Consider the following 61,774-nt stretch of genomic DNA (forward strand, 5'->3'; position numbering starts at 1 on the left):
CTTGATCTTTCTAGATTGAGCATTTCCTTCACATCGTAACGTGAGCATATCCCACAAGCTTTTAGTAGTCGTGCAGTAAACAAACTGGTGGTAAATGTCTCTGTGAAGAGCTTGTGTGAGAATCATGAATGCTTTCTTTTCTAACTCAAATTTCTTCTTATCATCATCAGACATAGTGCTGTAAGTTTCTGGATTGGATCCTGCAACTTCCAACTCATTTTCAAATGGGGTGAAGAAACACATCCATAGATCTTGACCTTGCCCCTGAACATAAGTTCTCAGCCTTTCTTTCCACCATCCCCAATCATTTATGTGATTTAGCTTTGGCGGTTTTGTGCTTGTACCAGTTTCACTGTCGTTCTGCATCATTGCTTGAATGCTGCTGCTTTGATTTGTGACCAATGCCCATTGATTTGCAGTTATCATTGCAGCTTGAGGTGGGGCAATAGCCTGCATCCATGCAGTTTTGTTGAACTCTGACGCAGATTGCGTGGCTGATGATTGAGTAGCTGATGATTGTGGAGTCAAAGTTGTTGTAGTCCACGCGGATGGATCCCACTGACCGTTTGTTCCCATTTTATAAAAATTAATATATTAAGTGAAAATTGATTTAAAATTTGAAAAACAAGTTTTTCTTTTTGAAAATTCAATGTTCACAAACTATGTTAATATGTTGAAAAGAAACAAACAGCCGAAAGATCCTGGATCGAAAGACCTGAAAAACACAACTGTTAAACTTAAACAGATAAGGATCGAAAGATAATACTTGTTCGAAGGATCAACAGTGTTCGAAAGATCACTGTTGAATTTCGAACAATAATTTCGAAAGATTCTCCAAGACGAAGGATCCTTATCTTTCGAATGGTAACAGTAGCTCGAACAATATATCCTTCGAAAAGATTCCTTGGCTCGAAAGATAGATCACAGACTTCGAAGGATGTTCGAAGGATGGTTATCTGTCGAACCTCCTTTGATCGAAAGATAGTCTTTCGACTTCGAAGGATATCTTTCGAACAGATCTGACACAGTTGACAAAAGGTGACAGGTTGGTGAAAAAGGTGATTGGTTGGTAGACAACTTTCGGCAGAAGGTATGTTCAGACCTTACCTTTTCACCAACTCAGATTTGACTAATAAAAAATTGCCTAAAATAGAAGGTTCTTATCCAGAAACCGGTCACCGGAGTTAGCCGGAATTTTGGCCGGAAATTACCAAACCTTTTAAAACAAGATTTTAAGTTACCCAAACCTTCCTTTAACACACCCGGTTAGTTTAGAACACGTTTTTACGTCAAGAAATCCAAGAAAAACACTAAAAACGGGTGCTAAACCAAGTGAGTTTTGTCCAAACACTCCAAAGTCTTGTATAAACTCGGTTTTTAACAAGGAAAAGAGCCACGGCTCTGATACCACTTGTAGGTCCCCCGGAGGTTGAGGTTAAACCTTATCCTTGTTATTTTTAACACACTAGCAAGTGCGGAATCCAAGCAAGAGTGCAAACCGATAGTTTAGATGAGAACAAAAGCTACAAAGAGAAAGAGTAGACACACAAGATATCAAAGTTTTCCCTTGTATTTCAGTGGACACGGTTACAGCCCTTGACCAAACTGAAAATGCTCTCTACAAGACTTGAATCACTCACATACACTGTCTAACTACTCTCGGATGTCTAACTGTGAAATGAACCATACATGGGTATATATACCCATAACAGATTGATTGTGTCGAAGGATCAGTATGTCTGGTCGAAAGATCATCTATCGACCAGAAACCCTCCGAAGGATCCACATATACCTCGAAGGATGGTATATCCTTCGAGGTCCATTTGTATCCATCGAAGGTTATCCTTCGAGGTCATCGAAGGATATAAGCAATCCTTCGATGACATCCTTCGAATCAATCAAACTTACAAACTGAGTGTTGACTGTTTGGCCAAGTCAAACCAGGAGGATGGTTGACTTGGTCAAACTTACATTCAAACACATATACAAACCAATAAATGACGTAAACAAGACTAACAAAAGACATCGTTTTATATCATTACAAAATACAGACAAAGTACAGACACAAGTGCACCAACATATATATTGCCTATTTTTCTCATTTTTATTCACATATCTTCTTCTATCTATTTCTTCTCCTTCTTTACATATTTTTAATGGCTTCCAAGAACTCTAAAAGCACAAACTCCCCATCCGTCGATAATTTCCACAAGGTTCAAATGCTCCATTTGTAGTGGGAACATTATCGCATAGCCGCAATATGGATGTTTGGTGCAATTGGGATTTAGTCGAGATGAGCGATGGTTCGCAAAAGGCTCAATGCAAGCACTGTGGCTCCTTGTTTAGCAAGGACTCTAATTCCACTTTAACGAAGCATGCGAAAAAGTATTGCAAAGCTCTAAAAGATTTGACACCCGGTCAAGTTCAACTTTCAAAAGATGGTAAGATTTTCCGCTACGAACAAAAGATAACTCGTGATAGGATGGCAATGTTTGTCGGTATGCTTCTTGAGGGTGGAGTTTGCTGCCGCCTTCATGAACTTCCCACAATTCTTGCACCGAGCCATCTCATGGTTATCCGACATCAAACACAAATCAAAATATTTCCAAATTGCGGGGTTACGCTTGGTTTCTAAAATCAAAACAACTCCTTCTTCCGATGCCATATTGTTCTTTGAATGTGTTTACAGAAGAAAGAAGATGGATGGATTGGATGCAAATTGAAATGTATGCACCGAAATCGATTTTTATATTTGAAAACCGGTTATAACGGTACAAAAAAAACAACTTTTTCAGTGGAACCGGTTCTGAACAGTAATAATCAGCTTTATTGAAATACTCACTGTAACCGGTTCCAAATAATACCCATAACCGGTTCTACACAGTACCCGGACCCGGTTCCATTGTACCCGAAACCGGTTACACCAGTTCTAAAAAAAATTTGATGTGTACCCGGGTTGTACCCGGACCGGTTCCACTGAGAACCCGATTCCACTCACTTGTATCCATACCCGGTTCCGGGTTGGAACCGGTTCCGGGTTTTAAGAATACCCGATTATGCCCATCTCTACTGGTGGTAAGTAACAATGAGTTTTACATGGATGTGCGAGGACAAGAACAAACCGCTTAGGTGGAATCCATGTATGTTTTTATTCTATGAAGGGGTAGTGAGCCTGCAAGTACAACATTACCGGTATTTATTCTTATATGCAAGGCAGTATATATAATGGAGATATCATAAACATGAAATAGGCTTCAAACCAACATCGACAATCAGCATACGCCTGATGTGTTAACTTCTAATGCTTTTGTTGAGGTAAGTTTATAAATAATTGCCATGTCAGCATGTTCAAGTTAATTTCAATGACTCCTATTTTGTAATTACTTAGGGGTATTTTGGATAATTGACTACTCTGGTTTGTATAACTTGCAGATTTACTTTATTGGATTTGCATTCTTTGCTCTTGAATCAATGATGAGCATTTAGGTCATTCAGGCTCTACATATTTGAATATTATATATATATATATATATATATATAGGGAGAAGATCATGCGAGAACCACCTCTTATTGTGAGAACCGCGAGAACCAATGTGAACACACCAAAAATGCCTAAAAATAGCTAAAAATCACACAAATTTTTTTTTTAATATTTTTTATATAAAAATCGCTACTTTTCGAAGCCAAAAATTTTGTTTTTTTTTAATTATATATTTAAAAAAAATTTCTTTTTGGCCACTAAAAGTAGCGATTTGAGCATAAAAAATACTAAAAAAAAATTTTTTAGATTTTTTTTTTATTTTTTTAGATTTTTTTAGGTTTTTTAGGGGTTTAGTTTTTAGCATTTTAGCTTGGGGGGAGGGGGTGGGGGGGGGGGGGGGGTTTAGGTTTTTTTTTTTTTTTGGGGGGGGGGGTTAGGTTTTTTGGGGGTTTTAGTTTTTAGCATTTAGCTTTGGGGGGGGGGGGTTAGTTTTTTTTAGGTTTATTTAGCTATTTTAAGTTGTGTTCACATTGGTTCTCAAGGTTCTCACAATAAGGGTGGTTCTCGCATGAGCCCCTCCATATATATATATATATATATATATATATATATATATAGGTAGAGGATCCTGTAAAAAAGGCCTAAAGTGTGAGAAGGGTAAGAAAGAATCTCAGCCATTAGATCTTTTGATCTAATGATTGAGATCAATAGGGACGAAATTGTAAAATATTTTCATTAAGTTGTACTGATTTGAAATATCTAGGGGCAATATAGTCTTTTAAACCCACTAGAAATTAGGTAATGCACATGTAACTTCCCTCCGTCTTTTTTAAACGTCAATAACTTTTTATACGTAACTTTAAAAAAAATTACATCATAATAACGGGCGTTTTTTTATCTTTAATATGAGTACCATATTGCTATACTTATATAGAGAAAAAAATATGTTTCGATCAGATGTTTAGTCAATGAATGATGTTATATACTTTCTGAATGGTGTTATATACTTGCTGAATGGTTTATATACTTACTGAATGTGTTATATACTTGCTGAATGGTGTTATATACTTACTGAATGGTTTAATATACTTGCTGAATGTTGAATGATGTTATATACTTACTGAATGGTGTTATATACTTCCTATAATTAAGGTGGCGGTTATGAGAAGTTTTTAATTAATTGAATTAATGATAAAAATTACTTGTTTACCATTTTCAATTAATTTAGATCTAATGGCTGGGATTCTTTCTTACCTTTCTCACAGTTTTGGTCTTTTTTACAATAACCTTACCCTATATATATATATATATACTAGGTTATCACCCGGGATTGCTTCCCGGGCTGGGAAAAATTAATTAGATAAATATTAAGTATGCAAATAAAAAAATACAAACAAAGTGGTATGTTGCATGAATTACTGACAAAGTGGAATTACAATTTAAAGATAGTCGAATCCCTTTAAAATGCATATCCTTCGAGTTGCCAAAACATTTCTCTTAGTAAATCAAGTCCCTTCTACAAAAAGAACCAGCAAAAAAATCATGAGGATAGTCTTGAAAGTAATGTCCCATATAAAAAAATCTTGAATGTAAAGAGGTTTATACCTTAAATTTCGGTAATGGCGATGGTGTTTGGAGACGCGCGTTGTCGCTTGAATAATAGGTTCACTTGAACTTTTCTTCACTGATGGGATATCTAATTCGACAACAATGTGATCAAAATAAAAAAAAAAAAGACAATATGCCATTCGTGCAACTGTTACCTCGGATCCTCTAAAGGTTGTCTTCTGAAGAGTTAAGTAAGTGAGGATGGTGGTGCAGAGAAATAATAGTTTGACATAAACTTTCTTATGATATTTAAAATGACAATAATCATAATCCTGAAATCATCTTTCTTAAACATTTCTGACAAACAAAGTGACCCATCCGAAATGTAAACCTAAAGCCTACATCCATTCTTTTGACATTAGGTGTTTCCGGTCATTGCTGTATAGATTAAAAAATAAAAATAAAAGTTTCATATTAAATAAAGTAATAATGAAGTTAGATTACAAATATAACTAACGTATATATACAAATAATCATAATCTCTAAATATTTATCATATTAAAACGATGCTACCAGTATCGTTTACTCAACATCTCTATAAGAATTTCAGCAGCTTGGCATCAATTTCCAATACCTCAGTTCCATAAGTAGGTACTTTTACATAAACATTTGAGGGCACAAGGTCACTTGATGTTGGAATACTTTTGCATTTAGTGGATGAAGAATTTTTACCACTATGAACCTCCCCTGCATAAAATATGTATATTACATAAATTTTGAGCTTTTCAATTTCCTACAAGTTGCCAATAATAGATCAGTGTACCAATGTTTTCAAAATTCAAACACATTGTTCAAGACAACTAAGATTAGACCTCATGAGGCCATCAACAACAAAGACATCCAATAAGAAGCCACCAGCCGAGGAAAAAACATGTGCTTCTTGAATGTTCAATCCCGTCTCAAAAACAAAAAGTAAAGAAGTCAACTGCCCAACCCCAACCTTAGAAGTGATACATGCATCAAAGGGGGTGGAACGATGGCCCCAACTGGAAAAAAAAGTCATCTTTTGCTGGAAATATACCACCACCCAGCAGCCAAAGTTAACGACCCTCACAAGCCCCTCCACTTGGAGGTTTTGCAGTTCTAAATAGTTTGAATAGTTGTGAAAAGGATGACCATATGACTGTCAAACATAAGGTCAAAAACAACAGCTTAATAAACTATATAGAAGTTAGACAGGCGAACAACAACAATTTAAATATTACAATAAACAGTACTATGAAATGGAAGGAGTATATCTGGACCGCCAAAATGTACCCTTTTGTGATTCCCAATGACCTTGATCTCACTCCGGTTAGACTTTCAAACATTAAAATCAACAACAGTGATTCCTTATTCATCCTTGAAGGCCACATGTCCAGCAACCAAGCCAATAACACACAGGGTATATATTTTTATAAAGAAATTAATGGAAAAAAGATATATAAACACTAATAAGTAATAACCATAGTTCATGACTTCATGATATATCTGCTTAAATCCCAATTGCTGTGTATAATAAAAAATACATATGTTTTGAATAACAAAAAAAAAAATTAAATAAATAATAAAAAGCGACCAGCGGGAGGCTGGCCAAAAATTTCCAATTACATCTAATACACCCTTGACATAGAAACACCAAAGTACCTATAGAAATTGGTACATGCACCCGGGAATGGTCTAATCTCCATATAAGCGAGTCGTGTTCAGAAGAGCATATGAAGTGGCTCCTATTGTTGTTCGAACAATTGGTTTTGTAGCATCTATTGGCATAGATATTTGTAACACCGCCACCTTATTAAGCTCCTGAATATAATCGAAGTCAATATTATTCCGAACACGAATGTTATCAGTAGGTGACAATGGATTCTATAAGCTCGTGAAGCAGGGCAAGCTCCTTCTTGTCGATCAAAGGATTTAACAAAGTATTTAAATAGTAGAGTACCTGGCATTCAATAAAAGTGCCTCTAGATTGCACTAAATCATCAACGACTACATGGCACGATTACTACATGGCGACCTCAGGATCACACGTAAACCTATGAGAAAAGAAACTTAGAATTCTATATATAGAAAATGAAAAAATGATTATTTATCATTTTTTTCCCATATCAACATAAACCTAGAATGAAATTTTCGAAACTAATTTAATTAGAGACATGTCTATCTGGTAAGGCAATCAGTCAATCACAACCTGATGATTTATGTAAAAGATATAGACATAAATATTCAATAATCAATATACAGATCACCATGTAAAAGAGGATAACATCACATGCAAGTTTATTAGGTGGGGGGGGGGGTCTGGATGTGTCCGAATCAATCAAATAGAAGCCCAAAACAAAATTAAAGAACAATCATATAAAAAAAATCCTAAACTCTAAACAAAAATAGGGATAAGGTGTAAAGTGAAGAGAAACATGACACATGTAGGAGAGAAGATATTTGCTAGAGTGATTTTTACTCACAAACCGATTTGGATTCTCTAATTTCATTGTATTGTTCATGCCCACAACACGCTACCTCCGCCGTAACAAATCCTACTCAAAACACATATAGAAATAATGATTAACAAATTAACTTACAATAATTAATTTAAAAAATTAATTATGACTAATTATAGATCTAGAAGCCATCACACGAACTGGATTGTGATCGTAAGTTTAGTTTGTTATGGTATTTAGGCAAAGTATTGACATCACTTTATATACTGTTTGAATGAAGAATTTTAATTTAGAAATGGTATGATATAATAAAGGAAGGTATAATTATGTAGTTAGTAAAAATTGTTTATTGGCTTAAATTTGTTAATTAAGCATATATATGGTAATGTCAAAACGTAAAAGTTTCCAATGTATATTGTCTAATTGATTTTTTGTATTAAAAAAGCATATACAAAACAAAATGATAGATGGAAATTGATAAAATATTCATATTTATATAGGATGAGTATTAAAACACATACTGTCAAAATTGCAAGTTGAATATATTGCTATTAGTTATTGATTTGATTGGCGTAAGTTGTCATCATGAGATTCTTTTTTATTGATATAATAAAAATAGTAAGTTGTCAACATACTAATATTTTTAATTTTAACTTTAATTGTCATCAAAAGAACAATGTTGGTCATCTTCTTATTTAATTTGAATGTAACGATTATTGATAATCGTAATTTAATTATAATTGAACTTTCATTTGATAACCTAGTAAAAAAATATGGAAATGATTTATCGATCATTAACCACAACAAAAAAGGAAGCTATAATTTTGAATTTGAAATTCGAATTAGAATAATATGGAAATTATTGTGGATTAATTACATACCAAACACCTATCCATCTACTATAAATATCGATGATTTACCTTTCTTTTAACCATAAATTAATAAAATAAAATAATCTTTACGGAAATAATATAATTCATGTTTGTTTTGAAATTTTAAAAAAATAATGTGTAATTCATTCTAAATATTGTAAATAAAAAATGACATGAGTGAAGAATGATGATGAGGTAATACGATAAAATATAAATCAGAATTATAAACAATTTTTAAGAGAAACTATGGAAAGTATTAATTAGTAATAAATTACACAAAATGAGAGACAAACAGTACTTTTGAAATTGAAATTTGAATCGAGAACAAAACTAAATTAGATGAAGAGGCAAAACATGGAAACTATTGAAGGATTTATAAATAACCTAAAAGTTAAACACACTCACTCTTATACATAAATTTCGTGTGAGTTTTAAAGTTTTAAACTTAAAACAATAAAATTTAATACTGCAATATCTATAAATAACGTAAAAGTTAATTACACATATCAATTCATTAAAATTCAAAACATAACAATATAAAACTAATGAATATTAAGACAAACAAAATACCGACATGACTGAAATGCATACCAAATATTGGACATTGCATGTCCACTATATCAACCAAAATCTTGTAAGTAAGTTTACAACATAATAATATAGTACTGTCTTGAAACAAAAACGATAACATAACGTTCCAACTAAATACATAGATAACCAAAATATATTGTTCAAAAAGAGTTTGTACGAAAACCACAAAACAATCTACTTGGAGACCTTCTTAAAAATACTTAGCAAAAGGAATAATTACAAAATATGATGGAACCTAATAAAGATGATTTTTTAAATCAACTTGTATAATGTATAGCAACTAAAAAATCAAAACTTAAAAACCTATATTACCTGTAAATCGGAACCGTAGATGTCAGATTCTTCATGGATCTGGTAAAATTTTCACTAATCTCCTTGAATGGCCTTCATATTCTTGAATCGCCACAGAGAGATAGCCAGATGGGGCGATGAAGAAGATGCAAAAGCCTAAGAATCACTATAAAAACCTTAATAAATCAAGATGCAAAGAAGACCTCAACTATAAAAAATAAAAACGACGAACACTATACGGACTGATTAAAGATGAGTACATGACATTACAACAAACAAAATAATGAAGGAAAAATAAGAGGGTACAACAGATCTAAATACCTTGAAACACCAAATCGGAAGATTGTAGAAGAGATTGTATCACAGATAATGAAACCTTCATGAAACCTTCTCTGATGATAAAGGTAATAGACTCAAGAAAAAGAAGGTTTCTGAAGAGAGAAGTAAGAGAATCGAGAGAAATAGGAGAGAGAAATAGGAAGTTCCAGAGAAAAAAGTGTGTTTGATGAATAAATAGGATCCAAAATCACGGGTCAAATATGGCCTGATGGAGCTTCGCGAAGGAATAAAACACCCAACTCAGTTTCCCGCCAAAAAGTGAATCCAGGAGCCCTCAGCTAATGACACATCAGCCCAAATCTTCTTGTTTATTATATATAATAGATAATAGATGGGAGACCGCTAAAATGAAAACCACCTCCAGTTGTAAGAACCGCGGGAACCACTTTCTGGCCATTAGATTTTCAAAATAGATGGATGAGATTAAAAGTAGTTAAAAGTAATATTAAATACTTTTTATCTTATTATGTATTTAATATTTTAATTTAAAAGGGTATTTAAGTAATTTTGTTTTTTTGGTCTTATTAATTTTAATGTTTTTTATTACATTTTTGTCCTATTTGCATTAATTGTTTTTTTTAAATCAGATTTTTTTTATTAAACAACAGTTTTGAAATCAGATTTTTTGATAAAAAAATTTTACCCGCGTTTTTTTACGACCCATTTATTACGCGCGTTTTTTACGACCCGTTTTACGCTCCGTTTTTTCACGCCGTTTTTGCGACCGGGTTTTTAAGTGTTGTTTTTTATGACTGGTTTTACGCACCGTTTTTTGCCGCGCCGTTTTTTACATCACGTTTTTACACGCCGTTTTTACGCCCCATTTTTTACGTTCCGTTTTTACGTGCCGTTTTAGCGTCCCGTTTTTATGTCCCGTTTTTACACGCCGTTTATACCGCCCGTTTTACGCCCCGTTTTTTTCACGCCGTTTTTGCGACCGGGTGTTTCCGTGCGGTTTTTTAATCCCGGTTTTACGCACCATTTTTACCGTCTCGTTTTTATGTCCCATTTTTACATTTGACATAAAAAAGTTTTACGTTTTACATAGAAGTTTACGTTTTACGTTTAAAGTTTACGTTTTACATTGTACGTTTTGCAGGTTACATAAATTTTTTTTTTTACGTTTTACGTTAAAAAGTTTTTACGTAAAAAAGTTTTACGTTTTGCGTTAAAAAGTTTTTGCATAAAAGTTTTCGTTTTACGTTAAAAAGTTTACATTTTACGTTTTACGTTAAAAAGTTTACGCTTTACGTGGTTTTATGTTAAAAGGTTTACGTTTTACGTTAAAAAGTTTACGTTTTACGTTTTATGTTTTACGTTAAAAAGTTTACGTTTTACGTTAAAAAGTTTTTACATAAAAGTTTACGTTTTACGTAAAATTTTTATAGTTTTACGTTTTAAGTTTTATGTTTTAAGTTTACGTTTTACGTTAAAAAATTTACGTTTCAAAATACAACAATAAACCAATCACAATTATCAATTATCAAACAACCCCAAACCCACATAATCGCCATCATCGAACTGAGTTGACCGGGTCTGGTTTTGCCCCGACATCGATGAACCGAGTTGACCGGGTTTGACTAGTTGACCCAAATTGTCACGAACCACAATCTGACCCGTCGAACCTCTCCCCGAACCGCGGCTGACCAGCTTTGACCGAGACCCAAAACCGAGCCGAAAACCCGACAAAATCTGAAGTGAACCCGAACCTAACCCGAACCAAAACTCAAACCATCACTGTCTTCATCATCTCATCGGTTATCAACTATTAAACATCATCATGGATCTGGGAAAAAAATCTTAAAGAAAAAAAAACAAACCTGAACCTAACCCATCACTCGTGCAGAGCCGAACCCGAACCAAGCACCACCACTAGTGAACTAATACTTGAATCTGAGTCTGACCGAATCGAAACAAAGATGACTGAATCGAAACTGACCTGAAGTAAAATCGAACTTAGACGAGACTGAACCGGCTGACCTGAGACTCGAACCTGAGCCATCGGCACCACCGGCATCACCATCGACACCATCTTCATCGTCGGGCCAGAACAGCGCCGATGCCGCTGCGGCTCCGCCGCCGACGACGGATTCGTCGCTGGAACCTTTTTGAAGCTTTGTGTGTTGTTTCTGGTGTGAAATCTTCACACTCCAGCCATCATTCTCTGCAATCTGAGCCGGTGAAGGGGGAGGGTGCCTTGTCGGAGTTCGTTCGAGAGGGATTAGAGGGCATCATTGCTGGAATCAACCACCACTGTGAGTCGGGTCCGCCGGTGGTCTCACCGGTGACGAAACAGATAGGGGGGGGGGTGTCGGCTATGATGAGAGGTGTGTGAGTATTTGAGAGTAGTTTAGAGGGTTTAGGTTACACTTTTGAAGATGAAGGAGAACAGGAGGGAACATAATGCGGCTGAATTGGGGTTTCTTCATGTGTAGAGAGATTTTTTGAAAAGAAAAATGAAAATGAGAGATGAGAGAGGAGAGAGGTATATAAAGAGGAGAGAGGTATATTAAATGAAGAGAGAGGGAAGATATGACATTTGAGGTAAAAGACCAAAATACCCTTTAGGTTGGCATATTCTGATTGGCTGGGAGTGGTTCTCGCGGTTCTTACAACTGGGGGTGGTTCCTATTTTAGCGGCTCCCTATATATATGTATATGTATATATATGTATAGGGGACCGCTAAAATAAAAACCACCTTCAGTTGTAAGAACCACGATAACCAGTTCCTAACCATTAGATCAACAAGATGGATGGATGAGATTAAAAGTAACTAAAATGAATATTAAATATATTTTGTCTTATTATGTCTTTAATATTGTAATCCAAAAGGGTAGTTTAGTAAAATTACTCTTTTTTGTCTTTTTGTCTTTATTATTTTTTTATTACTTTTTTGTTTTAATATATTACTTTTTATTTTTTAAAAAGAATTTTTTTATTAAAAGCATTTTCAAATTCAAATTTTTTAATAAGACAAATTTTTTTGCGCGCCGGTTTTTGCACGTCATGCTTTTTCAAGCGTCGTTTTTTAACGCGCCGTTTTTTACCCGCCGTTTTTTCAAGCGTCGTTTATTAACACACCGTTTTTTACACGTTTTTTAATGCGCCGTCTTTTACACTTTTTATGTTTTACGTTTTACATTAAACTTTTTAAACTTTTTACGTTTTAAGTTTTACGTTAAACTTTTTACGTTTTACGTTAAAATTTTTACGTTTTACGTTTTACGTAAAACTTTTTACGTTTTATGTTTTACGTTAAAATTTTTACGTTTTACGTAAAAATTTTTACGTTTTACGTTAAAAAGTTTACGGCTTAACTTTTTTTTTACAAAAACTTTTTTATGCAAAAACGAACGCAACCAGAAATCGTAAACTCGGGAGGTGTCTTAGATATATTGTTATCATCATCCACTAGGGGGAAAATAAAAAAACCAACAAGTTGTACATTCCCGAATCAACAAACAGATTCATATAAACAAGAATCGTCTTTCATTAATCAGGATCACAACAATTCAACCCGTTTAACCATCTCGACACCATTCATCTAGCGTTTATCATCCTTTGAACATGATCCATACACCTTATTTTAATCCTAAATTATCATTCATCTTGAACAGGAACAATACCACCTCATTTTTATTAAATACAACAATTGTTTAACAACTTCCACAACAAGATCAACATCAGCCACAACAACTGTTTGAACAATTGTTTAAACCCTGAACTCGAGCCGAACATAACTCAGATTTGAGCTAAACAACATCAGCCACAACAAGATCAACATCACTTTCATTCTTCAGGAAATAAAAGGAACCGGGGGGGGGGGGTTGTTTACTGGAATATTTGTCGGACCGAGATACAGACCGCCGCCGTGAGCGGCGTCTCCGGTCGTCGGCTCCTCGAACCATCATCCTCTTCATCTAACCTTGTCATCATCATCGGAAAAACGAGCAAAGGGAGGGGGGCGCTGTTTCCGTTGTTCAGATTCACCACAGCCGCCGCCGTTAGCGGCGGCGCCGTCTTCATCCGTTGGCGGCCCATGCTCTGCTGGTCACCGGATATGCCGTCGGTTTTAAACGAGAAAGAGGGAGCTGATGTGGTGTGGTTGTCGGATCAACCCGACGCCGGAGATGGAGTCCGGACGTCGGCCAAGCCATCGAGAGGGAACAGGGTAACAGGTTGTGGGTGTCTATGTTGTGTGTTTGAGAGGATGAAGCTCCTTATTTCTGGGTGAAAGATAATGGAAGAAGAAGGGTTGAGGGAGTGTGTGTGCGCTCGCCGGAGGAGGAAAGATAATGGAACTCGGTATTTTGAAATTAGGAGAGACAGATGAAAGTAAATTAAAATAAAATGAGAAGAGAGAAACATTAAATAGAGAGAGAGATGATGAGGAGAGAGACAAGCATTAAATGGAAAGAGAGTGGAGATTTGACATTTGGGGGAAAAGACCAAAATACCCTTTTAGTTGGCATAATCTGATTGGTTGAGAGTGGTTCTCGCGGTTCTTACAACTGGAGGTGGTTTTCATTTTAGCGGCTCCTTATATGTGTGTGTGTATATATATATATATATGTATACATACATATATAGATTGAAGATCCTGTACATTAATTCAAAAGTGTGAGAAGTGTGAGAAATATTGTGAAGATGACATGTGTCCTCAATCTAAATTAATTCAAAAGTGTAAACAACTAATTTTCTTATTGATTTAATTAATTGATAACCTCCCATAAACGCCACCCTTAATTATAGGAATACGAATTAAGAATTAATCTACGAATTTGTGCCATCTCGTTCATCAGTTATTAATTCTGAAGATCGCATAATGAAAATTTATAGAGTGTTGCAGAATGAAGGTTTTTATATAACACTACAAATCTCTATAAAACACTATGAATAACATATAACACCATATAACCCTTTTATAAGTCTATATAACACTACAACATTATATATAACACTGCAACCACCATTCAGAAATGTATAGTGTTATATATTTTTATATTGTTTTATATAGTGTTATATGGTGTTATATAGTGTTTATTGGTGTTATATAGTGTTATTATAGTTTTATATAGTGTTATATAGTTTTATATAGTGTTATATGATGGATGTATGGTGTTATATAGTGTTATATGGTGTTATATGGTATATATGATGTTATATAGTGTTATTTAGAGTTATATAGTGTTAATATAGTGTTATATTTTCCTGTGATAGCATGTATATGATAGATGTATAGTGTTATATATATTGTTATTTAGTGTTGCATAGTGTTATATGATGTTATATGGTGTTATACGGTGTTATATGGTGTTATATATTTGTTATAGCAGTTACATATTTCTGCATTTTTTAGAATGTCCGAATTTTAGAATAAGTTTAAAATTGAATCGCTAGAATTTAGGAAAGGTTACCTAATTTGAAACATATACAAAGACACTATTACCTCTATAATTTTCAAATCAGTCCAAATAATTAAAACACAATTTATAATTTGGTCCCTATTGATCTCAACCATTAAATCAGAGATCTAATTGTTTAAAACACTTCTTACACTTTAGACAATTTGTACACTATCCCTACCCATATATATAATACCAAATCTTTATACATTTATAAAAAAATGTAACTTGATGTGTAATAAATAACGCATTTTATTGATCGAGAACATAGTTGAAAATCCTGGTGTAATATTTGGTATAACATGACAACCTTCAATATCTTTCTTTCTTACAATTACCTTCCTTTTTCCATCATGTTTAGCCTTGCATTAGACGACTCATTTGCACGTAGGGCTGTAAACGAACCGAACGAACACGAACAAGGCCATGTTCGTGTTCGTTCGATAAGGAAATTAACATGTTCGCGAACTGTTCACGAACGCATACCGAACATAAGTTTATGTTCGTGTTCGTTCGTTAAGGAAATTCAGTTGTTCACGAACAGTTCGTGAACATTGTTCTCGAACACAAACGAACGCAAGCAAATAAAAACAAACGCAAACGAACATTTAACTTGAAAATAAAAAAATAAAAATATCGTTATCCTTAAACATTGAATATAAGTAGTTAAATACAACCATCAAATGATAAATCAAAACACAAGAAGTCTGCTAGACCACCAGACGATAAATCAAGTTTAACTAATTTAGACATAATTATCCCTAAACATGTCTTAGAATGTCCAAATTTTAGCTACTTAGAAAAAAATAGGGTTTCAAGTTTTCAATATTTTAGATAAAAGGTTTATTATTTATTATTTTTTTTGATATAATCAAACAAACACGAACGAACGTAAATGAACATATTACCGAACGTAGTCGAACAAACGAGACCTGTGTTCGTGTTCGTTTGCTAAGCTAACCGAACGAAAATTTTTGTTCGTGTTCGTTCGTTAAGCAAATCGAACGAACATAAAAGAACTTCCCGCCGAACGGTTCACGAACTGTTCGCTGAACGTTCGGTTCGTTTACATCCCTATTTGCACGAGATGACGATTGTCTGTTTGTTTGGTGATTCTAGATACACGAATGATGTCAAAGAAATAAAAAAGTGATGTTGAATTCAGTCTATATGATGCGTTATCTCCATATGTTTACCATCATGCAAGTTTACAAACGATGTACCATTTTGAGTTCAAGGGATTAGAGAACATAATGGTTATTCAGTATTTTAATGTATGACAAGAACTCAAGGATTATATTAATGGAAAACGATATCGATATAACCAAGTGTCCGAACATATGTGTGTACGAGTGATGTCTTTAATTATGCATTTTAATTATTATAGTTGTATGCACCATATCAATGAATATTTAGTATGTTTATAAAAGGTTTTTTCAACTCTGTTTAAAACAGAATCCAAGATAATCAATTTTGTGAGCATTTTCGTGGGTGATTTTTGGTAATGGCAAATCAAAGATTCAAGTTTAACATGTATCGTCTAGGCCACAAGTATAATATAGCAAATGATTTTCCTATGTAGACTCAAGATATGTATGTAATTTCTCACCAAAGTCTACATAGGAAAATCAGTCATGTATGTATGAAAGGAAACCAATTATTCATTTGCTCACGAGAGGAAAGCAATTTCTCACATCAAAGGGACGTTGCCACCGACTTAAACTCAGCCAAACAGGAACATGACATCTTCTGGCGCTTCTGAAGAGAATCCCTTTCATTCTGAAGGATGTCAATTTCTCCATGTGCAACAAACATATCCATGAATTTCTCATCTTAATTTACACCAAATAAGTCCAGTCCCAATGCTACCATTAGACGTTCACAGCTAAACACAAGCAATATATAAGTTTCAACATCGATCTAAGTCGGTTTGATTTTAGAAACAAACATTGATATGCATTATAAAAGATATATACCATGGGGTTAGAAATCCTGAATTCAAAGCTGTAGTTAGACTCCGTTCAACCAAAACTTCACGTATACGTGCAAAATGTTGTGCCGCATATGAGCATATCTCATTGTAAGTTGACCCTAGTTGCAAACCGCTTTGATGAGCCACATTGCCCAACAATTTGTTTTCACCTAGTATTTTGGGATGGCGTTTTCTTGCTCCACCTTCAATGAAGTTTCCATGTTCCGTTGGTTGGTCAGGTACAGTCATATAAGTTACCTGATCCTTGTTATTGTTATTTACTGGAGGCATGTTTTCTTGATCTGAAAAATCAAGACATGATGTCTGGTAACTGAAAGTAGAGTTTGAGCCCAGCCCAAATAAGAGATCAGTCTCATAGCAGACTTGAGAATATGGGCTTTTGACCGGATTCAAGTGTTGTCGAATGAGTTGCTTGCGTTGTTTTGCAAGATCTTTTATGAAACAACTGTATGAACGCCTTAAAATAGCATGAAAACCGACATTCCCATCCATATCCCCAGTTTTGATCCCATCTGTATAGCTAAACCACAAGTTTTTGTTTTTTTTTCTTTGTGTTACTAGTGGTATGAAGTAACACATTAGAGTTCTTACAGTCAAAATCAAGGGTTTGATTTTTCTCCATGGCAAGATCAAAGAGGTTTCCTACACAAAAGGATGCCGTTCACAAGCAGTATCAAGAAGAGGTGCAAGCCAGCACGGGCAATCTTTGCAGCAGCCTCTTCAATTCCCCTTCCACCTCCTCTTCTAGTGTGTGCAAGTGTTATATTTGACATCTGTCAAAAAAAAAAAAAAAAAAAAAAAAAAAAAAGAGCCATGATGTTTAATTGAGCAGTGACTTCGCTGCAACCTTGTTCAAGCAAAGCTAAGATCGCAGGTGTGGCTTCTTTATATCTCCTGTGAAGCTCAGATTCCAGATAATCTCTTAGGCGACTGATGACGGGGTAGCCCAAAACCAAATAAAATGACTTAGATACATGAATGCTCAAAGGGTTAAAAGGTTCAAAGGTTGAAAATCCGGGAGATGAGATAAAGCAAGACGCAAACACTAAGTAGTCACATCTCTGATTGCTTCACCAACCTCTCCAGCCGCAAAAGTAAGGCGGATGCACAGAGCACAATCTTTTACCCGCAGGTCAAAATGCTTCCACCCCAAAAAGGGTAAGTCCCCCACTGCAATCAGGTTCACTAGTCAACAGCTTCCTCTTTGAGCTAATGCTTTCCCTATAAATGTGACACTTCATTAAGTGTGAAAAACATTCCTAGACCAGCTCAGCTCTGATTCTCGAAATCTCTGGCCATTGTTCTTGAGTACTTGCTTCATGCAAGTCACTTTCTTTCACATTCAACACACACATTCCTTTTGTTCATACATCCGAAACTGAACACACTTCAGTGTAGGATCTCGAGCAAACAACAAAATTAAAAATAGTGAACCTCTTTCCACGTCTTGCAAACGTGGGGGGACCCCACGACCTGCGTTAGGCAAAGTTGAACCCTTCAACCCTTCTGCCTAACCAGCCCAGCTACCATCCTTGGTCTATTATTTGTTGCATCAATAAGTTGGCGCCTACCGTGGGGCCACACCACTATTTTTCTTCAAAAGACCTAGTAGTGTAGCTCCATTCTCTTGAAACTACCATGTCAGAAAGTGGACCCAGGGAGAAGTGAATCAGGTTTCAAACACCTCTACCCCAAACACTAGCCAAGCTCATGTGGCTATACCAACTTCTTTCTCGACACCGGGAAGCACTCCCGAGTTTCTCACCTTCAGCACTCCAACTCCATCCAGATCAGGGGTCCCTTCCCCTAATGTCGATGTTTCTGGCACCCCATCACATGTTGAACGTACCCCTAAGGGGGTCGCCAACAATTTCCTTGAGTTGAGGTCTCTCCTCAACCAATATGTGAGTAGGGAAAGGGACAAGGGAGTGAGGATTCGTCTAGACTATGACGAGCCGGAGCCAACACTATCTCCTGGACTCCCCATCCCTCCTTTTGCAAACTCACAACCTCTGGTGTCTAGGGATGAGGCTGGTCCCAGTAATCCTCCTCCAAACCCTAACCCATATTTGTCCGCAAGGCCGAATCCTACAACATATCCTCTCTTTTCGTCCCAACCAGCTACAAACGGTGCTTCTTTGGGCCATGAGCTGACCCTTGACCAGCTCCTACAGTCCCCAGTGACGAGTATTCCACCCTCAACAACAACTTCATGGGAACAAGCTTTGTCCGTACTCCCCTTGGCACGAAGTGCTGTTATGAGCACTCCCTTGGGAGTTAGTTGCCCAGTTGCACCTGGAAGCCTTCAAGGCTTCAACCTTATGCCCCAGATGATGGCCCAGATGATGGCCAGCTTCCCGTGGCAGCACTTTATTAATCAGGTGCTAGCCACTCAAGTGAATAACAATAACAACAACAACGCGGGTGTAAGGGCTGAAGAAGATTTGGCCAAAGCTTACAAGCCGAGTAACCTCTCATGCTTCTCACAGCAAATAACCGACTATGATTTTCAGACGAAGATTAAGATGCCGTCCCACATCAAGACATATGATGGGACTGAAGATCCTGAAGACCATCTTCAGATCTTTACTGCTGCTGCAAGAATTGAGAAATGGTCAAATGCTGAATGTTGTTTAATGTTCATGTAAACCCTTATCGGATCAGCCAGAATCTGGTTCAATGATTTACCTGCTCAAAGCGTTCGAAGCTTCGATGACCTCAGCAAGGGGTTCCTGGCCAATTTTTCCAGCAAATGCGATACGTTAAAGATGCTACAGTAATCTTTCAGATAAAACAAAGGGATGATGAAAGCCTCCGAGAGTTCATAGAAAGATACAAGAAGGAAGGTCTAACATATGTAGGGGCAGATGAAAAAATGAGAGTTGCCGGTTTTATGAACACCATTACATCCAAATTTCAACAAATCCCTACCCAAGACCTTGGAAGAAGATCTCGAAAGGGCTGAAGACCACATCCGGGGAGAGGAGGAAGTAGACATTAAAGAGCAAAGGAAAAGGGGATCCAGCTGGCGAGGCCATAGCCCAGCTAGAAAAAGGGGGGGACTTTAACTCCTATGACAGACGCCAAAAGGGTTCAGAGCAACGAAGGTCTGAAGGCCGGAACCCTTCTAGCAGGGAGAAAGGCATAAGCTTCACACCCCTTACCAAGACCCCTCAAGAAATCCTTGCAACAGAAGAAGTCAAGCAAAACTTTCGGCCTCCTAGGCCTCTCCCCAAAAGCAGGAAGAACGAAAATTCCACACAATACTGTGAATTTCATGAAGAAAAAGGGCACCACCCCAATGATTGCTTCCAGCTTAAGAAAAGGATCGAAGAAGCCGTTAAGTCTGGGGAACTTGCTCACTTGGTGAAGGGAGTAAGGGACAAAATGGCCGAAGGAAAGGGCAAGGAAGTCAACATGGTGGATTATGATGGAAAGGTTCCACACAAAAGGAAACTGTTGGAAGCTTGGGAGCTTCAGTGTGTTTGCTTCCCTCCAACGGAGAAAGACCCTCTTTCAAACCCTCTCGTGGTTGAGGCTACTGTGGGAACATTACAAACAAGCAGAGCATACATAGACACTGGTGCTACCACTGAAATCATGTTTGAAAAGTTCTTCAACCATTTGAGCAATGCAGAACGTTCAAGGCTTCAACCCTCTGGGACCTCCATAAAAGGTATTGCCGACACACCCCTTAAGCCTTTAGGGCAACTGACCCTAAATGTTCGTTTCAGCGAAGGTCAGAAGGAGAGAGTCCAACCACTCACCTTTGTGGTTATTAATATACCTTCAAACTATGATGTGATCATTGGAAGGCCGGGGCAGTGTGCATTCTATATGGTTGTGTCTGTTGGCCATGACACTGTCAAATTTCCTACCGAGAGGGGAATAGCAACCTTTCAACCTACTCAGGAGGCCTACATGGTTGAAGGTGAAAGTTCCAAAAGTGAAGAAGAAAAGCAAAGGCTAATTATAAACCCTAAGTACCCTGAGCAAATGATAAGGGTCAATCCAAGCCTTTCACAAGAAACTCTCTCATATCTTGAAAAGTTGTTGACACATTATAGCGATGTCTTTGCTTAGTGCCCGGAAGATATGACAGGCATCCCTTGAAGCATTGCTGAACACGAGTTGAAAATACCACCCGATGTCAAGCCTGTTGTCCAAAAGAAGCGAAGTTTAGCACCTGAAAGAAGCTTGGCTGCATGCCAAGAGGTTGAAAAGCTTGTATCAGCCGACATTCTCCGAGAAGTCAAGTATCAATCCTAGGTTGCAAACCCGGTCATGGTTCGAAAGCCGGAAAACTCTTGGAGAATGTGCATAGACTTCAAGGATCTTAACAAGGCTTGTCCCAAAGATTGTTACCCGTTGCCAGAAATTGATCTCAAGGTTGACTCCCTCACCGGTTACCCATTCAAGTGTTTTCTTGATGCCTACAAGGGTTACCATCAAATCCTCATGAAGGAAGAAGATGAAGAAAAGACCGCCTTTCACACGGACAAAGGGATCTTTTGTTACCAAAAGATGCCTTTTGGCCTCAAAAACGCTGGAGCAACCTACTAACGCCTAGTTGACAAGGCCTTTACAAGTCAAATTGGTAGAAACATGGAGGCATATGTCGACGACTTGGTGATCAAAAGCAAAACGGAATATTAAATGCTCGATGACATCCAAGAAACCTTCAAGAACCTAAGGAAGATCAACATGAAGCTTAACCCCGAGAAATGTTCATTTGGGTTTGAGGAAGGTAAGTTCCTAGGGCATATTGTGGGAAAACAAAGCATTAAGGCTAATCCAAACAAGGTGAAAGCTGTTCTTGAAACCAAACCACCGAGAAGCAAAAAGGAGGTTGAAAGCTTAAGCGGGAAGCTTGCAGCCTTGAAGCGTTTTACCTCAAAATTGGCTGAAAGGTCTTTACCTTTTTTCAAAACGCTCAAGGGTTGCTCCGATAAGAAGGACTTCAAATGGACTGAGGAGGCCGAAGAAGCCTTCAACCAAATGAAGCAACACCTAGCTTCCCTACCTGACATTGCAGCCCCAGAAACTAGAGAATTGATCTCGGTATACCTTTCAGATGCTGAAGAAGCAATAAGTGCGGTCCTCACCATTGAACGAGACAAGGTTCAGGTACCCGTCTATTTCTTCAGCACAACTCTAAAATTGGCTGAAATCAAATAACCTCCACTGGAAAAACTTGCTCTAGCCTTAGCCCAAACAGCTAGAAGGCTTCGAAGGTATTTCTAAGCACACCCTATACAAGTGGTCACCGACCAACCTATTAAGAGTGTGTTTCAAAAACCAGAAAACTCGGGACGATTAGCCAAATAGGCAATGGAACTAGGTGAACATAACATCACCTATGTCCCAAGAAAAGCCATCAAAGCCCAAGTCTTGGCTGATTTCATTGTAGAAGTCCCAAAGCAAACAATCACTGAAGTGAACACAGCCGCCACTGAACCCTCAGACCTTGAAGCCTGGAAGCTTTTTACCGATGGGGCTTCAAGCGTTGAAAGGTCAGGGGCTGGGCTTATTCTGATCAACCCAGAAGGGTTAGAATTCACATATGCTCTTCGCTTTGATTTTCAGACCACCAACAACGAAGCTGAATACGAAGCACTGATAGCCGGCTTAAGACTAGCTAAAGAAATGAAGGTCCAAAAGCTTGAAGTGTTCACAGACTCGTTGCTGGTGTCAAGCCAAATGAATAATAGTTACATTGCAAAGGAGCCCAACAGGAAGAGATACAAAGAAAATCCAAAGAATTGATGAACACCTTCCAAACATGTACCATCAAGCTAATTCCCAGGTCTCAAAACAAGAAAGCGGATGCCTTGAGTAAACTCGCATCTCTCACTTTTGCCCACCTTACCAAGAAGGAATTGGTAGAAGTGTTAAAAGCTCCGTCAATTGATGAGTTGGAAGTTCAAGACGTAATCACCGAAGAAGATCCAAATTGGATGACTCCAATCAAGAAATTCCTTAAAAATGGTGAATTGCCTGCTGATCAAACAGAGGCTAAAAGGATTAAGATCAAGGCAAGGCAGTACGTACTCCAAGATGAAATCCTCTACAAGAAGGGTTACCTTACACCCTTGCTAAGATGTGTTGGTCCCGAGCAAATCCAGTATTTGGTCAAAGAGGTTCATGAAGGTATATGCGGAGCTCATTTTGGAGCTAGATCGGTGGTTGCTAAACTAATGAACCTTGGGTATTTTTGGCCCTCCATGCACCGAGATACCACTGAGCAATTATGGAAGTTTGATGCCTGCCAAATTCATCCACCAGTCCCGAAGAATCCCAAGCATGACCTTGTCCCAATAACCTCAGCATGGCCAATTTATAAATGGGGAATGGATATCGTTGGTCCATTCCCACCGGCCAAAGGTGGAGTAAAATTCTTGTTAGTGGTCATAGATTATTTCACCAAGTGGCCTGAGGTTAAACCACTTGCAAAAATCATGGGCAAACAGGTCATTGACTTTGTTTGGGAAAACATTATTTGCCGTTATGGATTACCCGGAGTACTTATCACCGACAATGGAAAGCAATTTGCCGAGAAGCCTTTCAGCGTTTGGTGCAAAGAATTCAGAATCACTCAGGTTTTTAGCTCAGTGGCATATCCATAGTCAAACGGTCAAGTTGAGAGGATGAATCGAAGCATAGTTGAAGGAATCAAAGCCAGATTGGGAAGGTATGAAAACAATTGGCTTGAAGAATTGCCAAGTGTTCTATGGGCCATAAGAACAACCGAAAAAACAAGCCACAAAAGAACACCCTATAGCTTGGTATTTGGGTCTGAAGCTGTGATTCCAGCTGAAGTAGGAGTTGTAACACAACGAATTGTCAACATGGATCCCGAAACAAACCAAAAAGAGACCATGTTGAACTTACAACTCCTAGAGGAAGCACGAGACCAAGCTGCAATTCAAGAGGCCAAGTACAAACAACGAATGGAAGCCTACTATAACAAAAGAGTCAAGAATGAACGTTTCAAGCTAGGAGACCTGGTGCTTAGAAACAATGAAGCTAGCAAAAAAGAGAACCAAGGAAAACTCGGCCCCGAAATAGGAAGGCCCGTATACCATCCTTGAAGCACATAAAGGTGGATCTAACAAGCTAGCAGACTCAGAGGGTAAAAAGCTTCCAAGACACTGGAATGGAAAAACCTTGAAAAGGTTCCATGTCTAATCAAGAAAGATTGGTTTGTATTTCACAAAGTTGTATTTCAAGAGTTGACCACCTTTTGTAACACAATGTCTCTTGAATGAATGAAGTTGTTTATCAAATTTGTCTTTCTATCCTAAAATCAGGTTGAGAACCTAGCAAAAAACTCCATGGCAGGGGCCATGTAAGGGGATGAGCTCCCAGGCCACATCGCTCAATAGGTTCAAGGGTTGAATAGACCTATATAAGGGGTGAGTTCCTAAATCAATACAACTCCATGAGACTTATTATTAAAAAAACAAAGTTGTCTCATAGACGGGTTTGAACAACCTACAACAAATGTTCCTTAAGCCTTAGAAAAAATAATCAACAAACAGGCTTACGAAATCAAATGAAAACAAGGAAAATAATGAATAGGATAGGTGCTATGTCTTCTTGTTAAAAATACCAAGGCTAAGTTACTGTAGCGCTGAACCCTTTAAGGTATAAAAAACATGAAGGCAACACAAACCCAACAAAGACAAGATTACAAGGAAAAGAAATAACCTAAGGAACAATGCAACAACTTGAACAAAAAGTTACAAAACTCAAAGATACAAACCAAGTCATGAAACTAAAGCCAAGTCACGAAACTAAGAAGCCTTGAAGGCTTCAAGCTACATATGTGACAACCAGAAGCCTCAAAGGCTTCAACCTACATACAGGATAGCCAGAAGGCTTGAAGGCTTGAAGCTAACCAAACTCCCTTAACAAAATAAGACAAAAGCATAAAAACACAACACAAGGCAAATAGTTTAGCATAACAGCATAACAAAGAAAGTCTTAGCAAACTTCCTAATATCCAAACAGAGTTAAAGCAAGCCTTAGTGGCTTGCAAGCCTAAGAAATTGTTCAAAAGGCCATACAGGCCTATCACAACCACATAACAGGAACCTTAAGGGTTCCTGCAAAACCTAAAAATTGTTTAAGTTAACATTACAAACCATGAATTATTTTAAAGAGTGCTAAGAAAGCTACGAATATTATGCATCGGTGGAAGGCTTAGAAGCCCCAGAACTGTTACCTTTGGCCTTTTTGGTCTTTTTGATCTTCTTAGCCTTCGAGCCACCATCACCACCGACTGCTGAACCCTCCAAGCTTGCATCTTTGGCAGCATCAAGTTCTCCCGAGAAGGTATCCTCGCTATCTCCTAAATAGGAATGTTTCCTTGAAAGAGAACCAAGCACATCGAGACATACCTTCTCATTAAGACCATCCGGTTTTAGTTCCTGCAAGACGGAGAGGGGCTTACCAAAACAAGAAGCAACCTGGCTCACATACGGGTACGTCAGCCTCTCCATCTGCTCAACAGAACCCTTGAAGACTTCAGAAGCTTCAGGACGGTACAAAGGAGATTTTTCCAAAGGATTGCCAGATTCATGAAGCTTATAACCTACAATAAGACCTTGATGTTTCCCCAAGTTGAGCAGTTTAGTGTAAACTTCACCAAGAACAGAATTAAACTCTTTAGAGTGAAGAAGGTAGGTAACAACTTGATGGAAACCCTGCTCAATAAGCCACTGGTTATCTCCAGTGGCTTGGGCAACCAAAGCCTTTAGGCCATTTTTTCTTCATTGAAGGCCTTCTGTTGAACAACCAAGGCCTCCCTATCAGATTTCAGCTTCAACCGATAAGTTTTGAAACCCTTTTTGAGATCATTCATCTCAATCTCATGCCTTCTCATCAATTTACCCACTTTTTAAACCCAAGCTAACTCCTTCTCGGAAAAACTATCAATCTCTTTCTTCATAGCGGCCATTGAAGTTTTCATTTTCTCCTTCTTCTTGTAGGCTTCCTCATACTCCTGCATGCCCTTGGCAAAACGGGTAACACCTTCAGCCAACAAGGCTGAAAGGTTGCAGGAACTTAGCATCATCCTAGAAATAAGATGATCAGCCTCCATCTTAGAAATAACACTTCGAACGCCGGGAGGAGCAAAATGAGCTAGGGCTTCAGCATAAACAGCCGGATCTTTGAAGCTATCTCCAACTTTAACCCCCCAGTTGGGTACATAAACCTCTTCACCCTCGGAACCTTCGAAGCTCTCAACACTTTTGACAGACGAACCCTGAATGGCAGGAGTGCTACCTTTCTTAACCAACTTCTTCTTTTTACCAGAAACAATCAACTCCTTCTTCTTACCCTTGCTGACATCAATAGCTTGATCTGCTGATACTTCAATATCATCACTAACATCGATGGGCTCTGAACCAGATGGCTGATCAGCACCTATCAGATAACGTTTCGAATGACGAACGAAAGCCTTAGAACCAGTAGCCTTGGTAAAACCCTTGACATTGGGGACATTCACATATCTGGAACCCTTGAACCTATAATCGGAAACCCTAACAATCGCATCCTCACCCAGAGTAGCAGCAGCATCATCAAAGGCAACATCAGAAGTGTCATCATTTTAATAAAATCGATTGCAGACATAACTGCAAAACAAACATAAAAGCATATCAGAAAGCAGGAAACAGGAACATAACAACACAAGAAGAGTAAAGGCATACCCTTCCCATCTCTCAAAAGCACCGGGTCTCGATCACGTTTTTCCCACAACTTACTAAGACCCAATAACACCAACAAATGCTCGGGAAAGGGACGAAGCCTTGAAGGGCACTCCCTAAGAGTTTCTAAAAAACGAGCATTTATATCAGAAGCAGAAGGCTCAGGCTCATTCAAAACGGCATCCGGGTGCCTCCAAACAAGTTTAAAAGGAACAATTTCCTCGGACACCCAGAAAAACTGGTCCTTCCAGACACCAAGGGTAGATACCATAGACGAAATCAAGCAAGTGTCAACTTGAGTGGTCTCGAAGGTAAACCAGTCACCATTCTTAGCCAATCGGAAAAAGCAGCGAAACGATAAAAGAGTTGGGTCATACCCTGAAGCCCGGCACAAAATTTCAAAATGTAAAACCCTAGCCATACCAAGGGGATGAATCTGACCGAAAGATATGCGGTAATACTCCAAGATATTCAAAACAAAGATTGAAAATGGGTGACGAAGGTTAGAAAACTCGAAATGGCGACAGTATAGAGCAATGGAACCAGGGGGACATATATCGATCGAAACGTCACAAGCCGGTGCCACCGGTTTAAACTTCATCCCTATTCCCCACTCCATACAAAACAAATCGACTTCCTCTTGAGTCATTCGGGAAAAAGATTTTGCTAAATCTTTACGGGCACCCATGATAATAGAAAACGAGAAGAAAATAAGCAGTCGGAACTAACCTAATGCAAAAAGGGGAAAACTTGAAAGAGAGCAAATGATGTTCTTCTGAAAAATGTATGTAAATTAAAGAGTTAAGAAATAATATAATTAAAGAGAAGAATTAAAACCGCCGCCCGACACAAAGAAAAACTGCCACAAGTCATATCAATTGTCTTGTCAAAATTCAAAATTCAAAAAGCCCAACCGTTTTCAACCCTTCAAGCCTCGAAACCTTGAAGCCTTTAAGCGAAGCAAATACATGTGTAAAAGTCAGAAGTCTTTGAGCTCATTTACCAAAAACCTCTGACTTGGGGGGCTGATGACGGGGGTAGCCCAAGACTAAATAAAATGACTTAAATACATGAATGCTCAAAGGGTTAAAAGGTTGAAAATCCGGGAGATGAGATAAAGCAAGACTCAAACAGTAAGTAGTCACATCTCTGATTGCTTCACCAACTTCTCCAGTCGCAAAAGTAAGGCGGATGCACAGAGCACAGTCTTTTACCCGCAGGTCAAAAGGCTTCCACCCCAAAAAGGGTAAGTCCCCCACTGCAAGCAGGTTCACTAGTCAACAGCTTCCTCTTTGAGCTAATGCTTTCCCTATAAATATGACACTTCATTAAGTGTGAACAACATTCCTGGACCAGCTCCGATTCTCGAAATCTCTGGCCATTGTTCTTGAGTACTTGCTTCATGCAAGTCACTTTCTTTCACATTCAACACACACATTCCTTTTGCTCATACATTCGAAACTGAACACACTTCAGTGGAGGATCTCGAGCAAATAACAAAATTAAAACTAGTGAACCTCTCTCCACGTCTTGCAAACGTGGGGGGACCCCACGACCTGCGTTTGGCAAAGTTGAACCCTTCAACCTTTCTGCCTAACCAGCCCAGCTACCATCCTTGGTCTATTATTTGTTGCATCAACAGCGACCAAAACCTATGTGGGATTTGTATTTTCTTCATCATATCCACCTTTGACATTTTCTTTTAGATGCGGTATGACATCTGAATCCACTTGAGATATTTGCCTCCTGAATTCATCATTTGAAACTGCACTTCTTTCTTTTGGTAGGGCCACAAAGAAAGGCTGTGTGTTCTCTCCAATGTAGCCTGATGCAGTTTCGCGTGCAATCAAATGGCTCAAGAACGATTGATTAATCAAAGACGATAAATTGAACTAATGTTCCATGAACACAGTTCTTTTCATTTTGATAATAATCAAAACTAACTAACAATGAACTCTAGAACCTTATTTATACTAGAACCTAAGAGATAAATATGACTAAACCAAATAAATAAAAAGATACGATTACTAATAATAGACTCGATAATAAAGGAATAAGATATCATTCAAATCTTCATATAATCTTCAATTCAATTGTAGATAATCCTGCATCATACTCCCCTTCTTCGAAAAAACTTGTCCTCGAGTTTTGCCTTTGGACCAAAGCCACCCGGATCGTAAGGAACATCAACCCGATTCTGAATTATTATCACACCCCACCCAAAGAAATCTACATCACGATTCATCTGGCCTAGTTCTTGACCTGAACCACCTGGGTTGAATGGGAAATTGGGTCGTCTCTTGCTCACTTTAGTTGATGAATTGGCATTGACATTCGATGGCTTGAAACCTTTAGGAATGGAGCCACATTGTATTAACAGTATCTTGGCGTAGAATGTGTGACACTAATCGGCTCATTATTAACAGTATCTTCCTTTGGCCCAACATTTTCTAAACCACCGCTACTAGTTTGTGTATAATCCATAATAACATGACAATTCTCATTTAACATCCCGGGCCCACCATAATTTTGTAATCCAACATGAAATGCGTGGTCCTTCAATTGTGATCCAATAACTTTAATTGGCAAATCAGATAGGAGAATGACAACTCTAGGAATGAAAAGCCCATCACTTAGCTTAAGTATCACCTCACCCCCATGCACTTTGTTGTCTTGCCCCATCAATTCATTTAAAAGTCTCGTAGACTTAGGTGCCCCACATGTAAAAGCCTCATGCAAAGTTTGCATGCTTATCCCATTGGCAAGTGTATCACCTCTTTCAATAGTAACTGTGATATTTAGAGCAAAGTTAATATCATTTCCATTTTGAGCTTTCAATAAAAATTCTTTATAGGTCACCCCATACAAAATATTATCATATTTAGCGGAAATTTCATCAATAAGATTGGCAATCGAAATATTATCCTTGTCTTGACTTTAAAAAAAAACAACTCCCCATAATTTTTGGAGTCATTCGAGGACTTCGTAAAAATTCCAACGGGAGATTTATCATTGCCAGTAGCCATCTTATCTCCGACAATATCAACAACACCACCATTATCGGCCGTTGAATCCTTTAAAAAATCATTAAACGTACCTGCAGATGTCTTCGCGTATTCTGCAATCTCTGTCATCAACGGCTTATCATCTTCATCTTCTCTGCATGCTTCTATTTGTTCATCCTCTTACATAGTAGTCCGGTTAAGGACCTTTTGCACGAACACACATTCTCCCACATCAGGTTCAATCCTGTGTGTATCGAATTTTGGTTCGTTCGACAAACTTTCCTGATAGATAGGTTCGAAGAACCGGGGGTGGGGATGGTAGAAAGGATGCTCCTCTTCCTCGTTCACATCGTCTCGGACGTCGGTTCCCGATTCGGTTTCCTTAACGCGCATCTCCCGTTGTAACTCAAGATATCGGACTCGTTGACGAAGCTGTCTGATCTCTTCAAGATCTTGGACTCGTTGTCGGAGCTGTTTGATCTCTTCAAGATCTCGGACTCCTTGTCGGAGCCGTTTGATCTTTAGATCCCGTGGATCGGGATGGACTCCATCGCTGCCTCGACTGGCGAATCTACGAGTAGGAGGTCGATCTTCTCCACGAGCACGTGAATAGAAAACACTCATTTCGTTGCCTCTGTCGGCGACTCTACGAGCAAACAAGTATTCACTTTCACGTCAACCCATTTGAGAACCAAAGCTCTAATACCAACCGATGTAGTTTCGCGTGCAATCAGATGGCTCAAGAACGATTAGTACTCAGTGACGATAAAAAGAACCACAAAGGTTCAAGAACACTGTTCTTTTTATTCAATAATCAACATAAAACTAACTAACAATAAGCTCTAGGGTCTAGATCTAGACCCTAATTTATAGACTAGAAAATAAAAAGATAAACTAGGAAACTTGAATTTTAAATAAATAAAAGATATAATAAAAGATATGCATGCTCCTGCGTCATACTCCCCCTCTTCGAAAAAACTCGTCCTCGAGGTTTTTGTTTTTTTAACCAAAACCACCTGGATCAATAGGAAAATTAACCCGACTCCAATCTACTACTATTATTATTATTATTATTATTATTATTATTATTATTATTATTATTATTATTATTATTATGACCCACCTAAATTAACGGTTCCACCTCATGGACCATCTCGCCTGACGGTAGATTTGTACCACTGGGAACGAATGGAGCATTGGACCACATCTTGTTCACTAGCCATTCAACAACAACATCAACTAATCCACCAATTTTTGGCCTATCAACTAGATCAGTTAAAGCCTTCGATCCAATCTCTTTTTTCACTTTCGCTTGTTTCACTTGCACACATGTTTGATCTGTAAGCTTTGAATGAAGTGGATGTGTCTTATGTTTTGAACTTTTTAATTTGCAAAGTGCGTTTACAGAGCCACCAATATAAGACTCCATAAATTCTTTTTTATACTGCTCCCCCATCAAAACTGTGCATAGGCCACCATTGCACGACTAAAATAATGACTAAAATATAATGGACCAATAGGAATATTTGGAAGTGGACTTCTAAAATTTATTGTGCATGAAATTGTCTCCACTGATTCATGTAAATCTTTCTCATTATTAGCTTTGCCACATGATCTCGTTCGATTAGCTTGTATACGTGTGTTAGCCTCATCCTTTTCAAAGATATTGCTGGAAATATTAATCTTTCGAATATCACCCCTATTAATGGAAATATTAATCTTTCGAATATTTGAATTATTATCTCATTCTAGTTGAAATCCCAAAATCCCTGCGTCAACATTTAATCCGAACGTTTCATTCGGCATGAAAGAAGGGATTGCCTTTAGTTGTGACTGAAACCCACCACTAGCCGTCGGACCATCTATCACCACCATACAACCACCAGAAGCTATCACATCACCTCCGTTTTCTACCGCTTTAACACCTCCAACATTACGACCTTCGGAACCAGATTCGTCATCCGGTAAGTTCCGATCACCACCGGTAACCCAAGCATACCATTCCACATCCCCGTATTCATCATACACGAGAGGAGAATCATAGATAGTGCTGCCATTGGTAGGATGCTCCTCGTCCCCGACGAATCCTTCCGGTTCCGTTTCCTCCCATGTCGATGGTGCCTCAAGATCGTGGATCCGTTGCTTGAGTTGTTGGATCTCGTTAAGTAATTCGAGGTCTCGGACTCGTTGCCAAAGTTTTCTGATCTTAAAATCCCGTGGTTCAGCACCAACCCTTCCACTGCCTCGGTCAGCGATTCTGCGGGTAGGATGTTTGTCTTCTCCACGAGCACGTGAGTCGGGACCATCTTTGCCGTTGCCTCGGTTGGCGATTCTACGAACACAAGAGTAATCACTATCACGTCGAGCCATTTGAAACCAAAGCTCTGATAACACCTAACACCTGATGCAGTTTCGCGTGCAATCAAATGACTTAAGAACAACTGATTAATCAAAGACGATAAATTGAACCAATGGTTCCAAGAACACAGTTCTTTTCATTTAATAATAATCAAAACTAACTAACAATGAACTATAGAACCATATTTATACAAGAACCTAAGAGATAAACATGACTAAACCAAATAAATAAAAAGATACGATTACTAATAATAGACTCGATGATAAAAGAATAAGACATCATTCAAACCTTCATATAATCTTCAATTCAGTTGTAGATAATCCTGCATCATAGCCACTTGCACTCAGGTATACATCGATTGTAAATACCTGCAGAGACACGATTAAGATTAAAAATGCTTTTTTCTTCAAGCAGTTTCAGGTTAATCATGTATGTACCTTAAGCAGGTTATCAAACTTGGAGACGAAAATTAATGTTCTTCGAAAGGTTGGATCAATGTCACGAATCTCATCCAACTGCAGACGAGCACCACTCCACACTACTTCGTTGAAGGAATAAAAGGATGCGATGAGGTGGACTAGCAAGAGATATCACCATTGAGAGAATTTCTTCTGGTGTGCTTTCTGGTTCACCCTTTTTCGCCTACCAAATGTGGTTCAGATTATCACTATTTTTAGATACGTTTAGATACACATGACCCTTTTTTCTTACAATAAGTTTAGATTACCAAATGCGGGTCACCCTTTTTCGCCTACCTATTGTATAAGTTACCTGGAGAACAAATCCCGGAGTGTGAATAATGGTGAGATTGGGCCAATCGGCATATCTCGCTCTCATCACAATCAGTTTAGAAGAGACTGCAACTTTGGTCTTCTTTAACATTGCATCAGTTCTTGATTTAATGGTATCAGCAATTGCTGATGATGATTCAATAGGACTGCCATATTCCTCAGAATCATCCTCCTGACATTTATATTCAGACTTCAGTATCACTCATATATACACAAAAAAGAAACAGCTAAAATTCATGTTATTTTCCTAATTGGAATCACTTTTACACTAACAGATTAATATCCAAATTTGAGTAATAATCACTCAAAAGTTGCAGATCCTGATCATTTAGCGTGGCCTTTGCTAATAATTCTACCTTTACTACACATTCTCTACATGATCAATAACTAACAGAATAACTAAAACTCTTGTTTGAAGGTTAATACAAAGGTTAATGCATCATGCGTCGGTTGAATTCTTACCAATTGAAACGCGTTTAACACTAACAGAATAATATCCAATCATGAGCAGTAGACACAAATAACCATAGCGTGCTCTATACATTCAAATTACAATACTAAACCCTAACTATACATTTGGACTGCCGTATTCCACAGAATCATCCCCATGACATTTTATATTCAAACTTCAGTACCTCAAAAGCTCATGTTATGTTACAAATTTGAAACACTTTTTAGACTAACAAAATAATAACCAAATTTGTATAATAACCACACAATAACTGCTGATCCTGATCATGTTGCATCTAATACTAAACCCTAAATATATATACTCTCCAAGATCAATAAATTCAGAAACTATAAACCCTAACTAAGCAGCAACAAATTCAATTTTATATGATCAAGTAAAATAACAATTGACCTGAAACCGGCACCGAGGATCAAGACTAGTGATATCATGGACCATTTGGAGCATGCGGGTCGCATGTGCCCATTTCACGCACATTGAATTGGAAGCCAAGAAGAGCTTCAGAAGCGAACATTTACCATCCGATTGACCCCCAAGTGCCACAATCTCAGGAATAGGATGCTTTTCTCCAAATGCCAGATTGAAGGCAGTTATAGGCTTTGAACCGAGACTTGGATGATGAAGCAGTGGATAATCTGGAATTAGTCCACGGGTCGAGTTTCGTCAAGTAGGGTTAATTTCTTATTTCCTAGCTCGATCGATAGCCGGGTCGTCCTCTAATCCGTCTCCTGCACAAGGAAACACACCTTGACTCATAACAAGGAGGATGGGGTGGGGGTTGCTCCTTGTTACCACTCTCCGGCGTGAGAATAAATATTTGCTTGTGAGCAAGATAATTATTTAAGTAGTATGTGTGAGAGAGCATATTAGTGTTACCTCAAACCTGGTTCGGGAAGGGTATTTATAGCCGAAGAGTGAAGAAGAGAGCCTAAAGGGCCTCTAGGTGGGCCTAGGACCTGACTGACAATGCGTAGCTTTTTGTAGGTGTGTCAGAAGAGCAGGTCACGGAAGCTTTGGGCGCATCCGGAGGTGTTGACACGTCCTGCTGGTGTTGTCAGTCTGTCTACCAGCTTTTATGTATATGGGCTGTGCAGCTGCGCATTGGGTGGTCAGCTGACCACTGCTGTCAGTGCCCGGGCAGACCACTTGCCGGTTTGGTCACTGAAGTCAAAGTGTCAGTTCCACTTGTCTATACAATAGGATGCGGTTTGGACCGCATCGCTATGTGCGGTAACCACAGTGATTACCGCAAGCCTTGTATGTTGGAAACATCCAATTTTATACACAAGGTAACTCTTCTCGTCTTTCTTTGAGTGGGAAAGTCAACCGCGTCCGCGCGTGCCCGCACGAACGCAGGTTAGTCCCTATCGATAGACGCAATGAACCGGGTGATGGTCACTCGTGCCCAGGCCCTTCATTAGAGAAAGAAGATGAGTCGGTGGTTTCGTGGTGGTCTATTAACACCGGAGAAGAGGATATCATATGCAATTGTGTCACACCCCTAATTTCCACGTGTCACCGGTGGGCCCGGTGGGGGAGTATCGTGACGTAGTTGATATCATCATAGTCAAACAACACAAATTATAATGCACAGCGGAAGCAATAAAATAGATTTATTTCAACCATATAAAATGTAATATCCAGTATCACATAGTAGCTGAAATAGATCCACAGGTGGATCAATATAAAGAGGAAAATTGTTCAACAGATGAATGGCATCCCAAGCTTGCGATGTGACAACCCTCACTAAACCAGGTATCCGTACGGTTTAATTAATAATTAATTACTGCTTAATTATTGTGCTTGCTTGAAATTACTGATGAACTGCTACTTGATTCTTGATACTTGTACATACCTGCATCATACTTTAATTACCGTCACTACATTATTTACACGCTGAACTCTAGTGACAAACATGATGCACAAAAGCACAGTAGCACTATGAACGGATAACCTATTGAACATGCTGATAAGCCAGCATCAGGCAGATATTGCCTCTAAGGCCTGTATGAGCCAGAAATATTTCACTACACCCATAGTGAGTGTAGGGATACAAGGGTTGTAGAACTGCGTCTCTAGGGATAAGTTATAATGACTGGATGTGCCTAGAACGTACACTGAGCACAAAACTCAGCACTTTAGTAAACAATTCAGCTTCTAGCTGGCTAATAAAGTGCCAAAACATGAGAAAAATATTACTAGACACTTTCCAAAGTGTCGGGAATAAGTTGTGTCACTAAAAATGGTATTAACGACGCCTTAAAGCTTTGATAAGCACTTTAACGTATTACTATCCAGCCGAACAACCGGACTTTATCTTGAACATGAAAATATTGCCATAAACATTATTTGTCTTTTTCTGAGCCAGTTAGGGTCCCTGAATACCCTAACACCCGCCATTAAGCACAACACACAACTAACCGGGTTAATACTTAACTAACCTAACTAACCTCACTTTACACTAACTGGTTTAGTTGAATTTGGACTAGAACCCCCCCCCCCTCTTAACGAATTCGGTCCCCTAGGGGACATGCATGGTACAATTTTTATTATTTTAATCCTTTGATGTTTAATATCTTCAAGACATGAGAACCATTGGTTTGTAACCTAAACTTTTGTCTATAAGTATCTAGAGTTGCACATCATAATCCTCACCACTCAACATCATAAAAACACACCTCTCTCTCCCTCAAAAGCTTTCGGCCGAGATCCCCTAACCATCCATCATCTTTTTCGACTTTGATCTTCGCATTCCAAGTGCACACAAGTGACAAGGATCCCGCATAAGAAGTCTTGGTGCACTCGGAGCTCAAAGGACCTTCTCTCGTTGCTTTTATCCACCCTTTTCGCGTCTAGATTCTTCCCTAACCTCGAGCTAGTGGTAAGTTACTTAAAACACCTTCTCGAACTAATTTAAAGTGGTTAAAAGGATTTGTAACGGTTGAAACTCGTAAACTTACAAGATGATGCATTAAAGTCTACTAAAAACACTTAAAAAGATGGTTAAAAGCTCATATGATGTGTAAATGTTGTAGTAATTGAATTGTGTGATTATTTGGACCCGATCTATGTTGTGGTAGCTCGGATCATCATTTAACCCGGGTTGGTCATGACCATGGATCATGACATAAGGTTGTTTTGAATGAAACAAGGGTTAAAGGGTGAAACTCTACCACACACGAATCATGAACTTGTGTAAAAGCATTTTTACTTTTGAAATAGTGTTTAAAACTAGCAGATCTACGTATCAACAAGTGGTATTTTCAAAGGACCAAGTGTCAAGAAAATCATGTTTTCTAAAAACGGATCTTATGATAACTAGAATGATTTTTAGAACACACAAGTGTGTAAACACTTGTGTAACACAAAGTTTGGACAAAATAACAATTTTTGTAAAAGATGACGAGAGGTTGTGAAGACGGAATTTCTTTAAAGGCAAGGTTTTTACGAAATCGGACTAATTTATATTAAGATCCGCTAAAAGTAATGAGATTTACTTCGTATTTTTAAGTAAATCACAAGTTCATCAAATCTTTGCGATTTACATATTTATTTACTAGTTTGATGTGTTGGACGTTATTTTGATTGAATAAGAAATTGTTGAATTGATTTGTAAAAGAAAATGATACGCTTGAAAGCGTGGCCACCTCCAGTTACAGAGGAAACTCTGGCGAAATTTTTCTAAAAACCTAACACTTAGAATTATTTTCACTACAAGTGTTAGAAATACTTATCGACATGTTTTCAAAATATAAGTTTCGCCACGACTTTATTTACAAATATCGGAGGTGGAATTTTCACAAAACTAAACGTGATAAATATATATTTGGTAAATATATTTTTCACAACGTCACTTGTCAACTATTTTGTGAAGTGAATAAATATTATTTTTAGGGTAAAAATAATATTATCGAACGTTAACGAATCCAAAATAATACGAACGCTTTCACGATAAATATATAAGTTACACCGGTAATTATTATTACCACTCGATCGTTAAAACGTAACTTACGCATTTTACGGAAATATTTATGAACGCGTATTTTTGTTAAAATATTATTTTGGGAAAAATTATGTGAAATAAAAATATAATATTTTTGAGAAAAATAATTATATTTTGGAGTTAGAAATAAATATATATTAAGTGAGACTTAATGATATATCATGAACGCACATGTATTAAGTCCCCCATCCTTGGGAAGGAAAATAATTACCAAGTATATACGGAATGTAAACACGAAATAGTTGTCTAACTATTTCCCAAAAACCTAAACCATAAAGCTAAGGCACGGCCGTCCGTCTAATAGAGTTAGTACATGTAGGTCGTTGCACAACTGCTTGACTTGGAGTATTACTTGGTAGAGACGCACCGCTGTGAGTTCATGTCCCCCTTTTCTCTTAACTGTTTTCAGTTTTCTAAACTGCGGGGGTGAAATACATGTTACTATGATTACGAGTACTTTTTACATGGTATGGATAGCGTAAGGAGGGTTATTACCTAGATCATCTGAATGGGTAGGCTATTATCGTAAGACCATTAATCCTTGTATAAGGACCGAGAGGCATGAGTGATAGATCTATCGGGTGTTGCGAGCCCCACGCATGAGCCAGCGTGTGGCTGCATGTGGTGACTATGTCGTTCCGCCGGAAGGACCGGTATGAAATTCGCGTTACAGGTTTGAGTGCTTCCTAGGCCATTTCACTTGTTAATGTATTAGCTACACATTAATTGATCTCTTTTTCCTTACTGCTACATACCAGGAATTTTCATACATACAGACATTTTACAAAGGTTTTACTTACTCACTACACATGAACTCGCTCAATATTATTGTTGATTTTTCAACTTACATGTATTTCAGGGAATTAAAGGATCTAGCACGGTATGGCACGTTTTCCCGCTGCACTAGTACGAGGTCATCCGGGTTTAGGGAATGTGACTCTTTCCTGGACAAGTCACAGTCCTTAAACTGTGTTTATGTTTATGTTTGCTGAATAATGTTTATGTCGTTAGGGTGTGTTTCCGTTGATACAATGTTATTGTATTTGGTTTTAAAACTTAAATGAATGGATGATCTTGCATGGTTTTTATTCATATAGCTTTATTATGGTTAAGGTATGGTATTAAGAAGTCAAACCAAATTAACCACGCTTCCGCAAAGCCAGGGTGTGACAGCTTGGTATCAGAGCTCTGATCATAGCGAACTAGGATTCCTTCTCGAGTCTAGACTATGATCACTAGGGCTCTCACGAAAACATTTTTACTGCATACCACTTAAGTCCAGATCCAAAACGTTTTTACAAACAAATGTTGAGCACATTTTATTTATTTATTATTAGGCTCAGTCTTGGAGGCTGAGGCTCGGTCTTGGAGGCCGAGGCTCGATCTAGGAGATCGAGGTAGATGGCTAGTGAGACTAGGAATAGTAGGCTCAGTCTTGGAGGCTGAGGCTCGGTCTTGGAGACCGAGGCTCGATCTAAGAGATCGAGGTAGATGGGTAGTGAGACTAGGGAGAATAGGCTCAGTCTTGGAGGCTGAGGCTCGGTCTTGGAGGCCGAGGCTCGATCTAAGAGGTCGAGGTAGATGATAGAGCAGTCTTAGAGACTAGGAGAATATGGCTAGTGGGACTAGGAGTATCAGTCTAGGAGACTGGAAGGCTAGTGGGACTAGGAGAATTATTTGATTGCTTATTGACTAACATGTTTATATGATTATATGATTGATTATTATACGTATATGTGTTTGTGTTACAAACGTCATGCTTTCATCATGTACTAGAAAGATGGACACTACGAATCCCATGGCCATGGTATCAGACGACATAGTTTCATCGAAGCACGAGGTGTACATTTCCGATACTACCAGCACAGACAATGACGACTTTCAGCCCTTTTGCGCTGCCTGAAGTCGTAGCAGAGCCTACCGATGGCCATCTTGTTGGGAATTTGCCACTCGCGGTAATCCCTGCTCCTGTGCCCCTTGCCGCTTATCCTGTTGTTGATATGCCCCCCCCCCCCCGACGTGGCCTCTGACGATGATAACGATCTACTAGAGGAGCACCCATTCGAGGGCGAGGCCCTATTGCTGCTGGTATTAGCCTACTGCTTGCGGACGCTCCTGCAGGGGAAACTCATGCCCATTCCCCTGTCCCAGACTCATTTGAGTTCCTGACATCCGCATTTTCGCATATACAGGGAGTGCAGCACCATTCACACAACGCCGACCCTGATACGGCATCATCGGCTACACCGGTTCCCGCACACAGCTTTGAGTTTGATCACAGTATTGAGGGTGATCCTTTTCTCCCATCTGGTTTTGATCCAGATCATGACCTTGAGTTCATACACTTAGACCAGCCCTTGGAGGATCCTGTAACCCCCTGTGATGGTTGATCCAGCTGATTTTGAGATGGAATTTGTTAATTCGGAGCCAGCCGTGGCCCCTGAGCCAGGCGTTGCTCCTAACACCGCATTGGAGCATGACCCTGTTCATGCCGATGCACCTGCTGTTGCTCCTTGATTGATCATCTGCTTGGACGAGAGAAAATTTGGGGTAACTGTGCAAGACAATTTATTATTACGGGGGCCCACGTAATAACGACTTGTAGTGCACAGAAATCCTGGTGGACTCTGCGGGTCAAGCTAATGAAAACCAATGTGGCAGGAAATAACTCGAACACGAATGACCAAGGCGATGAAGCCTCGAGTTCATTCTATTTCAAGCAACAAGCCAAATTGGCAAGCCTATGTGAAGGCTCAGAAATTTATTTCCCCACCCATACATTGAGTATATTTACGTGTAAAATTAGGTGAGTACATGATGGCTTATGGTGCTATGTATCTCATAGACAATTGGAAAGTTGTCTAACCCACTTCATGCCATTTCGGCAGAAGAGAATGCGACCCAGGCTTGACACAAACACCAGTATGTTGCCAAGGATAGAAGCTGAGCTGCGAAAACGCAACTCACAGGCAATTGCTTGACATGAAGCACTCCGCTCTAAGCACAGCGATGGCACTACTGGGAATAACCCCCCCCCCTAACTGACCGCACCGCTTGCTACATTCTTCTCTACGACGCTCGATAAGCCGATTTGATGGTCCCTATAAACGCACTATGCTAGCTATAAACCCTTACCATTCCTCACATTATGAAAAACACACACAGGATAAGTTGCTCCTATAACATCGACTGCAGTTGAGGATATGAGTCGCGGAACATTGAAGCTTGAGCTGACACCACAAAGGGCAACTTCTAATACAAAACATTACATAACCGAAGACATGAGTTAAGTGTCTACATCACAAGACAGCATATTGTCTGAAGACTTTAAGTAAAACACCACGTCCTCCACCAGCATGCTTTGATCTGCCGCATACATCAAGACCCCTTTGTGTTCTTGACCTTGTTCTTTCACCATTCCCGGGATTCTGATGTTCATGTCTAAACTAACAAGCGATAGAGCAAATGACTCACGCACGTTAACAGTATACTTTTCTTTCCTCCCCCACCTCGGTCACCAGTATAGTTGCTTTCTGGATTAAGCAAATTGCATTACTCTTGGGAAAAGATGCTAATGATAAGCGGGGATTTCGGAGACTTTTGAGGATCACTTCTGACCACATAATTATGATGCACCGATATACTTGTTGGACAAGGGTAGGGTGACCCTATGTCCCTTCTGATGTGATGCATTTTGGTAAGACACAGTGATTATGGCCGGAGGATAATGAAAGCCCGATCATCTTTAAACATGCGACAATACTTATGACTAATGACTGACGAAAAATATTGTCGCTATGCTCTCACTAAGCACGTTGATGATTTACATATCTGTGCTATAACTATAATACCACATGTTTACTTGCTACGTTCCTATTTGCAAGCTGTGCTATAACCATGATGATATGTGATTAATTGTTAAACAACTGCGTATTTACGTAAATGTAATATACCTCTGAGGTCTTATTCGTTAAACAGAGACTTATGTGCTCATGTCCTTACTAAGACCCGACCTAACCGACTTCCTTCTAGGAAGATGTCGACTCGAGGGAACACCGATACCAACAACCCTTTGTCGACGACAGAGGCGGAATTTCAAGAACGCCTCTTACAGTTCATCGCACAGTACGAGGCCTTTCGCCCCGGAAACAAACCACCCAACGGCTGCACATACAAGCAGTTCTTAGGCTGCCAGCCCCTACATTTCGACGACACTGGGGGTGCCGTAGCCTTCGTGCGCTGGGTTGAGAAGACGGACACTGTTTTGCGTGCGAGCAAATGCGCCCCAAAGGATCAGGTCACGTACATCTCCGGGCTGTTCCGAGATGGGGCTGTGTCATGGTGGAAACTACAGGTTCAGACAATGGGCGAGGCTGTTGCGTATGCTTTATCATGGGACGAGCTAAAAGAGCTAATGTATAAAAAGTACTGTTCGAGAACAGAAAGCCAGAAGGTGGAGACTGAGTTCTGGAACTTGAAGATGGAAGGTCCAAAAGTAGCTGAGTATGTGGAGAAGTTCCAAGTTCTGTCGCGTATTGTTCCTTACATGGTAGATCCGGAGTTTAAAAGGATTGAGCGTTTCATTTGGGGATTGGCACCCCAAATCATGAGCATGGTGACGACATCAAAGCCTGCAACGATCACTGAGGCCATCAATCTAAGTGTAGCCTTGACTGAAGAGGCAATCAGGATGAACAAATTTTCAACCTCTGAGGAGAAGAAGGAGACTCATGTAGAGTCATCTGGGGACAACAAGAGAAAGTTGGCAAATTTCAAACAGGGTACCCAGTCGAGTAGCAACAACAAGGCCAAAAAGAGAAAAGAGTACATGGGTAAGCTACCTAAATGCGACAGGTGCCGACGTCATCATACCGGGCGATGTAAAAATGGGAAGTGTGACAACTGTGGCAAAGTGGGACACAACAGGGAAACGTGTTGGCGTGAGACGAAGCGTGGAAAGAAAGGAAAAGGAAAATATAAGGGATGTTACAACTGCGGGGATATGAGGCACTATAGGAAAGATTGCCCAAAGGAGATTAGACAAAATTATGGGAAAGATGCCTAACACCGGGCTAAGGAAGCACGCCAGGAATCCAAGCATGGATATCGGTACGTCCCATATTACTCAACGCTATGCATCCGTTTTATTTGATACTGGTGCCGATTATAGCTTCGTATCATTAGAGTTTAAGAATATGCTTGGGTTAGCCGCTAGTAAGTTAGCTATTCCGTACTCAATTGAATTGGCTAATGGAAAGATAGTAGAAGCCAACGAAGTTATTAGGGGTTGTGTGATCGAATTGGGAGCGCGTGAGTTTGTTTTGGATCTACTACCAGTCCAGTTGGGAAGCTTCGACGTGGTGGTAGGAATGGATTGGTTATCAGGCAACAAGGCTGAGATAGTTTGTCACGAAAAGGTAGTTCGTATCCCAACTGATGATGGTGAGACCATTGTGGTTCACGGAGAGAAGCGTGATATGCCGTTAAGAATTATCAGTTGCTTGAAAGCGCGAAAGTGTTTGCAGAAGGGATGCGCTGCCTTTCTGGTACACATTGTAGACAAGAAAGCTGAAGAACCGAAGATCGAAGACATCCCTATCGTGAGGGAATACCCGGAAGTCTTCCCAGAAGACTTGCCCGGACTGCCGCCTCTGAGGCAAGTAGAGTTTCGCATCGATTTAGTTCTAGGCGCTGCGCCTGTGGCTAAGGCACCCTATAGACTTGCTCCGTCTGAGATGCAAGAACTGTCGACACAACTTCAAGAGTTGTTGGACAAGGGATTTATCCAACCAAGCTTCTCGCCTTGGGGAGCTCCAGTTTTGTTTGTCAAGAAGAATGACGGTAGTCTTCGAATGTGTACCGACTACCGGGAGTTGAATAAGCTGACGATCAAGAATAGATACCCTCTGCCAAGGATTGATGATCTGTTTGACCAACTGCAAGGTTCAAGCTTTTATTCAAAGATCGATCTTCGATCTGGATACCATCAGTTAAGGATACAAGAGGAGAGTATCCCAAAGACAGACTTCAGAACTCGTTATGGGCACTACGAGTTCCTAGTTATGCCGTTTGGGTTGACAAACGCACCTACAGTGTTCATGGATTTGATGAATAGATCTTCGATCTGCAGGGAGCATGAACAACATTTAAGAGCCATTCTGGAGTTGCTGAAGAAGGAACAGTTATATACCAAGTTCCCGAAGTGCGAGTTTTGGCTACGCGAAGTGCAATTCCTTGGACACGTGGTAAATGGAAATGGAATCCACGTGGATCCAACCAAGATCGAAGCAATCAAGAATTGGGAAACGCCAAAGATGCCAACCGAGATTCGACAATTCTTGGGTTTGGCTGGCTAGATTTATTGAGGATTTTTCAAAAATCGCTCAACCATTGACGCTCCTCACTCAGAAAGATAAGAAGTTTGATTGGGGAATCAAACAGGAAGAAGCGTTCCAGTTATTGAAGGATAAGCTTTGTAATGGCCCGATTTTATCGCTACCGGAAGGTACAGATGATTTTGTGGTATATTGCGACGCTTCGCGTCAAGGATTGGGTTGCGTGTTGATGCAACGGCAGAAAGTTATAGCTTACGCATCGCGTCAGCCGAAAGTGCATGAAAAGAACTATACCACTCATGATTTGGAACTAGGCGCAGTGATATTTGCTTTAAAGATATGGAGACACTACCTTTACGGTACGAAATGTACGATCTTCACAGATCATAAGAGCCTACAGCATATATTCAACCAGAAGGAGTTGAATATGAGGCAGAGACGATGGGTTGAGCTGTTGAATGACTACGACTGCGAGATAAAGTATCATCCAGGGAAGGCGAATGTGGTCGCCGATGCCCTAAGTCGAAAGGAGAGGATCAAGCCCATAAGGGTTAGGGCTTTGGAGATGATTATTCAGACCGATCTTTCCTTGCGCATTCGTGCTGCGCAGAAAGAAGCTCTCAAGAAAGGAAACCTTGAGAAAGAATATCTCCGTGGGATGGAGAAGTTATTGGTACCAAACAAGGAAGGAACGTTATGTTTTGAGAAAAGGATTTGGGTTCCTTTGTTTGGAGGTTTAAGGAAGGTTATTTTCGATGAAGCTCACAAATCGCGGTACTCTATCCACCCAGGAGCGGATAAGATGTACCAGGACCTTAAAGATTACTATTGGTGGCCTAGGATGAAAGACGATGTGGCTGTTTACGTGAGCAAGTGTTTAACATGCGCTAAGGTTAAGGCGGAATACCAGAAGCCTTCGGGACTTCTGCAACAACCAGAGATTCCCAAGTGGAAATGGGAACAAATCTCCATGGATTTTATTACAAAGTTGCCCAGAACGCCAAGAGGCCATGACACTATTTGGGTGATAGTGGATCGATTAACGAAGTCAGCGCACTTCTTACCTATCAGAGAAAAGGATAACACGAGCAAGTTGGCCAAAATTTACATGAAGAGAAATTGTTACACGTCATGGTGTACCTCTCTCGATCATCTCTGATAGAGACGGAAGGTTCGTATCAAGGATTTGGCAATCCTTCCAAGAAGCTTTTGGCTCACAATTGAATATGAGCACCGCGTTTCACCCGCAGACCGACGACCAAAGCGAACGGACGATACAGACTTTGGAAGACATGCTGAGAGCGTGTGTTATGGATTTGGGCGGTAGCTGGGATAAGCATTTGCCTTTGGTCGAATTTTCATACAACAACAGCAACCACACCAGTATTGGTGCCGCGCCATTTGAAGCCCTATATGGCCGCAAGTGCAGATCACCGCTTTGACGTAGGTGATAGACAGTTGGTTGGTCCTCATGTGGTCCAGGAAACCACAGATAGGATTGCACAGATCCGAGATCGCATCAGTGCGGCTCGTGACCGTCAGAAAGCCTACGCGGATCGAAAAACGAAACCTCTGGAGTTTGAGGTAGGAGATATGGTTTTGTTGAAGGTATCACCCTGGAAGGGTGTGGCACGCTTCGAGAAGCGTGGGAAGTTGAATCCGCGGTATATTGGCCCGTTCAGAATTCTGGAAAGAATTGGGTTGGTAGCATACAAGCTAGACTCACCTGCTGAACTGAATGGTGTTCACGATACGTTCCACGTATCAAATTTAAGGAAGAGTCCAACGCAAGATACCGTTGTCATTCCTACCGACGAAATTCATGTTGACGACACGCTCCACTTCGTTGAAGAACCCGTTGAGGTTACGGATTGGAAAGTGAACAAGACCCGCCGGAGCAGTGTCAAGCTCGTCAAGGATCGTCGGAATGCCAGACATGGTCCTGAATACACCTGTGAACGTGAGGACCGGATGAAAGAGAAATACCCCCACCTATTTCCTAAGAACCCTGCTTTTACAAGCAGAACTTAAAATTTCGGGACGAAATTTTTCTAACGGGGGGAGAATGTGACAACCCTCACTAAACCAGGTATCCGTACGGTTTAATTAATAATTAATTACTGCTTAATTACTGTGCTTGCTTGAAATTACTGATGAACTGCTACTTGATTCCTGATACTTGTACATACCTGCATCATACTTTAATTACCGTCACTACATTATTTACACGCTGAACTCTAGTGACAAACATGATGCACAAAAGCACAGTAGCACTATGAACGGATAACCTATTGAACATGCTGATAAACCAGCATCAGGCAGATACTGCCTCTAAGGCCTGTATGAGCCAGAAATATTTCACTACACCCATAGTGAGTGTAGGGATACAAGAGTTGTAGAACTGCGTCTCTAGGGATAAGTTATAATGACTGGATGTGCCTAAAACGTACACTGAGCACAAAACTCAGCACTTTAGTAAACAATTCAGCTTCTAGCTGGCTAATAAAGTGCCAAAACATGAGAAAAATATTACTAGACACTTTCCAAAGTGTCGGGAATAAGTTGTGTGACTAAAAATGGTATTAACGACGCCTTAAAGCTTTGATAAGCACTTTAACGGATTACTATCCAACCGAACAACCGGACTTTATCCGGAACATGAAAATATTGCCAAAAACATTATTTGTCTTTTTCTGAGCCAGTTACGGTCCCTGAATACCCTAACACCCACCATTAAGCACAACACACAACTAACCGGGTTAATACTTAACTAACCTAACTAACCTCACTTTACACTAACTAGTTTAGTTGAATTTGGACTAGAAACCCCCCCCCCCCCTTAACGAATTCGGTCCCCTAGGGGACATGCATGGTACAATTTTTATTATTTTAATCCTTTGATGTTTAATATCTTCAAGACATGAGAACCATTGGTTTGTAACCTAAAGTTTTGTCTATAAGTATCTAGAGTTGCACATCATAATCCTCACCACTCAACATCACAAAAACACACCTCTCTCTCCCTCAAAAGCTTTCGGTCGAGATCCCCTAACCATCCATCATCTTTTTCGACTTTGATCTTCGCATTCCAAGTCCACACAAGTGACAAGGATCCCGCATAAGAAGTCTTGGTGCACTCGGAGCTCAAAGGACCTTCTCTCGTTGCTTTTATCCACCCTTTTCGCGTCTAGATTCTTCCCTAGCCTCGAGCTAGTGGTAAGTTACTTAAAACACCTTCTCGAACTAATTGAAAGTGGTTAAAAGGATTTGTAACGGTTGAAACTCGTAAACTTACAAGATGATGCATTAAAGTCTACTAAAAACACTTAAAAAGATGGTTAAAAGCTCATATGATGTGTAAATGTTGTAGTAATTGAATTGTGTGATTATTTGGAGCTGATCTATGTTGTGGTAGCTCGGATCATCATTTAATCCGGGTTGGTCATGACCATGGATCATGACATAAGGTTGTTTTGAATGAAACAAGGGTTAAAGGGTGAAACTCTACCACACACGAATCATGAACTTGTGTAAAAGCATTTTTACTTGTGAAATAGTGTTTAAAACTAGCAGATCTACGTATCTACAAGTGGTATTTTCAAAGGACCAAGTGTCAAGAAAATCATGTTTTCTAAAAACGGGTCTTATGATAACTAGAATGATTTTTAGAACACACAAGTGTGTAAACACTTGTGTAACACAAAGTTTCGACAAAATAACAATTTTTGTAAAAGATGACGAGAGGTTGTGAAGACGGAATTTCTTTAAAGGCAAGGTTTTTACGAAATCGGACTAATTTATATTAAGATCCGCTAAAAGTAATGAGATTTACTTCGTATTTTTGAGTAAATCACAAGTTCATGAAATCTTTGCGATTTACATATTTATTTACTAGTTTGATGTGTTGGACGTTATTTTGATTGAATAAGAAATTGTTGAATTGATTTGTAAAAGAAAATGATACGCTTGAAAGCGTGGCCACCTCCAGTTACAGAGGAAACTCTGGCGAAATTTTTCTAAAAACCTAACACTTAGAATAATTTTCACTACAAGTGTTAGAAATACTTATCGACATATTTTCAAAATATAAGTTTCGCCACGACTTTATTTACAAATATCGGAGGTGGGATTTTCACAAAATTAAACGTGATAAATATATATTTGGTAAATATATTTTTCACAACGTCACTTGTCAACTATTTTGTGAAGTGAATAAATAGTATTTTTAGGGTAAAAATAATATTATCGAACGTTAACGAATCCAAAATAATACGAACGCTTTCACGATAAATATATAAGTTACACCGGTAATTATTATTACCACTCGATCGTTAAAACGTAACTTACGCATTTTACGGAAATATTTATGAACGCGTATTTTTGTTAAAGTAATATTTTGGGAAAAATTATGTGAAATAAAAATATAATATTTTTGAGAAAAATAATTATATTTTGGAGTTAGAAATAAATATATATTAAGTGAGACTTAATGATATATCATGAACGCACATGTATTAAGTCCCCCATCCTTGGGAAGGAAAATAATTACCAAGTATATACGGAATGCAAAACACGAAATAGTTGTCTAACTATTTCCCAAAAACCTAAACCATAAAGCTAAGGCACGGCCGTCCGTCTAATAGAGTTAGTACATGTAGGTCGTTGCACAACTGCTTGACTTGGAGTATTACTTGGTAGAGACGCACCGCTGTGAGTTCATGTCCCCCTTTTCTCTTAACTGTTTTCAGTTTTCTAAACTGCGGGGGTGAAATACATGTTACTATGATTACGAGTACTTTTTACATGGTATGGATAGCGTAAGGAGGGTTATTACCTAGATCATGTGAATGGGTAGGATATTATCGTAAGACCATTAATCCTTGTATAAGGACCGAGAGGCATGAGTGATAGATCTATCGGGTGTTGCGAGCCCCACGCATGAGCCAGCGTGTGGCTGCATGTGGTGACTATGTCGTTCCGACGGAAGGACTGGTATGATATTCGCGTTACAGGTTTGAGTGCTTCCTAGGCCATTTCACTTGTTAATGTATTAGCTACATATTAATTGATCTCTTTTTCCTTACTGCTACATACCAGGAATTTTCATACATACAGACATTTTACAAAGGTTTTACTTACTCACTACACATGAACTCGCTCAACATTATTGTTGATTTTTCAACTTACATGTATTTCAGGGAATTAAAGGATCTGGCACGGTATGGCACGTTTTCCCGCTGCACTAGTACGAGGTCATCCGGGTTTAGGGAATGTGACTCTTTCCTGGACAAGTCACAGTCCTTAAACTGTGTTTATGTTTATGTTTGCTGAACAATGTTTATGTCGTTAGGGTGTGTTTCCGTTGATACAATGTTATTGTATTTGGTTTTAAAACTTAAATGAATGGATGATCTTACGTGGTTTTTATTCATATAGCTTTGTTATGGTTAAGCTATGGTATTAAGAAGTCACACCAAAGTAACCACGCTTCCGCAAAGCCAGGGTGTGACATGCGAGAATCTAACGATGCTAAGGAGTAGCCAGCCTATACGTGTAGAACCTGCACTTAATCTTTTTGGGGAAAATACGTCAGTTTACACTGGTAAATACAATTTAACTGACTTATTTTGAAAATGTTGTAAAAATTGATTTAAATGCACATGGCACAAAATTTTTTATAACTTGGGATAATTAATTAAATCTAATCTTGTAAAAGAATTACATGTTTGTTATGCGTTCAGTCGCCCGGTTCATGCCGGGTTTAAGGTTAATAGACACACCACATAGTATAAATCCGCGGCGGGAAACCAACGGTTATACCTGAATTATATGGACACATTGTCGGGTGTACGCCTACACCCGCGTGTCAAGATCGTGGCCATTTCGTAAAATGATGCCAAGGATATCCGGGACATGGTCATTAAACTCCCAAAGGCGTAAAACAAACAAAACTAAATTTTAAACGGGTCAAATTGATAATACCCAACTACTAATGAGTTAGGGTCAATTGCCCGACCAAGCGGTATTTTATATACCGTACCCTAAGCCCGTATAAGGGAAAATAAGTTAAAAGTATTTACCTGAGTAAGTAATAACCACAATAAGCAAATGCAAGTGTCTTTTACTGGTCTCCTATTCTAGAACGAAGGTTTATAATAACCTATTATAATCCTAACGGGTCTTTAATATAACTTAACCTTAGACCGGTTAGTTTCCAGGAAAAATACGGTTTAATCGCATGGAAGGCGAAAACCGGGAAGGAATGTGATTTAGACCCAACAAGTTTGGAGACTTGTATAATATGGGTAAAGTAAACACATTCTGGATTTTGAAAAAAGAGGATATGGTTTGACCCGTTTCGGCTATTATGCGTAAACTAGTTACATAAGCCGATCCGAACGCGAAAACGCGTAACGGGTAACCATATAAATCATATACAAGTTTCCTGAGATTATATGCACCAAATATGTTGTAATATCAGTAAGATATGTCCTATTATGCCCCAAATGATTTTAAACTCAAACTACGCCTCATAGGGGCATTTTGGTCATTTAAAAGGGTATAAAAGAGTTTAACTAGCAATCTGAGTTATATATCTGAATAAATCAGTAATTGTACTTAGTTTATCATGTTATAACAGAAGGGTATCATATATATGTGAATTTTATTAATTATTACTATCTTATGCACCGAAAGGGCATTTTGGTAATTTCACATAAGCCTAAAAGGTCAAAACTGGAAATCTGAGTTTCAAACTTTAGTTTACTGTTATATTATAGAATTTTACTAAGTATATCAGTAGGTATTGAATCTTATACATACAAACTAGTTTTGACATAAACTATGTCGTAAAAATGCCTAAAAAGGCGATTTGGAGCCATTTCCGGGTTTTAAAAGAAAAGCTGATATTTTTATAATCCCAGAAGGCTCAAAATAATATATTAATCATAACAATTCAGTAGAAAAAGGTTTGAGGTTAAAAGGATTTATAAAACTCATTTTATAGCCCAAAAGGGCAAAACCGGCATTAGCCGAATTAAGCTTAAAACTCTAAGTTATGCTCAGCCCAAAAATAAATAAAAATCTCTAAAAATCCCAAAATATTATTTTATAACAGTAGGTATAAAGTTTTGTATAAAAATTTGGGTTTAGATAGGCTATATGCAATTTACGCCATTAACTTATTAAGAAAGCTCCTAATTACGCTAATGAGCATCACTCTTAATCTAGACCTCAAACTGATGTCAAATTTTGGTTACAAGTCTATAATTCAGTAACTAAGATGTCTACCCTTTTACATTTTCAAAAATCATATTTTATGGACATTTGGGCATAATGGTCAACATATGGGCATTTAACGGAAATTTGCATAATAATTAGACAACTAGTGGACTAAGCCGTATAATCACAAAGGGTTATACTAACATGTTACTAGGTCTAAAAGAAGCTCTAAAGCAATCTTAATCTTGAATAAACAGGTCAGAACTGAAAGTCAAACCGAAAGTCAAACTGTGCGACTTTCGGTTCCAAACCGGGTCTAAACAGAATATTGACGAGTTGAACATGTTGGGACATGTTCTTGCATTAGTTACCAAGTTATATTAATGATCAAACAGGTTGCATGTATCCTACATTGGTAATTATGCGTTAATTTGGATTTAAGCATTCTGTTGACTTTTTAAAGTGTACTTTGACTCGACAATTAACATGGTTAGAGTGGGAATCTGATAATACCCTTTTAAGGGTTTGTTACCACATAATTACCTACTTATAGGTATTTTTAATTCGAGATATTACTGAGTAATTATGAACTAATCTCGAAGTCAAACCTTAATTACGACGGTTTGATTTTTAGCTAAATAACTAAGCTAAAAGGGATTAAAAAGGATTAAGGACACTTACAAAGGTCCTAATTAGGGTTAGAGACTTAATGAGAACTTGTTACTGTCCAGAAAAGCTCCAGAGAAGTCTTGTACCAAAGTCCCAAGTGAGCAAGTGAATATGGTTACAACACAAGTCCTTATATAGTGAACTATAAGGTCCAAGATCATGCCAAGCTTGCCTAGAATGGTTACAAGATCAACCCAAGTGTCCCTAATAGGCTAAATACTGCCTAGCAAGTCCCTGGTTTCGAAAACCATTCATGAGAGGCGGTGCAACAGGCTGAACAGGCAGCTGTCCATTTTCTGCTGCCAGCGACTGGCTTACGGACCGTAAGCCTAAGCTCTTGCGGTCCGTATGCTTCTCTTGCGGACCGTATGCTTGAATGGTTGCGGTCCGTAACCGCCTTTGCTGAAATCGCCCAGGTATGTATCTTACGGACCGTAAGCCTAGGGCCTTGCGGTCCGTAACCGGTGGCCAGAAGACAAAAATTTTTACAAACTTCAAGCCTTGACCATGCAACTTCGTGGACTCCGAATCTCATGCCATCTTTTCCAGTTGGGGGGCCAGTTTGCTCAGCCATTGCATGCTTAGCATGCTTTTACAATCCTTGGCATCTTGCAACAACTTAAAGTGACGGAAACTTCCAAGTTTAAAACCTTGGATTCTTACAAAGGCTAAACATGTTTTATTAAGTTAGTTCCAATCTTTCTTAGATAAGAATTTAAATCAGGATTTTAGTAGTAATATCCTTAATGACCCAATTTCCATACAAAAGATGGAATTTTATTTATTTAGGAACAACCGGTTAATATATAACAGATGTTTGTCAAACAATTTAAGGATCTTGGGATTTTATAATTTGGGTCGTTCAGAGGTATTTTAATAACAGGTCGCCCTTGGGTCGTTCAGAGGTATTTTAATAACATGACGCCCTTTTCAAATCCTACCATACATCTTTATTTGATCCGGGTTCCTGACACGTTTGTCCCTCATGATACGTGTCTTTATTTTATTGGGTACGAATTTTCGAGGTGTTACATCCTCACCCCCTTAAAAGAAATCTCGACCTCGAGATTTATTGAAATAATTGAGGGTATTTTTCTTTCATCGTTGGACTCTAACTCCCACGTATAATCGGGACCTCTACGGCCGTCCCATTTGACCTTGAAAATAGGCACATACTTCCTACGAAGCTTCTTTACCTGTCGATCCTCAATCGACACAGGTTTCTCCACAAATTTCAAGCTCTCATCTATATGCACATCTGTGCGTGGTATGACTAGTGAATCATCAGCTAGACATTTCTTCAGATTGCAGATGTGGAACACATTGTGAATACCACTGAGCTCTTCAGGTAAGTTCAACTTATAAGCCACTGACCCAACACATTCGATGATCTCGAATGGTCCTATATACCTTGGGCTTAACTTACCTTTCTTTCCGAATCGCATCACCCTTTTCCAGGGTGACACTTTGAGCAAAACTTTATCGCCAACCTCAAACTTGAGGGGTTTTTGTCTTCTATCAGCATAGCTCTTCTGCCTATCTCGGGCAGCTTTCAGGCGGCCTCGAATCTGGAAAATCTTGTCCGTTGTCTCAAAAACTAAATCAGGACCTGATAATTGAGTGTCTCCTACTTCTGCCCAACAAATGGGCGTTCTGCACTTTCTACCATATAATGCCTCAAAAGGCGCAGCCTGAATGTTGGTATGATAGGTATTGTTATAGGAGAACTCGACCAAAGGTAGGTGCCTATCCCAGCTACCTCCTAAATCAATTACACATGCACGAAGCATGTCTTCCAAAGTCTGGATGGTACGCTCACTCTGCCCATCCGTCTGAGGATGAAGTTCAATTGCGTCCCCAGAGACTGTTGGGAACTCTTTCAAAAATGCGAAGTGTATCTTGTATCCCTATCAGAGATAATAGACACTGGTACCCCATGCAGGGATACGATTTTATCAACATACAGTGGGCCAACATGTCCGAACTGTAAGTTTCCTTAATGGGTAGGAAATGAGTTGACTTAGTCAGTCTGTGAACTATGACCCATATAGTATCATTTCCCTTCTGCGTTTTAGGCAACTTGGTGATGAAATCCATCGTCACCATTTCCCATTTCCAAGTGGGAATTTCAGGCTGGTGTTGCAAACCTGACGGCTTCTGATGCTCAGCCTTGACTTGAGCACACGTCAGACATTTGGCTACATGGGTGGCTATAGACTTCTTCAAGCCTATCCACCAATAATTTGCCTTCACATCCTGGTACATCTTATCTACTCCAGGATGAACGAAATATCTGGAACTGTGGGCTTCCTGAAGGATAACGTCTCGTAGTCCTCCATAAACAGGAATCCATATTCTTCCATTTAATCTCAGGATTCCGTCTTTGCCATAGGATAACTGTTCTTCAGTTACTCCCAGCTTTTCATTAGAATAGTTAGCTTCTGACACATCTTCCTTCTGTGCAGCTAACAACCTTTCATTCAGACTATTCTTGATTTCAATGCTCTTGGCATTGATTCTGATTGGCCTCACTCTTTCTTTTCTGCTCAAGGCATCTGCGACTACATTGGCCTTGCCTGGATGGTATCTTATTTCACAATCATAATCGTTCAGAGTTTCCATCCAGCGTCGCCGCCTCATGTTCAAATCCTTCTGATTAAACAAATGCTGAAGGCTTTCGTGATCAGAATAGATCACACATTTAGTCCCATATAGGTAATGCCTCCAAAGCTTAAGTGCAAATACAACGGCACCCAACTCCAAGTCATGGGTGGTGTAATTCTTCTCGTGCACCTTTAGCTGTCATGAAGCGTAGGCAATGACTTTGCCTTTCTGCATTAACACACAACCCATCCCGGTGTGTGATGCATCACAATATATTACAAACTCTTCAATTCCATCAGGTAATGTCAGTACTGGAGCGTTGCTCAATTTCTGCTTCAAAATATCGAAGGATTCTTGCTGCTTAGGCCCTCAATTAAACTTGCTATTCTTGCGAGTTAGAAGAGTCAGGGGTGCTGCAATTCTTAAGAAGTTCTCGATAAAGTGTCTGTAGTATCCTGCCAATCCTAGGAAACTGTGAATCTCCGTAGACGTCTTTGGCTCCTGCCAATTCATGACAACTTCAACCTTAGCGGGATCCACTTGGATACCACGCTCACTCACGACGTGTCCTAGAAATTGGACTACTCGAAGCCAAAACTCGCATTTAGAAATTTGGCATAGAGCTTTTCTTGGTGTAGCAACTTCAGAATACATCAAAGATGCTTCTCATGGTCAGCTTGACTCTTCGAGTAGATGAGGATGTTGTCGATAAAGACGATGACAAATTTATCTAAATAAGGCTTGCAGACTCGATTCATGAGATCCATGAATGCGGCAGGTGCGTTAGTGAGCCCAAAAGGCATCACTAGGAACTCGTAATGACCATAACGAGTCCTAAACGCAGTTTTTTGTACATCTTCATCCTTGACCTTCAATTGATGGTAGCCTGACCTTAGATTAATCTTGGAAAAATAGCTCGCTCCTTGAAGCTGACCGGACAGATCGTCGATCCTGGGCAGAGGATACCTATTCTTTATAGTGACCTTATTAAGCTCACGGTAATCGATGCACAAACGCATCGAACCATCTTTCTTTTTGACAAACAAGATCGGTGCTCCCCATGGAGACGAACTAGGTCTAATAAAACCTTTGGCTAGTAGATCATCTAGCTGCGTCCTCAATTCCTTCATTTCTGTTGGAGCCAATCTATATGGTGCTCTTGCAATGGGAGCTGCTCCTGGAATGATGTCGATTCTGAACTCCACTTGTCTATCTGGTGGCAAACCAGGTAGTTCTTCCTGGAAAACTTCAGGGTAGTCAGAGATGACTAGAATATCTTCAATCCTGGGTTTCTCCTCACCAAGGGATACCTGTGCCATATAAATGACACAACCCTTCTTCAAACATTTGGATGCATTTAACATAGCCACTTGCTCAGGCAATCCATGTTGAGTATCTCCCTGAATGGTAAGTGGTTCACCAGACGGAGTCTTGATCACCACTTGTTTCTTATTGCACACAATCTGGGCTTGGTTATGCGATAACCAATCCATACCCAACACTATATCGAAACCGGCTAGCTTAAAGGGTAACAGGGATAAAGGAAAATAGTGGTTCACAATGGATATGACACATCCATCTAACACAGTCGAAACTGTTTCCATTGTTCCATCAGCTAATTCTGCCTCATAATTCGCACTTAAGGCTTTAACAGGCAATTTTAACAATTCACAAAACTTATTATCCACAAAGGATTATCTGCTCCAGAATCAAATAATACTCTTGCGAAAACATCATTAATGAGAAACGTACCGGTTATGACATTGTCGTTCTGGATGGCCTCCTGAACATTCATCTGAAAGACCCTGGCGTTGGCCTTCTTCCTATCCTCAGCCTTTTTCACCAGCTTTGGGCAGTTGGTTTTGATATGCCCTTTTTCATTGCAACTATAATAAGTTGCATCTTTCAGCTTTTTGCATTCGAGAGTCCTGTGCTCAGTGGACTTGCAAATCCCACATGCCTTAGGCTGGGATTGGGATTTCTGCTCAAACCTGCACTTCCCAATATGGTGCTTCTTGCAGATCTTGCACTTCGGCCTATCACTTGACTGTTGATCACCCTTCTTGGATCCTGACCCTTTCTTGTGGTCGTTGTTTCACTTTCGCTTCTTATCTGAGCGTCGTGAACCATCATCTTCACGCTTTCTCTTCTCAGTGTCAGCATTTCTCAATGATCTCTGTCTCACTGCATCCAGAGTGAGAGACAAAGATATATCAACTACAGATCTAAATGTACTGGGCCGAGAGGCTTTCACGCTAGCTTTGATTTCTGGGGCCAAACCCCCAATGAAACGTGCGATCCTTTTGGGTTCCGGGGTCACCAGGTATGGAACCAATCTGGACAGGGTGTTGAAACTCGTGAGGTATGCCTCACAATCCAGGTTCTTCATGACTAAAGATAGAAAATCAGATTCTATTCTCTCAACCTCATGCTGAGGGAAGTAATTTTCTTTCATAAGAGCAACAAATTGCTCCCATGATATGTTGTATAAGGCAACCTTTCCAGAGGCTTGGATCAACGACCTCCACCACGCTAGGGCTTCACCCTTAAATGACTGGGATGCAAACTTAACCATATCCCTCTCAGCACAACCACTAATGTCCACAACAATGTCCATTTCATCTAGCCAAGTCATGCAGTCTACTGCCCCTTTTTCCCCAGTAAAATCCCGGGGTTTACAAGACACAAAATATTTATACGTGCAACCCTTAGCACGTGGGGCATCATCAAACACAATCTTCTTGGGGTGAACACTGTTTTCATTTGAAGAATGTCGGTCATCATCCTTCTTAGACTCATCCTTCTTAGACTTAGGTGGGGTAGGTGGTGGTTTGCTGTGAGCCTCAGAATGTGTTTTTGGTTTGGAATGAGGTGTGGACAGGGTTCTACTTCGGGTCCCAGAGGACTCACTGTACTGTCTATCTAAAGCTTTTGTAACTGCATCATCCACTAATGCTTTAAGCTCCGCTCTAGTTAACTGAATTCTGGCATTATCGTGGTTCGCCACCGAATGGCTATTCACTTCATCCGACCCAGCCATGTAGCTTCAATTGCTACATTTAAAATTTAATGGGCAAGGTTTTAATTAGAGGGTTTTACAGTATTTTATATTTTATTAACCATGGTTTTAAATTGCCATTTTAGGTTAATTTGTTAAAATTTTAGGATCTTTATTGTCACCCTAAAATACATTAATAATAGCACATAAGGCCTAGTCACAAGGACAATTTAATTCAATTATGAACCAGGAATTTACAAAGTCCCGGTATTCAGGTTTGAACCACGGTTCGTCACCTGTTATTGACAGGGAGTCATAAGCTACCACTGTCCCTAGTCCCAGGGGACATTTAATTATTGCTCACAGGCACTTCGTCCACAAGGGGCGGTTATAAAATTAAGGGAATTTAAATTAACCCTTTATAAAGGATGGCCTGTGTGACTTTACTGATTCACAGTTTGCCAAGAATGTTAACATACCAACAGATGTTAACAATAAATGGGAATCTATTATGTGGGTTCTACCATCTTGGCCCTGTCTGCAACAACATATTGGCTAGGTTTTACCTCTAAGATTCCTTTAATAATTAACGCAGAATAGTCCTAAATTGAGATGTTAATATGGATCTTAATCTAATTATGGAACTACCATCTTGGCCTTGTTTTTATGATAACATTTGGCTAGGTCTTTGTCCCTTTTTAGATTTTTCCACTTTAGTATAATGGCAGATCTCTTAATTATTTTCATTTATTTTTCATGTTTTATGCACATAATTAATAATAAATAAATAAAATGAAAATTTATACTAGAACATCTCATAAATTGTTTAAACAAGTACATCTTTTGCCCTAAACGGGACTTCTACGAAAATAAATGCCCACGCAGGGGCGGGAAATCAAAACAAACCCACGCAGGGGTTAACTGAAAGACATGCCCACGCAGGGGCAGAATACAAAATGACAAGCCCACGCAGGGGCTGAGTACTAAAGCAAAAAGTCCACGCAGGGACTTGATTACAACTAAATTAAATAAACAACAAAAAGGTCTTCAATGACCCCTCCTCTTGGACTTCCCTTTGAGTCGGTCCGACAGACCCTTAAAGAAGCCTCGGTTGCTTTCCCGTACCGTTCGAATTTCCTCTTCACAGTGGTCCAATCTATCGAGGACCTCTTGCTGGTGCTCAGGCGGGATCAGCTGCGGCTGCGGCGGCTGGTACAGAGGTTGAGGAGGTGGCGGACGCTGGTACCCATAAGTTGGGTAACCAGTGGTCCAAAGACCACCATAAGGTCCCTCTGGGTGACGAGCGTTGTAGTCCCATGCCTCCTGATATGGGTCCACATTGGCATTGTCATAATGGGTATGCGCCGGCTGCTCGAAAGGGTTATACGCCGCTGAACCGGCATATGCAGGTATTGGGTTATCAAAACCCAACGGAGGTGCCATTGGAACTGAGTTGACCTCTGGAATGGGGTTTGATGGACCCCCCATTTGCGGTTCTTCTTCTTCCTGGAGTGGCGGATAATGACTGCCACTCGAGGGCTGGGGAGTGCTGATGCGGACTCCCCCTCGCTCGGACATCCGTGCGTTTGACCTTCTCCGCCTCGTTGGCTCCGGAGGCGGTTGTTGCTCCACTGGTGGTGATGGTGGCAGAGTGACTGCCACGAAACGAGAATCCTGGGAAGGATCCTGTTGCTGTTGCTGCTGCTGCTGCTGATAAGGAGACGAGTGCTCGGACGGGGTGAAATACCAGTCCCACTGTTTGAACCTCTCCTGGTAACTGTCCGGACCACGATAAGGTGACCCGTGAAAGGATGACCCATCGGAGATTTCGATGGGGTGGTTCGGTGTTCCGGACGCAAGCTCCACGGGATCTGTGTCTTCGTCCATGTCGTCCGCGTGATCCCCCGAGAAGTGATCCTCAGGTCCTAGTGGGTTAAAACCCACGGGTTCTGGAAGGTAGTTAGCCGGGTTGAACCGGCTTTGAAATGCGGGGGTAGGGTCACCAAAAGAGTGGTGAGAGTTGGACCTCTGTAAGGGTATGAAAGAAGGTGGTTGGTTGTTGGGCTCGTTCTCTGATTGGGGCCCAAAAGAATGCTGATACGAAGGTGAGGAACTGAGAGAGACTGACCGCCTCCCTGGTTCAACATAGAGCCTCCATGGCTCCTGCGGGCTAGTACTCATGGTGATGGAAGGTGTTCGCCGGTGTGAGGGCCCGGCTTCATGATCGTGACCCGTAACTGGGCTTTTGCCACGTCCTCTCAGAAATCTCGGCGGCATTTTCGACCTGCAAACATGGTTAAGATAACGACCAATATATATGTAAAGTAAAAGACCGAATAAAACCAAAAACAAAACAGAGTTTGTCCTATGTTCGATGTTTAGACTCGGAACCCGAAGAGTGTGCAATTCATGCACTGAGATTAAACACAAAAGGCTAGTGTTTAATTCACTCAGTGTTGGCTCTGGTACCAACCTGTCACACCCCTAATTTCCACGTGTCACCGGTGGGCCCGGTGGGGGAGTATCGTGACGTAGTTGATATCATCATAGTCAAACAACACAAATTATAATGCACAGCGGAAGCAATAAAATAGATTTATTTCAACCATATAAAATGTAATATCCAGTATCACATAGTAGCTGAAATAGATCGACAGGCGGATCAATATACAGAGGAAAATTGTTCAACAGATGAATGGCATCCCAAGCTTGCGAGACTCTAACGATGCTAAGGAGTAGCCAGCCTATTACGTGTAGAACCTGCACTTAATCTTTTTGGGGAAAATACGTCAGTTTACACTGGTAAATACAATTTAACTGATTCATTTTGAAAATGTTGTAAAAATTAATTTAAATGCACATGGCACAAAACTTTTTATAACTTGGGATAATTAATTAAATCTAATCTTGTAAAAGAATTACATGTTTGTTATGCGTTCAGTCGCCCGGTTCGTGCCGGGTTTAAGGTTAATAGACACACCACATAGTATAAATCTGCGGCGGGAAACCAACGGTTATACCTGAATTATATGGACACATTGTCGGGTGTACGCCTACACCCGCGTGTCAAGGTCGTGGCCATTTCGTAAAATGATGCCAAGGATATCCGGGACATGGTCATTAAACTCCCAAAAGCGTAAAACAAACAAAACTAAATTTTAAACGGGTCACATTGATAATACCCAACTACTAATGAGTTAGGGTCAATTGCTCGACCAAGCGGTATTTTATATACCGTACCCCAAGCCCGTATAAGGGAAAATAAGTTAACAGTATTTACCTGAGTAAGTGATAACCACAATAAGCAAATGCAAGTGTCTTTTACTGGTCTCCTATTCTGGAACGAAGGTTTATAATAACCTATTAGAATCCTAACGGGTCTTTAATATAGCCTAAGCTTAGACCGGTTAGTTTCCAGGAAAAATACGGTTTAATCGCATGGAAGGCGAAAACCGGGAAGGAATGTGATTTAGACCCAACAAGTTTGGAGACTTGTATAATATGGGTAAACTAAATACGTTCTGGATTTTGAAACAAAGATGATATGGTTTGACCCGTTTCGGCTATTATGCGTAAACTAGTTACATAAGCCGATCCAAACGCGAAAACGCGTAACGGGTAACCATATAAATCATATACAAGTTTCCTGAGATTACATGCACCAAATATATTGTAATATCAGTAAGATATGTCCTATTATGCCCCAAATGATTTTAAACTCAAATTACGCCTCATAGGGGCATTTTGGTCATTTAAAAGGATATAAAATAGTTTAACTAGCAATCTGAGTTATATATCTGAATAAATCAGTCATTGTACTTAGTTTATCATGTTATAACAATAGGGTATCTTATATATGTGAATTTTATTAATTATAACCATGTTATGCATCGAAAGGGCATTTTGGTAATTTCACGTAAGCCTAAAAGGTCAAAACTGGAAATCTGAGTTTCAAACTTTAGTTTACTGTTATAATATAGAATTTTACTAAGTATATCAGTAGGTATTGACTCTTATACATACAAACTAGTTTTGACATAAACTATGTCGTAAAAATGCCAAAAAAGGCGATTTGGAGCCATTTCCGGGTTTTAAAAGAAAAGCTGATATTTTTATAATCCCAGAAGGCTCAAAATAATATATTAATCATAACAATTCAGTAGAAAAAGGTTTGAGGTCAAAAGGATTTGTAAAACTCATTTTATAGCCCAAATGGGCAAAACCGGCATTAGCCGAATTAAGCTTAAAACTCTAAGTTATGCTCAGCCCAAAAATAAATAAAAACCTCTAAAAATCCCAAAATATTATTTTATAACAGTAGGTATAAAGTTTTGTATAAAAAATTGGGTTTAGATAGGCTATATGCAATTTACGCCATTAACTTATTAAGAAAGCTCCTAATTACGCTAATGAGCATAACTCTTAATCTAGACCTCATACTGATGTCAAATTTTGGTTAGAAGTCTATAATTAAGTAACTAAGATGTCTACCCTTTTACATTTTCAAAAATCATATTTTATGGACATTTGGGCATAATGGTCAACATATGGGCATTTAACGGAAATTTGCATAATAATTAGACAATTAGTGGACTAAGCCGTA

At 39.3% G+C, this 61,774-nt stretch overlaps 1 long non-coding RNA gene and 1 pseudogene across 2 annotated transcripts; both read right to left on the reverse strand.

Moving 5' to 3' along the window:
* Positions 1-5,486: 5,486 nt before the first annotated feature.
* On the reverse strand, positions 5,487-9,763 carry LOC110885683. 2 transcript variants are annotated; one of them, XR_002562359.2, is made up of 5 exons: positions 9,588-9,763; positions 9,288-9,432; positions 7,537-7,608; positions 7,014-7,107; positions 5,487-6,874 (listed from the first exon to the last, which is right to left on the reverse strand). It is a non-coding gene; the product is annotated as an uncharacterized LOC110885683 (long non-coding RNA). The 2 variants fall into 2 exon arrangements; XR_004869572.1 differs by lacking the exon at positions 7,537-7,608 and having other exon boundaries at positions 9,588-9,759.
* A 7,870-nt stretch (positions 9,764-17,633) lies between these two features.
* On the reverse strand, positions 17,634-57,213 carry LOC118482707 (annotated as a pseudogene).
* Between the last annotated feature and the right edge of the window lie 4,561 nt (positions 57,214-61,774).

The sequence above is a fragment of the Helianthus annuus genome, chromosome 10 (assembly GCF_002127325.2).
Source record: "Helianthus annuus cultivar XRQ/B chromosome 10, HanXRQr2.0-SUNRISE, whole genome shotgun sequence".
Taxonomy (NCBI): domain Eukaryota; kingdom Viridiplantae; phylum Streptophyta; class Magnoliopsida; order Asterales; family Asteraceae; genus Helianthus; species Helianthus annuus.